This window comes from Condylostylus longicornis, unplaced genomic scaffold (assembly GCF_029603195.1).
Source record: "Condylostylus longicornis isolate FDR11 unplaced genomic scaffold, ASM2960319v2 ptg000050l, whole genome shotgun sequence".
NCBI lineage: Eukaryota > Metazoa > Arthropoda > Insecta > Diptera > Dolichopodidae > Condylostylus > Condylostylus longicornis.
Window position 1 is genome coordinate 140,390 of NW_026578019.1, and position 72,089 is coordinate 212,478.

The window sequence follows — 72,089 nt, forward strand, 5'->3', positions numbered from 1 at the left end:
CCATATTGGCTTGATAATTTGATTGTAAATCAGTAATTTATTGTTGATGTTAAGTTTGGAATGCCAACCAATTAACCATTGAAGTTTTTGTATTTTTAATTTCATCTCTACTTTTTTCTTTTTGATATGCTCTTTCCATTTTAATTTAGCATCCAATGTCATGCCTAGATATTTTGCTGTATTTGCATAAAGTACCTGGGTAGAGTTAATTTCGATTGTAATTGGATCAACTTTCTTGTTGTTGAAATTGGTGTGGGTAGACTTCCCCTCATTTAATTTAATTCTCCATAGTTGTGTCCACTTAAAAATATTATTAGTAGCACTTTGCAGTTTTTCTGTGGCCTCTTCAACTGTACCCCACGTAGTCAAAATCGCCGTATCATCCGCAAATGTTGCCAAAGTGTAACTCTCCCCCGTTGGTATGTCGTTTGTATATAGCAGGTACAGCAATGGTCCGAGGACACTACCTTGCGGAATACCAGCACTTATAGCTTTCAGGGATGAATATTCACCCCCATGTTTGACTCGAAACGATCTCTCCGACAGGTATGATGCTAGCAGTTGACAATATTCATTCGAGTTTGTAAAGGAGTCCCTTATGCCACACCTTGTCGAACGCTTGTGCGACGTCTAGAAATAATGAGGCGCAAACCCCCTTCTTTTCAAGTGATTCTTCAATTATGTTAACAATTCGATGTACCTGGTCTACAGTTGAGTGTTTCGCCCTAAAACCAAATTGATGATCGGGTATCAAATTTTTCTGCTCAATGATTGGGGTCAGTCTACGTATAATAAGCCGTTCGAAAATTTTTGACATAATTGGTAATAAAGAAATCAGCCTGTACGATGTTTTGTCATTTGGTTGTTTACCCGGTTTAAGTATCATGATAACTTCGGCCACCTTCCATTGTCTCGGCACATATTTAAGATCAATGATTGCATTCATTATGTACAACAGTTTTCTTACAGCTTTGTCTGGTAATTTTTTTATAATTTCACCCGTTATTAGATCGTAACCTGGTGCTTTTTTCACTTTTACATTGCATTTAATTTCCTCTTTCAGCTCTTTCATGGTAATCTTAGGCACACTTGCGAGATCTATATTCACTATGTGTGGAACATCTTCTTCCCAAGTTAATCTTGGTAGCGGTTTGAATGTGTCCTCGAGATGTTCAGCGAACAAGTTAGCCTTTTCTTTGTCAAATTTCACCCACGACTGGTTGTTTCTTAACGGAATCGATTATGCAGTAGGCTTGTTTGCATTTTTGGACGCTCTCCACAAGGAGTAATCATTTTCTTTATCCGGTGATAGCGCCATTAGGAAGTGCTCCATGGTCTTATTTTTGTTATCTAAAAGAGCCTTTTTTAAGGCATTTGTTAGTTGGTTCAATTTCGTCTTATCAGCCGGTGCTCTCGTATTTTGCCATTTTTTCCGAGCCTTTCGTTTTTCGGACACTAGGATTCTGATTTCTTTTGGATAAGTTTCTGCACCCCCACCGCTCGAGCGCTCAACCATTTGAGGGGTAGATGACCAAGCTGCACCCTGTATATTTTCCACCAGATTGTCTACTTCTTGTTCAATTTCATACCATTTTTTTAATGGAATGTTTGCACGCCACCTTTCTGTAAGGTGGCGTGCAAACATTCTCCAGTTTGTTCTACGGTTGACCAATACAGGTGGGTCTTCTTTCAGAATTACGGTTCTACTCACTGTCAAGATGATGGCGGAGTGATCAGAGAGTAAATCCCCAAAATCCTGGATGTGGACAAATTTATCTGACAGACCTCTTAGGATAAAGAAGTCCAACAAGTCTGGAATTCTTCCGATATCTGAAGGCCAATAAGTGGGTTTACCAGTAGAGAGAAAGTGGCAGTTGGATTCAGTTCCTGCTTCATACAAGTGTTTACCTTTAGGGGTTGTAAGCCTGGAGCCCCATTGCTGATGTTTTGCATTGAAGTCCCCTCCAATTATGAAGTAGTATCCAAGACTCTGTATCAATTGACTATATTCTCCCTTTTTTAGATTATACCTGGGAGGGCAATATATGGCTGAAACATTAAAAGATTTTCATGCTTGGTAAAAGTTGTAGTCAAATATGTCCATGAAACAATCTTTGACAAGATGCGATTCAGATATCAGGCAAATATCGATGTCATCATTATATAGCGTTAATTTAATTTCATTTAAGCGATGTCGTAGCCCGTTGGCATTCCACGATAGAATTTTAAGGTCTGGTATTATCTTATTTTGAGTTTAAGCTGATTTATGCTGTTTTCTAGCCTATTTATTTGGACATAAGTAGTAATGGGGTCACCTGAGCATGGGAAAATAATTATGCAAATGAGGCGCGTGCCACCTAGGTGCATGGCCTTTTTATTGCATATTTAATTATGACTGCATTCCTGCATGCTTGAATAGTTAATTATAACTGGATTCCTGCATATTAAATGAGGTGAACGACTTAACAGCCGGTGGCGTCAGGTGCACATGCATGACCCCGGAAGTGCACATGGTATATAAATGACTAAATGCAATGATTTAGATGAATGAATGAATAATTGCACATGTGAGGTCATTCCTGCATGCTTGAATAGTTAATTATAACTGGATTCCTGCATATTAAATGAGGTGAACGACTTAACAGCCGGTGGCGTCAGGTGCACATGCATGACCCCGGAAGTGCACATGGTATATAAATGACTAAATGCAATGATTCAGATGAATGAATGAATAATTGCACATATGAGGTCACGACATAGGAAGGTCATCCAGATGCAAGAGCGCACACCTATGGGTCACGCCGAAGGTCGTTGAACCTTGTGGAATGCGCACGCCAGGTTTATTATGCAAATTAAGCCGGTTTGTTTTTGTTTGTTATTACACGAAAGTTTTTATTGTTATAATAAAAACTTTCGTGTAATAACTTGTTATTGTTATAATAGAATAGTGGTTATTTTCAAGTGTAAGAAGAAAATATGTACATACATGTGTACATGTTTTAAAGCTTTTTTTTATTGAGAAAGAAAAATCAAGTTCAAGAATAAGAGCTCAGGTGTGGTATGTTAAGATTAATTTTTATTTTTCTAATAAAAATGAAATACAAATAAAATGACACGATTTATGTAAATTTGTCTACTGGTGCAAATAATATTTCAGAAGAAAAATTAAATTGTACAATGTAAATTTCCAATTCAATCAAGGAAGTCGAGATTTACAAAATGTATAAAATACTATTGCAAATAAATTATTAATAGAGTTCTTACTACTTTGTGTGATGCAAATTATATACATTAAATAAATAATAAAAATAAAACAAAATTTACAATATATCATTTTTATTTATCCAAGAATTGGGACTATTGTTAAAACCCAACCACTTAACAAAAACTTGATTTCCTTTCTTTTTTATTATTTTTTCAACAAGAAAGGCGTCAGGATTTTTTACTCTGGTAAGTTCAGGTTCATAAAATGCACCTGAAATCGGAGTGTTTGTATAGTCAAGTAATGTGTAAGTGATCGGATCTGTTTTATTTGTATTACTAATTTTAAAAATCTCTGTTGACCAGTTTGGTTGGTAACCTTTTGCAAAATTTTCTTTATGTTTACTAATGCGAACATAATCTCCAGTTTTGTACTTTGGTTTTTGAAATAACTTGCATGTATATATTTTTCATAATATCTTTCTCATTTTTCTTGGTTACCTTGTTAGGTGGAAGCTTGATTGTATGGTGGTAAGTTGAGTTATACTTTTCAATGAGAGATGATAAAATTGATAACCATTTGTAATTACCTTGAAAACTAATGTGCTTCCACATTGAATTTTTTAAAGTACGATTGAAACGTTCCACAATAGATGCTTTCAATTCGGAGTATGTATGATAATGATTAATCTTTTTGTTATCCATCAATGTTTTGAATTCTTTATTGAAAAACTCTTTACCTTGATCAGATTGAATATTTTTAGGAGTTTTTGTAGCACTTTTGAGAATATTTTTCATAGCAAGTGAAACACTATTTGCATCTTTATTTTTGACTGGTTCTGCATATGCATATTTTGAGAAAGTATCTATCACAGTTAATAAATATTTATATCCTTTGTTAAATTTTGCATATGGAATCATTTCAACTAAATCAATTTGCCAGGTGTCGTTTAAACCTTTTTAAATAAATTTTCTTCTTCGAAAATTTCGTCTTGCAGGTCTATGTATTTCTTCTACAATTTGTTTTCTTGACATTGTTTTTGTACCAGTCGACAAGTTGTCATAGCTCAGTGATATAATTATCTATAGTATAACAGTTACAAGTATCTGGTCCACAAAATGAATTATTATAGGCCCAAGGACAAAGGTCAAAATGGTTACCGTATATTGATGTAATCCTTTTAGATGCAGAAAATTCTTTTATATATTTATATAAGTGATTAATTCGTTGTTTGTGTTCGTTTAATAAAACAAAAGAGTATGTGCTTAAAAACTCTTCTACCTCTTGTAAGTCCATTTTACGATTAAAAACATTATTTGAATGGTTGTGGTTTTTATATAAATTTTGTAAACATCAATATTTGGTTTCAATGATTCACAAACCATCATCGAAAAATGATATATTTCAATCATCCTTTCACTATGATGGTTGCAGGACCATCTGGATGTGGAAAAACAACATTTGTTTGTAATTTAATTAAAAACATAGAGAGATTAGTTTATCCAAAAATTGACAAAATTAAATGGTGTAACCCAGAAATTTCTGCAATCCCACAAAATATAAATTTTGCTAAAACAGAATTTTTTACAAGCATACCAGAAGAGTTAAATGAAACCGAAAAGACATCTACATTAATTGTTTTAGATGATTTAATGTTAGACGCTGCTAATAAACAAGTATGCGAACTTTTTACAAAGGGCTCTCATCACCGTAATTTATCCATTATACTGTTAACCCAAAATGTTTTTCATCAGGGTAAATATTCCCGTGATATTTCGTTAAATTGCAAATATTTGATTCTTTTTAAGAACCCTAGAGACAAGTCACAGATTTTTCCATTGGCTAGACAACTGTTTCCTGAAAATATTAAAGACTTTCTCAGGGTATATAATGAATCAACTGCAAGTCCACATGGTTATATTGTGTTGGATTTAACTCAAGACATAAACGATTTATTTCGAATTAGAAACAATATTTTTTCGGAAGAATATTGCGTTTGTTATTGTAATAATCGTGATTTAAATATTTGTAAGAAATATGAAGCGATTGAAGAAAAACCAACATATGTTGCGTGTACTAAAAACATGCCATAACAAAAATTTGCGGAAAAATTTACTAAAATATTGTGATGATGACGTTATAAAAACTATTGCAGAAATTGCAATTAATATTTTGAATGGAAATAATAAAATATCAAAAGCGCAAATAATAAAATTAAAAAAATATAAAAAACATTTAAGATTCTTAGCTTGTCCTCAAAAAAGTATAAAAGCCAAACGCAAAATATTAGTCCAGCATGGTGGATTTTTACCCACATTGATTGGAACTATATTATCCGGAGTAATAGGAAAACTACTCAGCAGGGCATAATGCAGAAAATGATTGTTATGACTCCTGAAATATTTGAAAAATTCAAAACTGTATTTGAAGAAGATAAAAATCTAAGTTTGTTGGATCAAAAAATGAAAAATGTCCTTTATGACAAAAAATTAAAGCCTCTTCAAAAATGGTATTTATATAGGCAAAATTTGATGAAACATGGAATAAATAAGCGTTACGAAAGAAAAACACCCCAAAAGCCAAATAAAATTACATTTGATACGGGGACTCAAACTAAGCACTACTCTAAGCGAGATGCAGTCACAGAAACAAAATTACCCGAATACAAGTCATCAGCAGTACAAACAGATTTTTTACCATATGTTACTGATGACGTGTTTTTTGAATATGATCCCAAAAGCGAACTACAACAAATGGATGTTGATGTAAGGACTCCTGATTATGAATGGGAAAATCAGTTTGAAGAATTAGCAAAAACAGAAGCGTTAAAAGATGATAAATTACTTGAAAGGCCGTCTTTGAGCCCGGATTATCGAATATACGAAACATCATCTGGTGATATTATAACTGTTGCTGTACCATCCCCCGAAAAAAAGAAAACACTAAGGTCGGCTGGCAATTTACTTTCCCCTAGTATATTGTCTAAATTTCCTGAAACTAAGAAACGAAAACTGGCACCATTAATAAAAAGCCCTAAATTGAGAATATCATCAACGCCTTCTTGGACAAGATATAAATAGCGCAACCTTTTGTAGTTTGAATTTATTTAATAAAGATGAATACTCAAGATGAATTTTACATTACTTTGTTCAGCAATGACAACTTAAATTTGTTTCCCGACAATACCTTAGCTTCTTTTGAAAATAAGCTCCCAACTTATTTTGATCTACGTAATGGAAATTGGAAAGTAGGTATTTCAGAGATATATGTGAACGATTTTCTACAAACAAACAAATTTATACGAGAAAAATGTGCTTTTATTAATATTGGAGAGTATACAGTTTATGTAACCGATATTTTGAATCCTCATAAAAAAATTAAAGTAACAAAATCTATAGGATTCACATTTTATTCATCTGATGATTCAGAAATACATCTAGATGATTGGAAATTCAATTTTTTACCAACCCTTGTAAAAAATATAACTCCTTATGCAGGGTTTACTCGTAATCAGGTTATGCAAGAATTTTTCAATGAAATATTAACGTACATTTCTGATCCAAAACATTACGATGTAACATTTGAAAAAGTTTCGGAATCTAACAGAAAAGATTTAATTCGAATATCACAGACGTTTGAAGAGGAAAATTTTTACATAAAAGTTAATCATAATTATAACGTTAAAACATTGCTAGCTGAAATATTTAAACAGAAAAAGAATATAAAAAATTTTAAAACAAAATTACCAGAATTGTTCAAGCAAACTTTTGCAAATAGTACAGATGAATTAAATGCAATGATAATGATTTATTCGGATATAGTTGAATCATCTGTTTTCGGAAATAATAAAGTACGTGCATTAAGAGCTATTAATATAGAAAATTGTAGAAAACCAACAAATATTGAATTCTGCAATATTCAGTATGTACCTATAGAAAAAAATATTTTTGAAACTATTGCACTAAAAATATGTGATCAGTATGGTGAAACAATAAATTTTGTACCAAATTTTTATCCGACTAAAATTGTGTTACACTTCAAAAAGTAAAACAATATAAATAGTTCTACATAAATAAAAACAAGTTTATTCAGATATGGAACGAGCGTATGTGAAATATTATTCTTCACAAGTGGGGGGAGGAATCAATGACATCGGACCGTTGTTACAGTTTTATCCAGCTCTACAGCGAGGTCGTAGTTTTGGAAACTTATTCGGAAGTTTGCTCCGGTACTTAAAACCAGTTATTTCATCGGGCTGGGATCTTGTTAAAAAACAAGCTTTAACTACAGGTACAAATATTCTTAATGATATAGCATCTGGTGCAAATATAAAAGAGACAGTAATTGATCAAGGTAAAGGAGGAATAAAAAATTTACGAAAATCAGTTGTCAATCAATTGCATTCAATGTATGGTGGAAGACGACGACGACGGGCTATAAAAAGACAAGCATCGCATAAAAAGTCACAGTCAAGTAAAAAACCACGAAAAAAGCAAAACAAAACCTCTGATATATTTAATTAAAAATGGAATGTATGAAATCTGAGCTAGATCTTTTTGCTTCATTACCTGTACAAACAAGTATTCTACATTCAGAAGAAGTCGCGTACAATCCACTAGCTTCCTTAGAAGCGTCACCTTCAACGATAGAATTTGTGTCGCTTGGAAATGGAGATACTTATCGTGATTTATCTGCGACATATATTAAATTCAAAGTTCAAATGCTAAAAAAAGATGGATCGCTTTGGAGCACAAGTGATAAAATAGGAACGGGGGCTGATGTAAAACTTGCTCCTCAGCCTAGTGTTGTAAATAATTTATTACACTCAATGATTAAACAATGCACTGTAACATTAAATGGAAAAAATATAACTCCTTCTGATTCTATGTACAACTATAAAGCATATATAACAACTTTATTAAATTATGGGACAGATTCCAGTCAAACTCATTTGGAAGCATCCGGTTGGGAACTGGATAAGCCTAATGTTAATGATTCAAATAATTCCGGCTCTAAGTCTAGACAAAAGTTATATAGCAATTCTGCAATTGTAGAATTAATGGGGAAATTGCATGTGGATTTCTTCAATACACCAAAATTACTTATAAATAACGTTGACATTAGAATAGCATTAACATTAGAAAAACAAGATTTTTTTATTTTTTTCAATGATACTGATGAAAGTTATCTGAAAATTCTTGAAGCAACTTTATATATGAAACATTTGACAATTAACCCAAACATATTGCTAGCACACAATACAGTGCTTGAAAAAGCAAATGCAAAATATCCGTATATTAGAAGTGAAATTAAAACATTTACCATTCCGGCAAATACATCCAATATTTCATTAGACAATGTGTTTATAGGACAGATTCCAAATGCTATTGTATTTTGCATGGTAAGCAATGAAAATTTTAATGGAAAAAGGTCAAAAAATCCTTATTATTTTGATCATCAAAATCTGACACAATTTCAACTTTATGTAAATGGCGCACCAGTTCCCAATTCACCAATTGAAACAAGTTTCTCAACACACAATTTCTGCAATTCGAGGGCGTACTTAACGCTATTCAGTGGAACAGGCATACATCATTCTGACAAAGGTCATCAAATTTCAAAAGAGCTTTTTACAAAAGGATACACAATTCTTGCTTTCGATTTATCACCAGATGGTTTGGGGACCGACACATGTCAAGCACTCCTGAACCAAGGAGTTGTCAAAATTGAAGCAAAACTTAGTTCTCCGTTATCTTCAACATTGACTTGCATTGTTTTTGCTGAATTTGATGCAAGCATAGAAATTGACAAAAATCGAAACGTCTACGTAAACATATAAAAGGACAACTACCAAAGCAAATTTATTCCATTTCACAATGACGTGTGCTTTAGTAGATATGTCGTTCTGTACGGATGACAACAATACAATTTTTGTAAAAAATATTGTTATAGCTGGAATAAAAGAAAAATGTAAAACTGTTGTTAAAGAATTTAAGTATAAATTTCCTATAAAAGATCTAAAAATAACAGATATTGAAAATTACTCATTTGGACATATTGATAATAAAAATACAACTAAAAACTTAATAGATGCACTAAGAAAGTTTGATATAATCTTAACAAATGGAAAACTGAAAGCAGAATTTTTAACAACACATATAATAGGAAATATTAATCTAATTGATATTTCCAAAATATCGAAAAATGAATACACTTCAGATTTCGAAAGCTCTTAAATCTAATTATTTAACACGCAAATTGTTTAAAGGTGTTTTTGCTCTTGATCAAATACCGAAAACTATTTCAAAACCAGGAATTTTAATCGTGAACTCCGACACTTCTAAACAAAAGGGAACTCACTGGCTAGCAATTTTTGTACCGATTCAAGGCTGTGCTGAATATTTTGATTCTTTTGGAAATCCTCCATTTTACAGTGAAATAATAAAATTTTTACGAAATCAATCAGAATGTTTTGTTTACAATAATAAACGTTTACAAAGCGATTTTACATCAGTATGTGGGCAATATTGTTGTGTATATTTGTGGATGCGATGTTCCTGTAAAAGCATGAGAGATTTTCTTAAATTGTTCAACACAATATCCCCACTTAAAAACGATAAAAAAGTGCAAAAAATATTTCATACAATTTTCCGAAAACAACTATAAATACAAGCTCATAAAACAAATTCTTCAGTTTAAATAACAATGGAACAAGAATCAAACTTGGCAATTACTGGGAAACATGAAAACGATTTATCGTTGGCACCAAATTTGTTTTTATCTTACACATATTATTTGGATAAAAAACAAAGAACAAAAATATCATTGGGATTTAATATAGAAAACTTTGCTGCATCAATAATCTTTCAACGTCATAATAAAGTCATTTGTGTGATGAATTACTTGGAATGGTGCAAATTTTATCAAGATTTCATTAACAGTCAAACAAAATTAACAGCAAAAGGATTTCCTCTAACATTTCACAATGACGGAAAAATTAAAAAAATTACGCTACAGCTGGATGAATATACGCATTTTTCTTTAATGCTAGATTTTTTACAAGCTGTGATGTCTTATAATAATGGTGCCGAACTAAATGTTAGAGAATACGTGTACAGATATATCGATAAATGTATTGAAAATAACAAATTAAGATTGAATCAAGAAGAATTTTATATACCTATGAATTTGCACATAGCTCAATGCAATTATTCTAGATTATTTTACGAAATTCCAATGTTTTTGCCAGAAAAAATATACTGGTCAACAATAAATAAATCAAATGTTTTTTAAAATATTTTGTTTTTTTATTTTTAAAAATTTACAGGAACCTTTAAAAGTGGGTGGGGATAGAATAATATATATATAAACGTAATTGAATTTTCGACATAAATGTTAGTTGGTAGAGAAACATGAGCAAGGCGGTAGCAGATTTGCAATTTGTCATTGGAAACAACGGACAATATTTCTTAAAAGAACTCAGCTTGATAGCTGACGGGTGTTTTATGCCCATATATTACATTTTTCGACCGCCTTATGCAAGCAACGAATTGCACAGTGATGCCAGACACCAAAGCACTTTTAATAAAAAAGAAATTAATGGGTTGTCATGGGATGACGGCATTACTGAGTATTGCGAGGTGCCAGAAATTTTAAGAACTTGTTTTGAATCCTTCAATAAAATTTATGTCAAAGGAATCAAAAAGAAAGAATATTTGGACAAGTATATTTTGGGTTCAGCAGAAGTGGTCGACCTTGGTGACTCTATTCCTTCCTTAAAGAAATTACGGAGTTACACCTGCATATGTCCTCACCACCATGATAATAAAAATAAGTTAAGATGCGCTGTTCAAAATTGTATCAATATTTATATGGAATTAATAAAAAAAAATGATATATTTTAAAAATATTGGTAAACTGGACTTTTACTACTTTCAATTTTAGATCTTTAGAATCGACCCTCTGGCCACTTAAGGTCCGAGTCGCAACTTTGTTGCTAGGAACCTGGCCGCTTAAGTTTTAGCCTTCTAGCCACCCAAGTTTTCACCCTCTGGCCGCTTATGGTCCGAGTCGCAACTTTGTTGCTAGGAACCTGGCCGCTTAAGTTTTAGCCTTCTAGCCACCCAAGTTTTCACCCTCTGGCCGCTTATGGTCCGAGTCGCAACTTTGTTGCTAGGAACCTGGCCGCTTAAGTTTTAGCCTTCTAGCCGCCCAAGTTTTCACCCTCTGGCCGCTTAAGGTCCGAGTCGCAACTTTGTTGCTAGGAACCTGGCCGATTAAGTTTTAGCTTTCTAGCCGCCCAAGTTTTCATCCTCTGGCCGCTTATGGTCCGAGTCGCAACTTTGTTGCTAGGAACCTGGCCGCTTAAGTTTTAGCCTTCTAGCCGCTCAAGTTTTCACCCTCTGGCCGCTTATGGTCCGAGTCGCAACTTTGTTGCTAGGAACCTGGCCGCTTAAGTTTTAGCCTTCTAGCCGCTCAAGTTTTCACCCTCTGGCCGCTTAAGGTCCGAGTCGCAACTTTGTTGCTAGGAACCTGGCCGCTTAAGTTTTAGCCTTCTAGCCGCTCAAGTCTTCACCCTCTGGCCGCTTAAGGTCCGGGTCGCAACTTTGTTGCTAGGAACCTGGCCGCTTAAGTTTTAGCCTTCTAGCCGCCCAAGTTTTCACCCTCTGGCCGCTTAAGGTTCGAGACGCAACTTTGTTGCTAGGAACCTGGCCGCTTAAGTTTTAGCCTTCTAGCCGCTCAAGTTTTCACCCTCTGGCCACTTAAGGTCCGGCTCGCATCGCTTACGCGCGTACGCGCGTACGCCGCTCGGCCCGAGGCGGCGCCTTTTTTGTAGTCATATGAAAGAAGAAGAATGCTGTAATTTAACAATGGCAAAGAAAAAACATTTTTATTTTTTTTGTTTTTATTTAAACTTTTCGTATTTTTGCTGGATTTTGTTCAGTACAGTGCAGTACAGGAATAAGCTCGAATAATAGCATATTCCATCGGTCGGCGTCTCGACCAATATACTTGATGTTCATAGGGTTGGTATTCAAGTAATCTAATTCTTCTTGATTTCTTACTTTTTTTGAAAACCTGTCCGGCATGAATATGGTGCACCGAGAATTATCGTCCGGACTCTCCACTTCACAGAGAACCACAGTGTCTCCATTATTTTTATTCAAAAATCGCCAATTCACTACTTTATAAAGTTTCCTCAGGATCAGGTCATCTAATTTCTTGTAGGAATCTGCATTGTCTCCCCTTCCTACTGCAATTAAACTCTCCAGAAAAGACGCCTAGAGAAAAACAAATTAAAAGTTGGGAAAAATAAAGGTAAAGAATCTTACCATTTGTTTTGGGTATATGTATATCTAATGTTTTTTTTTTTCAAAGAAAACTGACTGAAGTATAACAAAAATTAAATCTTTATATACTCAAGAAATTACTTTAGAATTCTCTCCCCGCCAAATAATATGATTTTCTAAATAAAACTAGAAACACGATTATAATAGGAGCGGTATATTTAACACATGATTAAACAAAGAAAAGTTGTACGTTCTTTAGTTCTATAAAAAAAAAAAAAATTATGTCACGTTTTATATAATCCTGCACTTGCAATGCACTTTCATTTGTATAAAAAAATTTACGTTATAGTTAATTAGAATTTTCATTAAAACTTAATAGACACGTCATGCATTTTAAAATGTGATTATATTGAAAATTGCTGCACCTGTAAATAGCAAGTTTTATACATTGCAATAAATACTAATAATAGAATTTTTATGTAAACTTTATGTTATTAAACATAAAATAACAGAGTTATTAATTGTATTTTATTTTTTATTTTACTTAAAACAAAAATACTTACTTTAAAATAAGACCTTGAATATTGTTGCAACAGTAATTAGCAAGTTATCTACATTAATAAAAATAGAAACAAGATCCGCATTCCACAAAGTATTTTTTTACATATATAAATTGATAATGTTTTATAAGACAAGGGTCCGCATTCCAAAAAAGTGTTATACTAAGAATTTTTAATTGTGTTTTAATTTTTTATGTAAATTTAATAAAAATGGAAACACCTGACCTTGCAATTATAACTGCAGTTATCTAGATTAATAAAAATATAAACAAGATCCGCATTCCACAAAGTATTTTTTAACATATAAAATTGATAATGTTTTAAAATATTATTAGAATAATTATAACTTTAAAGTAACTAACAACATGGCAAAAAAAATGATGTTAAATAAATTTTTAAAAGAAAACACCCCAAAATTTGATAAAATTGCTGAAAAAACTCAATATATCAAAAAATTTGGTGTAACGGCAAACAAAGTTATTTTCAAATTAAAAGCTTCACCAGAAGAAGAAGATTGTTTGTTAAAAATCAAAGAAGGAGTCAATGAAGTAATTGAATATGCAGTAAAAAAACGTTCTTCCAACGGACCTAATTGGGATAACGTTTTACGGCAACAACTTTCAAGGGCGTACACCAGGATGGATGAACTTTAAAGAGGCAAGTGAAGTAAAGTTTGACGATATCTGGGAACTGATATTCAAAATATTTCAAAGCAATACAGAAGGAATTAACCCTGATTCTTTCGAAATAACAATTACAACTGTTCGCTTACCTTCAGGAAAAGGAAGGGTAAAAAAATATCTTACTTTTGAAGAAGAATGTCTAAAACGAAAAGGCATTGTTACCATAAAAAATAAAGACAGTCTTTGCCTACCACGTGCTATTATGGTAGGAAAAGCTTTTGTTGACAAAGAGCCCAATTATAAAAAAATTTGCATGGACGTCAAAAAAATTCAAAAACAATTGGCTTTAACACTTGTCAAAGATACTAATTTGAATATCAAAGAAAGTGGCTCTGGAATACCTGAATTGAAGAAAATTCAAGATTACTTTGGTGATAAATACAACATAGTGGTTTATGACTATAGCAACAACAAAAATATAATATTTGAAGGAAAAACTGAGGGCAAACGAATAAATCTTCTTTATTATAATAGGCATTACAACGTCATTACCTCTCTTACCTCAGCTTTTTGTAGAACTTATTATTGTGAAAAATGTAATATCGGATATAACACTATAGATAGACATATGTGTGGAGGACGCTGTAAATGTTGTCAGCAATCACCTGCTTGCAAAAACGTTATTGAAAATATATCCTGTTTAACATGTAAACGGACATTTAAAGGTTTAAGATGTTTTGAAAATCATGTAACTAAAAATATTTGTATAAATTTGCGTAAATGCTTAACATGCTTTAAGAATTATTCTACTAAATATGGAACACATAAATGCAACACAAAAATATGCAAGAATTGCCTAAAACAAGTAGAACAAAATCATTTTTGCTACATTACAGTTAACAAACAAAAACCTAACATAGATAATTTTCTCTTTATTTTTTACGATTTGGAAACTAGACAAGAAAAAATTGTATATGAAAAATATAATCAAAACGCAAAATTACATGAAGCAGATTTATGTGTTTTTTCAACGAGATGCCATAATTGTATAAATGAAGAGAATTTATTTTTCTGTTCAAAGTGTAAATATAGATTAACAGTTATTGATACAAATGTAATATTAAGCTTTATTGGTTGCGTTTTCAAATTGTCAAAAGAATTTAAAACAGTAACCGTTATTGCACACAATGGACAGAGTTTTGATCACCAATTCATATTAAATGAGTTATTACTTAAAAGTGATTTGGAGCCCAGCTAATAATGAAAGGTACAAAAATAATCCAAATGTCAATATCAAACATTAGATTTTTAGATTCGTTGAACTATTTACCGATGCCACTTGCTCAACTGCCAAAAGCTTTCGATTTATCAGTTAATTTAAAGAAAGGATATTTTCCTCACTTATTCAATACAGAAAAAAACAAAGAATACGTTGGACCATTACCACCACATGAATACTACAATCCAAACTTAATGTCAAAACCAGAACGATTAATTTTCTTTAAATGGTACGATGAAAATAAAAACACCGAATTTAACATGCGAAAGGAGATTGTAGAATACTGTAAAAACGACGTAATTATTTTAACGAAAGCTTGTTTAAAGTTTAGAAATATTATACTAAAAGATAACAATGTATGTCCGTTTACTGAGGCTACAACCATTGCATCAACTTGCAATTTGATTTTTCGACGGAACTTTCTCAAAGCTGAAACAATAGGACTAATACCAAAAAATGGATATAGATTTACAGATATCCAATCAAAAATAGCTTTACAATGGTTAATTTGGGAAGAAGACCAGCGAAAAATTAATATCCAACATGCCGGTAAACAAAAAGAAGCTATCATAAATAATTTAAAAGTAGATGGATTTTGTGAAGAGACCAATCAAGTTTTTGAATTTCATGGATGCTACTATCATGGACATCCAAAATGTTTTTCTTACAGGCGTGACGAACCATTAGAAAAAAACGCAACAGACACGCTAAATTCAAGATATGAAGCTACAATTTCAAAGTCAGCCCGACTGCGTTTATTTGGTTATGAAGTCATTGAAAAATGGGAGTGCGAATTTAGAGAACAATTGATTGATAACCCAGATATGTTTTATTTAAACGATCATCCTATTTTAATAAATCTTCCACTTGATCCTCGGGACTCTTTCTTTGGTGGACGAACTGAAAATATAGTTACTTACTACAAAGCTATGGAAAATGAAAAAATTAAATATATTGACGTTTGTTCTCTTTATCCTTATGTTTGTAAATATGGTAAATTTCCCATCGGACACCCAGAGATTATTGTTGGAAACGATGAATGCATGAAACAAAATTTGAAAACTACAGACGGATTAATAAAGTGCTCCATTCTTCCTCCAACAGACTTATTTATCCCAGTACTTCCAATAAAACAAAACAATAAACTAATCTTTACTCTTTGCTTTACATGTAGTGAAGAAAAAAATATGGACGATTGTACACATGCTGACAACAAAAGGACATTGAATGGTACTTGGGTTATAGATGAAGTGGTGAAAGCTTTAACAAAGGGATACAAAATAATAGAAATTCACGAGATTTGGAAATATTCAGTCCAGCAATATGATAAAACTTCATCTAAACCTGGGTTATTTACTGATATAATGGATAAATTTTTAAAAATAAAACAAGAATCATCAGACTGGCCTAAAACGTGTGTTAATAAAGAATTGAAACAGCAATACATAGAAGACTTCTTCGAAAGGGAAAACATAAAATTAGACGAAAATAAAATATGTGCAAATCCTGGAAAAAGATCAGTTGCAAAACTTATATTAAATTCATTTTGGGGTAAATTTGGACAAAAAGAAAACCAAACACAGACAGAAATAATTAAGACTCCAGCTAATTTTTATACACTAATGACTGATCCAAACAAGGAAGTTCATCATATATTGATTATAAACGATGAGACTTTGGTTGTTAATTGGAAGTTTAAGCATGATGAAATAAAACCATTGAAAACTGTAAATGTATGCGTAGCAAGCTACACCACTGCACAAGCACGATTGAAGCTCTATAGTTATTTAGAAAAGCTGGAAAACCGAGTGTTGTATTACGATACTGATTCTATTATATTTATTTCAAAAGAAGGTGAATACGAACCACCGTTAGGTAACTTCATCGGGGACATGACAGATGAGCTCACGTCATATGGCGATGGTAGTTTTATAACTGAATTTGCTTCTGGAGGACCAAAAAATTACGGGTACGCAGTGTATTCAACAAAAAGTCAAAGTCAGGTAGCAACATGTAAAGTTAAAGGAATAAAAATGACTTACGAAAATTCTGAAATTATTAACTTTGAAAAAATTAAAGATCTTGTTTTAAATAATGATAAGGAAGGTGTCAAAATTATAACTTCAAATTTCGTAAGAAATAATCAACACAACGTTATAACAGCTCCACAAATAAAAACATACAGGCAAGTGTCAGAAAAACGGAAATTTTTTGAAAATTATAGTTCTTTTCCGTTTGGATATAAAAAAAAAAGTATACAAAGAATATAAAATGTCTATTTTGAAATAAAAAAATAACTTGATAAATAAAAATGATATATTGTAAATTTTGTTTTATTTTTATTATTTATTTAATGTATATAATTTGCATCACACAAAGTAGTAAGAACTCTATTAATAATTTATTTGCAATAGTATTTTATACATTTTGCAAATCTCGACTTCCTTGATTGAATTGGAAATTTACATTGTACAATTTAATTTTTCTTCTGAAATATTATTTGCACCAGTAGACAAATTTACATAAATCGTGTCATTTTATTTGTATTTCATTTTTATTAGAAAAATAAAAATTAATCTTAACATACCACACCTGAGTTCTTATTCTTGAACTTGATTTTTCTTTCTCAATAAAAAAAAGCTTTAAAACATGTACACATGTATGTACATATTTTCTTCTTACACTTGAAAATAACCACTATTCTATTATAACAATAACAGGTAAAAAAAAAAGCTTTCGTGCAATAACAAACAAAAACAAACCGGCTTAATTTGCATAATAAACCTGGCGCGCATTCCACAATCTGGAATGCTCTTGCATCTGGATGACCTTCCCATGTCGTGACCCCATATACGTGATCTCATTTGCATAAATTATTTTCCTCTTACACTTGAAATAACCACTATTCTATTATAACAATAACAAGTAAAAAAAAAAAGCTTTCGTGTAATAACAAACAAAAACAAACCGGCTTAATTTGCATAATAAACCTGGCGCGCGCATTCCACAAGCTTCAACGACCTTCGGCGTGATCCATAGGTGTGCGCTCTTGCATCTGGATGACCTTCCTATGTCGTGACCTCATATGTGCAATTATTCATTCATTCATCTGAATCATTGCATTTAGTCATTTATATACCATGTGCACTTCCGGGGTCATGCATGTGCACCTGACGCCACCGGCTGTTAAGTCATTCATCTCGTTTAATATGCAGGAATCCAGTTATAATTAACTATTCAAGCATGCAGGAATGCAGTCATAATTAAATATGCAATAAAAAGGCCATGCACCTAGGTGGCACGCGCCTCATTTGCATAATTATTTTCCCATGCTCAGGTGACCCCATTACTACTGACATAAATTGATTTTTCTGATCGTTTTTGTTCATCAAATTTCTGCAGAATTAACTGTAGTGTTCTCTCAATTGAAGAGGTGTTCTCAGTAGTTATTTTGTTTTTAGTTGCATGTGCATATGAATGATACTGGGGGATTGTCGTGTTATTTGTAAAATCTACTGGCTTTAGAGGAGTAATTAGATTACAGCTCTGCGTATTCATAGCAGCGTTGGTTTCAATGGTTTCTAAGTTCTCAGCGTTATCAATTAGCTTGCGTTCTCCGTTGTTACGCATTTTTAACTTCAGAAGTTTCATTCTCCTTTTCTGAAACTCCTTTGCTATTTCACAGCCACGATAATTGGCAGGATGCTGTCCTTTGCAGTTGGCACATACTGGTGGTATATTTTTACTTTTATTACAGCTAGCGGTCAGATGATTTTCACCACATCTGACGCATTTAGGAATTTTCTTGCAATATGCCTTGGTGTGATTGAAGCTTTGGCATTGTTGACATTGGGGTATGTAACTTGGAGTTTTTCTGACTGGCTCTATTCTTACGGTGATCTTTAGAATAGTTCTAATATTATAAATACTTGATATTTTCTCTTTGTTATCGAAAGTTAATCTAAACAGGGGAAGACTCCTCTTAATGATCGTTTGCTGACCCTTGTCATCCGTAGCTTTTTCCTTCTTTATGATGTGCACAGCATTTAAAATTTTTATTCCTTGTTGCTTAATGTCAGCTATAATATCAAGGACATCACAGGTCCCGTGGAGGCCTCTGACCATGACGCTAATGGGTCTGTCATTTTTATTTTCATATGTGAACCATTGTATGTTATCATTTTCCAATTTTTTTACCAGGTTCCTGTAGCTATCTGAAACTTCTGTATTAACCTTCCATACGTTATTAGCCAATGATGTGATTTTATACTTTTTTATTGCCGCATTTACAATATTCTGTAGTTTTTTATGCTCGTGTATTCCAACAATATTTATTGGAGGTGGTACATGTTGTTTAGGTTCCTTATTTTTAGATAGTTCTGTGGTAGTAGGGTTGACAGTAGTGGTGGAATTTACATCATTGTTAGAGGGAGTAGCAATTGAAATCATATTTCTGCTGCAATTATCCTGACTAGTAATGATTTTTGTAGTAGCAGGAACAAATACTTCCGGAGAGGACTTCGTTTTACGTTTTTTATTTACGGGTTTTCTTGTGACAGCAGTTTTCTTCTTGGTTTCCGAATCTGTTTCAAAACCTGTTAGTTCGGTTTCGCTCGTGGAATAAGTAGTTCGCTTAGATTGTTGGAAGGACGAAATAGCAGTTCTCAGAGAGTCGTTTTCTGTCTTAAGCTCCATGATTTCTTTCTTTAGCGTATCGCATAAATTTTCTATTTCAGCTAATTTTTTGCGCAGAATTGCATTTACATTTGGTATATCATTATTAACAATATTTTTAGTACTCTTCGTGGTGCCAACTTTAACATTTTGTTCTGGAGGAGTACGTTTAGTTAAGGTACTCCTACCAGTTACGCAAGTTGTTTGATCGAACGTCGATGGTATTGTATAGTGCAATAGTTGGCCTTCCCCAGAATCCGTAAGGCCGACCTCCTTGGAGGGTGGATTTACCATTACTGGCGTACCACCTGGGGTAATCAATCCTGTAGTTTTTTCCATTGCATATAAAAATTCGTGTAATCCTCGACAGGAGCCCTTACATGGTACTATCAGCCGGGCCAGCTGAACCATGGTTTTTTCAGAGGTTGATACTCCTCTTGGATTTTAGTGGACTCGTACCACAAGCATGCCTTACTGCAGGTTTTTCTTTGCCCCACCTGCCGAGCTATTAATATAATAACAGATAAAATGTTGAAAAGCAATTGTGTGATTCAGCAAGTATTATTTAATTAGACTAGGATTACAGAAACAAGCTGATGGTTGGTCATTTTGACCAGTTTTAGCTCTACATATAGAAAATAAATCTAAATAAAAAAAAAAAAAAAAAAAAAAAAAACAGATACTTATGTATAAATATTTGCAACTTACAAAATAAATTTATTCAAAGAGGAAAACAAAATATGTAATGAGTTTTGTTTTGCTACATTAAATCTGATATATAACAGGCACACAAAATTATGTAAAATTTTAAGGTTGGCAAAATTTAGGATAAAGTTATATTGATATAATTTTGAAAAATACATATGCTTATTAATAAAAAAATTGCAACTGAAATAACTTTAACTAAAATTTCGAAAATAAAACAGACCTTTTTACGGAACTCTATTAAAAATTAGCCCAGTCAACAGCATTAAATATTATCTTTGTAAAAAATATGAAGCTTTGTCTCGTGAGTATATTTTTCTCCATCAAAGATAATTACATATGTATGTATTTGAATTTTCATACATTACAAGTCGAATTAATTTTACCACAAACTTTGACGTTGTCAAAAAATAATTCATTCTTCAATAGAGTATTTTAAAATTATTAACCAAAGTATATCTATTTTATAAGCAATTTCACTCTCCGTTTACATCACACTTATGCAATCATTCACCAATTTACGTATGTATAGAAAAAATTCCCTCAGCTAAAAGAGTTAAGCAGTGTATCTTATTATTTTCATTTTTATACACAAGAATTTTTGGGAGGAAAAGAGTGCATAATAGATGTCTACCAGATTATAAACAATAAATTTTTAAATGCGCAAAAGAACATTTCTTTCGTAATTAGGAAAATATTAGGTATTTTAAAGTCGTGCAGATATAGTCGTTTTAGAACTACAGCCTTTTGAAAAAGAAAGGTAGCGAACTTTCCTGCATATAAGTTAACTCTTGTATAAAAATGTTAAGTTTTGGAACCGCTGCTTGTAATATTGATATACTTTGGTATTTACATGCATTTTATTTGTTAATATAACATTGTGAGTAAGTTTTAAATATGTCGAAATTACAACCAAAATGTAATTTTTCTAGATCGGATGTTTGTTGTTAAAATAGGAGTTATAAATTTAAGTTTAAATCTTAAAAATATAACATTCCCGCACTCCTGTATTCAACTTAACGAATATTTGAACAGTGTAAACAGGTATGTATGTATAATATTGCTCTTTTGCTGAAAAAATTGATACATATGTATATCCATACAAATGTATGCAGGTACATACATATATGGCAGATTCCGTTTTATTGAAATTGAATGCAGTAAAAATTAATTGAGTCTAACAGAAATAATATTACATATTATCTTAAATATGGCAGATAATTCATTGTATGGATTATTAGGCGTCAGTCCAAACGCGCCGGAAGCTGAAATTAGGAAGGTTTGTATTTGGCCATAAAAAACTTAGAATGAGATTACAATAATGCATGTATGTATTTGTGTATTTGATGAAATTCCATTAAAAATAAAATTTAGAGCAAATTGGCTGAATTACATACGTATGTACATATGTATATTCACGAATTTCAAAGCTCATCTATGATTTATTTTGAAAATTTACAACAAAGGTAAATAACGTAAATTTTATGAAGTTGAAAAGTTCTATTATAATATTAGTTAAGTCGTAAGAAAATATTAAAAATGGCTGCAAGAAATTTATTGTGGTAGAGAATTGAATTTAAAATGTTTATCTCCTATTTTTAATTTTGCAGAATTACAGGAAGTTGGCTAAAGAATATCACCCAGATAAGAATCCGGGTGCTGGCGATAAATTTAAAGAAATCTCGTTTGCGTACGAGGTTCTATCAGATCCGGAGAAAAGAAAAACCTACGACAGATATGGTTTGAAAGGATTGCAAGAAGGTGATTTTTAAAAATTGTTAATTTTAAATGTATATTTGTAATTCAGTTCCTATATAATATTATTTTCAATGCATTCAATATTTACCTATAAGCTCTATTTACATTATTTGTGGAATCGATTCAAAGGGCTCATTCTGTATCTTACTTTTACAGTCACTTTCTTCTTGAATTGTTTGTTAATTTTTTATAAAATATCAATATTAAAACTTGTAATAGAATGGTACCAAATTTTGTATATTATGTGATACCACAAATATGTCAGTTATTCACAGACAAAGACTTTTATGATGTAATCTCTGTGTAAAAAGAGAAAATGTTTTAGAAGGAAATGTTTCCTAATGGGAGTTTTGTGATAATACCAAAATTATAGTAATAAAAAAGTAATAATTAGTAATTTAAACATTACACAAAAATACTTACATAATACTTATATGATTATCACTTAATTTTTACTAGTTAGATACAGAATTGGGCTTTGATGTTTTAAATTTAAAAGTAAAAAATGAAGTATATGCAAATGTACACGCTTGATTAGCAACGCTAAAATAAATATAATTTGAAAAAATAAGGTGCTGATACCGGGGCGGAAGACATGTTTATGCATTTGTTCGATACTTTACACGGCTGCCGGGGAGGCCGGGAGAGGCGTGTTCGTGAAATTGTGATAAAGCTGCCAGTCACGTTAGAAGATTTATACAATGGTAATAAAACGTACCCTGCTGATTATAGTCGAAGAAGAGTAAAATTCTTAATTTCTAAAGTATGTATTTGAATTAAAACACTATCTTGCAGTTCTGTGAAAAATGTAATGGAGCTGGGGGAACTGGAAGCATAGAACAATGTCGTAATTGTGAGGGCAAGGGTATGGTTGTAGTTATAGAGCCGATTGGAGCAAACATTCTTGGGCAGGTAAATTTATTTGATTGGTTTTTGTGCTTGCAATGAAGGAAAAGTTAATACTCACCTTCCTGTACACACATTTTCACATAATATTAAAAAATGTTTTGAAAAAGGTTAATCGTTCATGCATTGCTTGTAATGGCCGGGGCATAATTGTATCATCTGAAGAAGATATATGTGTTGAATGTAAAGGAACAAGATTTGTAGATCAAAAAAACAGTTTAGAAATTCACATAGAAAAAGGCATGCAAGATATGCACAAAATAATGTTTCGAAGTGAAGGTAATCAAAGTTCTTCTGGTGAATGTGGAGATGTAATTGTCATTCTAATTCTTCAACCTCACAAATATTTTGAGCGTGTTAGGAATGATCTTTTCATGAAAAATGTTGAAATTTCCCTAACACATTCTTTATGTGGTTTGGAATATGTTTTTAAGCATTTGGATGGACGAGACATTGTTGTAAGGAATAAACTGGGATGTGTGATAAAATGTGATGAGCTCAAAACTATCGTTGGGGAAGGAATGCCTTTACACACAAATCCTTTCGAAAAGGGTGATCTCATCATTCAATTTAATGTTAAATTTCCTGAAAACAAATTTGGCAGTCAAGAACAGATGGAAAAACTCGAATTGTTGCTGCCTCCAAGGACTCCGTTTACAATGCCAAATGGTGAAAATGTTGAAGAAGTAGAAATGGTGAATCTGGAACCAAGAAATGATGGATATAGTAGCAGTGCTTCTGCCGGTTTGTTTTATGAACCTGAAGATAGTGATTTCGATGAAGGAGGTGGAGCTGGTGTTCAATGTCACGCTCAATAAATATTTTTGTCACTGATTTATATTTCAAAAAATAAAAATTTGATACTTTAATTTTCAAAAAGGTTACCAACCAAAACAGAATTTTCAATCAAAGTAATTACTTGCAGATATTTAAAATTACTTTTCATGCGTAAGATGTACATAAAATAAGATTTCTTAAAACATAGAATTCTCATTTATTTCTAGATTAATTCATGTATTATGTTTATTTAAATAAACGTGTATGTAAGTTTTAATAAATTATTCTTAAACATCTTACTTTTAATAGGTATCTTATATATACATTAAAATAAAATTTAAACCGAAAATTAAACGAAATAAATGAGCAAGACGCAGTTTAATTTTAGTAATTCTTCACGAAATTATGAAAAGTACTGGCCAAAATCATTCGACTTATTTTAAATAACAATAGTGTATAGTTGTACACATATACTAGTCGTGTCTGCTTGCATTGCAAGCTTTATGAGTATTATGTCCGTAGTTTTGCAATTGTGTTCCATTTTGTGTGCGAGATATTTTAAGTTTACTTTTTTTCATTAAAAATACCTACATACATAGATATGTTACACATATTGTACATATACATATGTAGGTATTTTTTTCCTTATATTTGAAAATAAAACTTAAAATAAGAGAAGCTCTTAAAAATAAAAAAGTATATAATTAAGCAAATAAGTAGTTCCTCTGAAATCTAATATCTTTTGAGTCACTTATTTTAGAACCTCGCTTTGAGTTCTGTCGCATAAAATAGTAAAATACCTTTGACAATAAGCACTTTAAGCGATAAATTACTGTATACGCATAAAATAATTCGCCACTAAAATCCATGCACGTACATATGTATTTGGATTTTATAATACATAATAAAACGTGTGAAAGTATAATCAATTAATTCTAATACTATATAGGGTAACGCGTTTAGCCTACAATTTCTATGCAAAAAGTCTCAGGTTCGAACCTGGCATTTTAGTTCCCTGAAAAATGCGATTTCTTAAATAATTTTTTTTTAATGATTTTATTTTTTTTGTTCTTTAAAATGGAATTAAAAACTTTACCCTTGCAAGTCAATTTCAGCGAGTTTCCGCCCTAAATATTTTTTTGAAAATATCCTATCCTTGCAATAAAATAACATTTTCTTATTAAATTTTGTCCTAAAACTATATTGTCAAGAAATTTGATACTTATACAACCAAAAGTGAATAAAAATTACACTTACAGGATGTAGTATTACTTTGTAAAAAGCTGTCGCAAAGCGTCTTTCGGAAGGGGGGAAGGGGGAGAGTGCGTCGAATTAATGCTTTTTCTGGGACGCTAGAAGCAAAACCCTATCTAACGCCTTTTGTCCCATGTCTTTAGCCTTTTTTATGTTTCCCGTGCTGTTTAACACCTGAGAAGTAGCTATATATGTACATATAAAGCGTAAAGTAGGAGCAGAAGGTTATTAGATCGATGCTTGAGCGAATTTGTCGTATTTTTCTTTTTTTGTATTATGTACATATTTTAAATTTTTTTTTGTGGTATTTTCTTTAAATTTTTTGTTTTATTTTTTTTTTAATAAATAACATAAATATTATAAAAGTTTTGATAAAAATTTCCAAAGAAATATTGTAATAGTTTCAAAAATAAAAATTCACAAAAACTTTAAGTATGTACATATATATGTATGTATGTATAATTTTTTAAAGCTTCCTAATAAATTTTTTTTAGATTTATAATATGAATTAAATAACATTCAAAACTTTGTCTAACCTTGACATTTTTTAATTGAAAAATGATTTTTTGTAATGTCAAGGTTTGACATATAGAAATAACTTTTCAATTCATAATTATTAAATCATGAGCGTAAACATATGAAAATAAATTTTTCAAATAAAGAAAAGGTTTAGGCAAAAACAAATGGATATTTTAATCAAATACATGTACATATGTACATATGAATGTATTAGAATTGAATATTTTAAATTTTTTCGTTCGAACAATTAGAAATAAAATTTTAAGTAAAAACATACATAATTTTGAATGTTTACCTATTTTTTTTAAAACTATGGGTGAACATATAGAATTAAATTTTTCAAATAAAGAAAAGGTTTAAGCAAAAACAAAATAACAATTTCATTCAAATATATGTATGTATGTATGTACATACATACATATGAATGTATTAGAATTGAACATTTTAGGGTTTTTCGCTCGAACAATAAAAATGAAATTTTAAGTACATATTATGTTTTAAAAATAAAACTTCATTTCAGGAAATTGATTATAAGGTTCTCTCTCTACATAACAAAGCTACAAAGAAAACATTGGCTACTCCAGAAAATATATTTTTAAGACTCCTGAAACCGCATCAGCAAATTTAGTTTTCAAAGAGAAAATAAAAGACTTGATTGATTTATTTCCTTATTTAACATCTTCAGATATAGCTTATTGGAAAACTTTATTGCGAATTAAATAAGAAGTATATAATCATACATAAATGAAAAGTTTAAATTAAAAATTAATTAAAAATGTAACTGAAGCTGTGAAGAAAGGCTATTTTTGTTCATTTTTCGTTATTACACATGAAAATACATTTAAGATCGTTCCGAGGAGTACAAAAGCCCTTACAGAGACGATTGTTTGATTGTTATACCCTGCACTTCGTGAACGGTATATTCACTTTGGTATGGAGTTTGTAAGCACTTGCACGGGTCTTCTCCGGTATGGTCATGAATACATATATATTCTTGCTCAGCGTAAAATTCTGCGTTGATTTAGACATGTCAGTCCGCACGTCCGTCCAATTGCATGATAACTCAAAAATGAATAATACAATCGACACCAAACTTTCACAAATTGTATATTATATAGCTACCATAAACCCAAAGGGTTGTTTTTAAATATTTCCAAAACCAATATAGGTATTAACGTCAAAATTTGTAAAGGTGTGTCCAATTACGTTCTACATATGTATGTATATTCTGAAAATTTTGATGGGATGGTTGCGCTGGTTCGGGTAGCTGTCATACAACTCCGAAAGTGAATTTTAAATATTTGAAAATTAATAAACTAGATTCATGAAAGTCAGCCGTTGTGTGTCCAATTTCAGGTCAGATATATTTCTGAGATTTTGGTGGAATTGCTTGACAGGTTCGGGAAGCTGCCACACAACCCCGAAAGTAAATTTTAAATTTTTGGAAAAATGTTAAAGCTAGATTCATGAAACTCGGCAGTCGTGTGTCCAATTTTAGGTCAGGTTATCTGAAGTTTTGATGGGATGACTTGACAGGTTTGAGTAGATTCATGAAACCCGGTTTCTATTGAGTGGTTTAACAGATTCAAGTAATTGCCTTTTAGCAATCAAAGTTATTTCTAAATATTTCAAAAACAAAGTTTTAAACTCAGGTTGTCAAAGTGCAGGGTATTATTCAGGCGGTTTATAACTACTGAAACATTTTTACTTAATTTTTTATTTAGTATTATTAAATTTAGTAGGTCAACTTTAAATGTCATGAAAAAAGATCATTTTTTATATTACCGTTTTCTTAATATTATGTTACATAATATTAAGAAAAAAGCAAATGATTTATTTTTGTATTAAAAAGTTAGCAAAAAAATTATAGTAAATAATTTAACAAAACAGATATTGTTTTACTTAAACAAGAAATAAGAAGATGCATCAGTAAAAACGGTTCAGTTGGACCGATGGTCGGAAAAGTTTAAATCAACGCAGAATTTTAAGCTGAGCAAGAATTTGCTTACATATTCATACCGCAGACGACTCCTACAAGGGATTCAAATATAATAATTAAAAAAATAAATATTAACTTTATGCATAATTTAAGTCTCTGGTCAAAATTATAATAGATGGACCACTCCGTTTTGGTGTAACTCCAACAATAAGAACAAAGTGCTTCAAAAAAAGCGAATGTAGACCAAAATAAAAAATTAGGACTTCAGGAAATCTTGAAGAACTCTTAAACAGTTAGCAGAATACCCTTGAAAATTTGCACGCAAATTCATGAACAGATGCTTATTTTATGAGCAAAACTGAAAAGATCCCAACGCGCAGATTTTTTTTATTTAATCTCAAATTCTAAGTCGCTTTTCTCGAAATCATGTCAATGACGTATAGGCTAAACCAATCTTTAGGTGACGATAGTAGTATGTATTTTTGATGTACATAGATTACCCGTAGAAGAAAATTTTTACCTATGTCCCCCCTCTAAAAGTTGTAGCCCCCCAAAGCCTTAAAAATGCTTCTTTTATAACTGTATACTGCTTGAAACCATAAGCATTTTTAAAAATTTTGCTAACGCAGAAAAGCCGTAGCTTGCTTCTGCTATCGCGGCATACTATAATTTAACTTTGAAAAAACAAAATGGCCGTTAAAATTTACCGTTATCTAAAATCCGATTTTTGCAAATATTTTATGCCGTTTTTCTTCTAGACCCAAAGTCTGAAATTTTAATTGCTTTTATGCACTAGTAAATAGTTTATTTCATTAGAAGAAAATCATTTTCCATCTCCACCATATCTCAAGTTCTGAAGTTGTATGGAGAAATTTCCATTAAGTTAATATTAAGTTTTAACTAAATTAACTAAATAAGTTTTAATAAATTAACTTTTTCTAATTACAAATTTGAAAAAGTTCAAATCGTGGGAGATTTTTGATGTTACAAAGCGCCCTCTATAGATCCCTTAAGAATATGTGAAAATCCGTCAGCTGTGTACTGCCACTTTCTCTTAGGGTCGAAGCAAAGTATTTCTTTTAGTATTTCTGTCAGCCATTTGACCATTGGTGCAGTGGTTATGGCACCGGCCCTTTAACCGAAGGGTCTCGGGTTCAAACCCCGGTCAGGTCACTATAAAAATTATATTCACTATTACATATATCTAATTACAAATTTGAAAAAGTTCAAATCGTGGGAGATTTTTGATGTTACAAAGCGCCCTCTATAGATCCCTTAAGAATATGTGAAAATCCGTCAGCTTTGTACTGCCACTTTCTCTTAGGGTCGAAGCAAAGTATTTCTTTTAATATTTCTGTCAGCCATTTGACCATTGGTGCAGTGGTTATGCCACCGGCCCTTTAACCGAAGGGTCTCGGGTTCAAACCCCGGTCAGATCACTATAAAAATTATATTCAATATTATTATAACTTAATATACAATACTAATAAATATTATACACGTAATTTTCAAATATTCGTAATATTCGATATTAAAAAAAAAAAAAACTAAGAAAAATAAACAGTAAATATTAATAACTTCAAATAGTTAATATAAATAAAAAACTACGGCAGACTAGTCACCTACCTAGTTAAACCCTATGACGCTATGAAACTAGTGCATGAGAAATCATGCACTAGCCCTATGCTTCTTCTAGGAGTGAACAAAGGAAAAAAAAAAAAAAGAGAAACAATTATATTTTTTAATGTTATTGAATCAAGCGTTAGCTTTTTGCGTTTATACAACTTTGTAAAAGTTTCCGGTTTCGGGAATTTAAGGCGTCAAAAATTCAAATTTTACAAATTTCAAGAGGCGATAGCTTGAGAGAGGGTGGAAATGGAAAAAAATTTTCTTTTAACGAAATAAACTATTTATTGGTGTCTAAAAGCTGCTAAAATTTCAGCCTCCTACAACCTGGGGTTGAGAAGAAAAACGACATCAAAACTTGGAAAAAACGGATTTTAGATAACGGTAAATTTGAACGGCCATTGTTTTTTTAAAGTTTAGCTATAGTATGACAGGAGAAATAAGTCACTACCTTTCTGCGTTTGCAAAATTTTAAAAATGCTTATGGTTTCACTGATAACAAATGGAAAAAATGGCATTTTTGGGGTTTTAAGGTGGTATAACTTCTAGAGAGGGAGAGATATGTTAAAATTTTTTTTCTACGGAAATAAGTTTCTAGTAAAGTTCTATGTACGTATTAAATTTCAGCGTTCTATCTTCAAGGGTGTTGAAATTTTGTAAACATGTCTTTTGTAAATAAGCACTTTTTTTTTACAAATTTTTTGGAAAAGTGCTAAAAAATGGCATTTTTAGGGTTTTGGAGGGGTTTTAACTTCTAGAGGAAGGGAGATAGGTAAAAATTTTGTATCACGGAAATAAGTTTGAGGAATCGATTGGGGAATGTACATAGCTGCCTCCTGTATATTGGAGTGCCCAGGTTCACAAAACTTTTGAATAATGCATTCCAAGTTAGATTTAACCTCCACAAACATTTAAATCGCCGTTGTGTTAATCTTATTACAATTTTGTGGTATGCGAGAATCGCTCCCTATAATTCTTTTTAGGAGTCTTTACTTCTAAATGTAAAGGAAAGTCTTTAAATTTAGAAAAGGCAGGTCTTTAGCTTTTCTTTGTTAATATTAAGCTTAAGTTTGTAATAGAATACAGATGCGATTTGTGATCTGATTGTCGAAGATTCTTTTTTATGTTGCATTTCCATAAGTCGGAAATGGATTTTCTTTCTCTAGTTTTTAGTGCTGACGATATAGATTTCGTATTAAATATAATTTAAATTTGTTCTATAGCATTTGTCAAATTAAAAAAAAGTTACCATAAAAACTTGAATTAGAGGGTACACAATGTAAATTATTTGTTTGTATTTTTGTAAATACTGAAAAATTTAAATATGTTATGTAATAAAAGTAAGAGAAATAAATAAAAAAAAAAAAATACACCCCTTTATATATACGAGTATAATTTTTGTTATTTTTTGGCAAATATTCTGGATCTTTCCAAACATCATCTATTTGAGAATTAAATAAATAGTATTAATTCAAGTATGTATGTAAAAGAACTTTTACTGATTTTTACCGACCATATTGTGAATACAATAGATAGGTTATGTGATTACAACAACTTTTGCATACCGAGTTTTCGGTGGGAATGCACTTCTCCATGGTAGGGAAGGATAAATATACTATTTTTAGCAACCTGTCGGTCTGTCGGCTTGTCGGCCTGTCGATCTGCACGCGTGCACGCGTTTGTCTCAAGTTCGGCTGAACCGGTTTTGATGAAATTTTATATGTAAGTTTATTTCGACTGTGGCACGGGTTGATCAACTTTTGGGATATATCAGGCCTCGGGAATTGCACCTTTTAGCGGGCCGGTTTTACATTTTTGAAAAAAATATTAAACCGGTTTACTTGAAATTTCATATACATATAAGTTACGTTCGACCGTCCGCGAAACCGCCTTACTTTTGGAAGAAATCAGGCGTTAGCAAGGGGATGTTTACTACGGGCCAATATACATTTTCATAATCATAAAAATAACGAAATAAATCAAGTATAAAAATAGCTCGAATTTTTGTAAAAACAATTTTATATATACCAAATCCAACCAGACCACATTTACATAATCGGCATACTAACATAAGGAATAGTTTTAATCAAACAAAATATTTTGGATTTAGTAACTAAAACATTGGGTTTAGTAATTATCAACCAAATCAATACAGAAACAACTTAAAATACGGCCAGCGGGAGAATGATTACCCGAATCATATCTCTAATTCTTGAAGGCGTCAAAGACCCTATGGTCATCCCAAATACAACTTAAAAACAAACCCGCCGGTTCTAAACAATTTAGAAGTCATCAAAATCCAAACGATTACCAAAATAGAAACTTATCAAATCAATACGAGAATCACAATAAAATACAAAGGGTTAACTTCATCCAACCTGCTGGAGGAAGAGATCAAGAACAAAATTCTACCCGAAAATCATGTACTTGTGCTTGGAATAATAATCACAATACTGACAACTCAAGCCAAACTGATAGAAACAATCCTTTTTTAGATAAGGGAACTCCATACATAGAATACCAAGCAGGAAATGGGAAGACTCTAAAATTTTTTATAGATACCGGTTCAAACAAAAATTACGTAAATCCAAGACTAATAAAAAATCCAATCCCAAATAACGAAATTTTTGAGGCAAGCTCTAGAGGAGGTAGGACAAGAGCCACACATCATGTATTTATAAATATTTTTTATACGGAAATTCCTAAAATAACCTCATGAACCTATTCATGAGGTATCTGCAATTAATAAATAACATACAAATAACTTAAGCAATACAACAAACCATCAGTTAATAACATAGAAATTCGTACATCTTCTACTTAAACCCAATCCAAAAGGAAAGGCTTGATCTTTTCGTAAAAAAGTGTACCATTTAATTTGCTGATCCCGATGAAAAACTTTCACATACAACTACAGTACAGGTAGAAATCAGAACAATGTCTGAGGACCCCGTCTATTCGATTTCAGAAGACGGAAGAATAAGACTTTTCTGATCGCCATACAACTCACCTGTATGGGTGGTGCGTATAATGAAGATGTATCAGGAAAAAGGAAATACAGGATGGTAGTGGATTACTGGAAAATAAATAAAATAACTGTTCCAGACAAATATCCATTCCGGAAATTAATGAAGTTCTGACGAATTTAGACAAAGGCAAAATATTCTTAGTTATCGATCTAAAAAGTGGATTTCATCACATACCATTGGAGGGGAGTGATATTGAAAAAACGGCTTTTTCTATTAATAATGAAAACACTAGTTTACTGGATTTGCATCCAGCTTGAAGAACGCTTTTTCACAATTTCAAAGGACCCTCGATGACATTCTTAGAAAACACATTGGTACAAGATGCTATGCTATATAGACGATATAATCATCTTGGGAGAGAATGAAGAAAAACACTTTGAGGACTTAGGGACGATATTTGATGCATTGAGTAAAGCAAAAAAGAAAGTACAACTGGATAAATGTGAATTCCTTAGCAATGAAATTGAACTCTTGTGATTTATTGAATCGGAGAAAGGGCTTCAAACCAATTCGAAGAAGGTGCAAGCAATATGTGATTTGCCGATATTCAAAAATTTTAAAGAATTAAGGTTTTTTCTGGGAACACAAAAGGTTTATACAAGATTTCGCGAAAACAGAGACCAAGGTGGACGCGTGTCCAAATTCCAATCTATAAATACATTAACTAATTGAAACGACGAAGCAAAGTTTTTTTTTTTTTTTTACCGAGAGGAAAGGTGAAAAATCTCGAAAGACACTGCCAGACGAAAAGCAATTGTGTGGAACTTTAATCCACTACAAAACACCCTCCTCAAAATAAACTATAAAAATAATCGGAAACGACTAACCATTAATTTTGCTCTAAACTTTTTGATTATTTATTATTTATAAATTTCAAGCCTTTGATCTGGCACAATAGCGTAGTAAATACTCATTGTTCCAAACTTAAAAACTTTAAACTAACTCGAGAGGTTTCGTACGTTTAAGTCTTCTAACAAAGTTTTGATTGTCAACCAATTGAGCCGCCTTAATGTTGACATGATTGGACAAACGCATCTTATGATATACTGCTTGCTTTTTAATTTCGTCTGTAATACTTAGGATCGTGAGATCCCTGTGTCATATATCGGCATTACGGACATACCAAGGGGCGTTTACAATGTCCCGTAATACTCTATTTTGAAATCTTTGTATAGATTGGATATGAGGCTGCGCAGCACATGATTATCTCTGCAACTTTTCAAATGCCAGGAACGTAATTAAACCTTATACACGCATTTATTAGGCGCGTAAGCATCCTTATATCCCTTTTGGGTAATTTATTCAAAATATAGGCCGTTATTAGGTCAAACCCTGGAGCCTTTGTAGGTTTAAGAGTTTTGATTTTTTCTATAACATCTCTTTCCTTGACAATTGGAATAGTCACCCAACAAAAGCAGATTCCTCATTTTCATTTGCTAGTATATGTGGAGGATAGTTAATGCCTCCCCTTCTAAAAGCATTAATTTTCGAACTACTCCAAGCCGCATTTTGATTAGTTTTGGTAAAGTTTTCTGCCACCTCATCTATGTGCTGGGTCGTTCTTATTCTTTTCCTTAGATCTATTTGTCCTTCAATCTGTAAGCGAAATCTTGACCAATCTGTAGTTCGATTTATCAGCGCCGGTTCCGCTCTTTTCATAACTATATTTTCCCTAAATTCAAGAATAATCACCGAATGATCGGAGTTAAGATCATGTGCCTCGATGAAATTTTTCGCAATATGTTTTGCTATGAAGAAATCTATTAAATCTGGAAACTTATTAGCATCGGTTGGCCAATACGTTGGCTTCGCAGTAGAGTGAAAAAGGTACCCCGTGCCACCAATTTCTGTTCTAAGTTCTCTTCCTCTAGTTGAAGTATGCCTTGAACCCCAATCGGTGTGCTTGGCGTTAAAGTCAGCCCCTAATATACATCTATCGCCTAGGTCTGTCAGAACGTTTTGAAACATTTCTGCCGTAATTTTAAATCTGGGGTGACAATATAATGCAGCCACTCTAAATCTTTCGGCTTCACCTGCACCTAAAATGAGATAAAAAAAAACACAAAGAAATATACCTTTCCAGAATTAAAATTGTAGAATACATATCTGAACATAAAATAAAAGCCTATTTGGTCCTCAGATCTGTATTGATATTTTCATACCTATATTTTAATGCATTAACCTGAAAAATAAATAATACGCATGATTACACATCCAATGCAAAAATTGAATTAGAAATCAAGTTACCTGCGATGAAATTTGGTATTTACTTGCTGCTTAGCAAATCATCTCTACTTTAAAACATTAATCAATTAATCATCTTTGATTTCCTGCAAAAAGAAAGATATAATAAATAACCATGACACTAGAATTTAAAAGTAAAATATTATACTTACCAAATTTATCCATCTACTTCGAAAGTTTATTTTATTTACTAATTGTCAAAATAATTGGGTCACTATGTCAACGCAAAATTATTAACTGGCACAATTTGTAAATTTGGGTAAAAGTAGTCATATATTAATTCTTTGTTATGATACTTATAACAGATTGGCAAAACTAAAAGGTCATGCGTAATAACATAACAGAAAGTTATGCTGTTAAAAAAGAAAGGTATATAATAATATTGAACATATGATCATGTAAAGTATATAAATAGGTCAACGCACTAATTGTTAATGTAGCACTCGATTGTATACATACATACATGTATGAATTATAGCATTATGAATTAAGGTAAAAAGAGTATGTATTGCAATAGCAGATTGCGGTGTATTTAATAAAAGGCAAATTAACAAGAAAAGGTACGATGATGGCAAGATTTGGAGGCAAAAAGGTACCACTAGTTTTAAACATTATAAGAAGCAAGGACGGTTTTTTCCAGAAGTTATTCGAAAACGAGTATTCAACCAAAGAGTATCATCATAATATATTTTACTAAAGTTTACCTTAAATTCAATTTTATTTAAAGTATTAAATTCTAATTTCCTAAAACATTAGTATGTGTTAAATTGTATTCAATTATAAAATAATATAAATTCGAAATTTTTTAAAAAGTAATGATTTGTTTTATAAATATAAATTTTATTTAAATGAAAAAGTGTTGTTTCATACGTTCATAATAATATATACAGACAATAGACATTAATTCGTAATAGTGAATATTGACCTAATTGTAAATAAATTAACTGCAATGAACAAATGAAACAATGTGTTCTTTATTGAGTGATATTTAGATTTTACATTACGATAAAATTAAAACTAAGAGTTTTTATGTATGATTTGTTCGACAAAAAAAGTAAATACTGCAGATCCAATAATTTGTCAAAAATTATGTTGTGAAAAGGAGAAATTGAAAAGCTCGATAGCTGGAACATATTTAGGTGTTTCTTGCTTTTCTTAGCGGATTCCTTTAGCACGGAACATTTTGGTCCTTCGAGCCGGATAGCTGGTATTTATTGGCGAACAAAATAACAGAATTAATATTACAATAAATTCAAGGATAGCACTGGAAGCCAAGGTAATGTAAAAGTCTAATTTCATTACATTAAGGGACAGAGTGTTTTTCTTACTTGTTGCATATATCAATTTAATAATTATAAACTTTAAAAGTAAGAGAAAGTATTAAAAGTGAATTGTACTTTAAATTTAAATGTGAACGGTAAATTATCGAGCATTGTACAGGTATTCTTTAAAATATGCACTTTCTATTTATATATTACTGTTTGTAAAACAAGGAAAGAAACAATGAACTTAAAATTATAAATTATTAAATTCAAGTTGATACGAAAAAAAGTGTTTGGAATTTCGCACACTAACGGTGTCGATTACGCGCACTATCGGTGTCGAATCTATTTCAAGGCAAATAAAACGAGGCTGTGGTTTCAAAAAGAAAAAAATTTTGGATAAATTACGCACGCTAACGGTGCCAAATTTATAGACAATATTTTTTTTGAATATCAGTAAAATATTTGCTAGCAAACTATAATTTTTTGAATAAAATGAAATTATTGAAAAAAAAACGAACTGTGTTAAAAAATTTAAACTAACGGTGCCAAAATTTATTAAGCTTTTATTTCTTTGAAGTACATACGGAATTTTATTAAGGAGTTGTGATTTTCGGAATAAAATGAGAATTATTTGAAAATTGTGATCCTAAGAATGTGAATTCAAAAAAAATAAAGAAATAACATAAAAACAATTTAAAACTGTGAACTCGAAACTGTGAATAATTGAATTGTGATTTATAATAAAAAAAGGAAAAGAAGGTTAAAGAAATTTCGCACACTAACGGTGTCGATTTTATACTGGTTGCAGTAACGCGCACTAACGGTGCCGATTGGTTTGACTATCAATAAATTTTTGCTATAATAAAATTTTTTGATTGGCTGTCTTGAATAATAACTATATTATTATTTTTAGATTTGTTCAATAAAACTAAAGAAGGTTTCTACTGGTGTTAATAATATTCTTGCAGCAAATCGGGCTCGCGAAAAATATTTAAACGGAAATAAAAATGAAAAGGCGGTTAATAAACAATTAGCGGATAAGCATCACCTTGAGGAACATGTGACCGATTTCAGAGAGGATTACCGGACGAATAGGGACTAAACATATTACGATGAAATATTGAAAGATGTTGATGATTTGTGGCAGGATCTGAAAGCGAGGCATCGCCAAATTATATCGTGCTACTATTCTACAGATGGACTCAAAGAAGATTACGTAGACAAGAACGTCTTTAAACAAATACGAGAGTTATATCAGACAAGCTACAGAGAAATAGAGCGTAAAATGAATTCAAAGTTTCCTATAAGCGATTTGAATCATGGCAGCAATCAAACTTTGAACACCTCGCAGGAAGTGAAATCCATGGCTGTGAAACTACCGAAAATTACGTTGAATAATTCGATGAAGATTACACGAAGTGGCCATCTTTTTAATGACTTATTTCAATCATTGGTCGACTTTTATGATATGTTGGCACCTGTTCAAAAACTACAGTATCTAAGGTTACATCTTGTGGGTGAATCGGAAAAATTACTACGACCTTTTCAAGTAACTGATAGCAACTATACTGCAGCTTGGTCCACATTAAGAAATCGCTATGATAACAAAAGGATACTCGTGAATATACAGATTACAGATATTGTTAAACCAAAACACAATCTCACATGAATCCGCCACGGGAATAAGGAAACTACTCGATACAACTAACGAATGCCTGCAAGCTTTAACGAATATGAGGGTGGAGGTTGAAGGCCTGGACCCCATTTTAGTTTATCTGACAGTGCAAAAACTTCCATCAGAGACTCACTAGTTATGGGAGCAAAGTATAGGTTGCAACAAAAATATTCCATCATGGGGAGAACTCGCGCAGTTTCTAGAGACAAGATTTAGAACACTGGCAGCTATTTCAACAAAAAAAGGTCAAAGTTGACAGGATCGAAAGAACAATTATAACAATAACCAAAAAATTAAACAAAATTCATATAACTTATTCGCTACTACATCTGCACTTTGTGTGAATTGTAATGAACCTCATCATATAAAAATTGTAAAAAATTTTTAAATAAAGAAGTTGAAAAAACAATAGAATTAGCAAAACTTAAGAATCTGTGTTTACATTGTTTAGGTAATGGTCATAGATTTTCGACTTGTCAAAGTAAAAGTAAATGTATGTTATGTAATAAAAATCATCACACCTTACTTCATCGTACGTATGAAACTTCCCGAGATTTTCAGCCACTTAGAATGATACATACATGGAAACAATGACAACATACCAGGCACATCTTTAAATGGAGGATCCTCGCGAGCTGATCAGATTTCACCTATACAAAATGACATCCAGTTTCAGGTATACGCAATTAATAAAACGAATCAGTCGTCGCAAATATTGTTGGCTACCGCACTTGTCAAAATAATTAATCCGATTTCTGGCTGCTCGAGCTTTAATTGATCCGAGGTCCCAGGCATAATTTTTAAGTGAGACTTTGGCTCAACAAATTGGTTTGAAGCGGAAGGAAATCTGCGCACAGATACATAGTGTTGGAAAAATATCAATTGCTCAAATTAAATTTTCAGCGAAATTCTTCTTGGGCACTTTGAATCATAGTGATCTAGAACGGATTGAAGTCACTGATCTATTATTGCAAAAACTCACGCACATGATACCAGAAAAAGTAGTGATTAGGAACGATTGGATGCATCTCAGAAGATTAAAACTGGCTGATCCAGAATATTATATTCCGTCTAAGGTGGACTTGCTTCTGGGTGCTGACGTTTATACTTTTAAATGGCGTGGAAAAAGGTCTAGTTGGTTCACCCATTGCCCAGAAAACAATATTTGGATGGATTTTGTCTGGAGAGGTACAGGAATCAAGTCACGCAACTAATTTTATCTCAAATTTCCATACATGCGATAATTTAAATGAAGAACTCAAGAAACTCTGGGAGATCGAGGAGGTATCCACTAAAAAATTACTCACTTTGGAGGAAGAACAATGTGAATTACATTTTATGAGAGGTTGAGACCTGAAAGTGATGAAACTTCTCTGGGAAATCACGAAATGTTGCTGTTAGTAGATTATTGGCAATGGAAAGTGCAAGAATATCTAGATATGGGGCACATGGAACAATTGAATGAAACGGGCGTTGATTTGGAACTTCCAAAGGATTGTTTGGCGTGATTCTCCGGATAATTCAATACAGGATTTTAAATTGACAACAGTCACTTTTGGAACAAAATCAGCTTCCTATATTGCAACTAGGGTTTTAAAGCTACTTGCCATAGATGAAGGTCATAGGATCCCTCTTGCAGCTGAAATAACATTGTCATCCTTTTACGTTGATGATCTTCTATCGGGATCAGATGACATAAAAACAGGTTTAACAATGCAAAAGCAATTAATTGAATTAATGAGAGCTGGTGGTTTTACACTGCGAAAATTGGCTTCAAATTCACAAGATCTTTTAAATGCTGTGCCGAAGGAACACCGTGAGATCAATTTTCCGTTAAATATGAGTGAAGATGAAACAATTCGTGTGTTGGGTATACAGTGGAATCCATCCACTGATCGATTTGTATTTGCAACTAATATTAATATGTCTCAAAATATAATATGGACAAAAAGAAAGGTTTTATCTGAAATAGCTAAGCTATTTGATCCTCTTGGTTGGCTTGCACCATCAATCGTTTTGCCAAAAATGATCATGCAACGATTTTGGCTGTCTGGAGTAGATTGGGACGAGGAAATAACAGGTGAAATATGTAATGACTGAAAAAAATATTGTGATGGATTTCAAAAAATTCAAAATATTCAACTGAATCGCTGGATTTTCTATACAAAAAAACTGTAATTCGATAGAGATGCATGGCTTTTCGGATGATTCAATAAAGGCTTATGCAGCAGTAGTTTATCTTTGCGTTACAGATTCAGATGGTAAACGATATGTGAGTTTGATTGCAGCAAAAACTAAAGTAGCACCGATAAAAACAATTTCACTACCCCGACTTGAACTAAATGGCGCTTTATTATTAGCAAAACTTATAAAATATGTGATAACTGCTCTCAATTTCGGGCAATCTTTTCATGTAAAGGCGTGAACAGATTCGGAAATAGTGCTGGCATGGCTTTGTAGCAAATCGCGTAACAGAAATCCATGAAACTCTTGGTGAAAATGTTTGGTCACATGTTCCGTCGAAGGAAAACCCAGCTGACTGCGCATCTAGGGGAGTTTATCTTTCAGAATTACAGCACAATATAAAGTGGTGGAAGCCTACATGGCTTAAAAAACCAGAACAAAATTGGCCACGTAAGAAATTAGCTAAGACAACTGATCTCGAAATAAGAAAAACAGTTTACTTATCTACAAATTGCCAGGACGTCAATGTGCTATCAGAAGTATTGAACAAACAATCAAGTTTGCAAAGATTATTGAGAATTTTAAGCTACATGCGAAGATTTATCAAAAATTGCAGAAATCCCTCAAATCAAATTAAATTAAAATGCATCACATCAAAGGAAGCCAAGGCATCGCTGTATGAACTCATTCGTTTTATACAAGGACAACACTGCGGCTGAACGTAAATTTTTGAAACAACAGGGCTCGGTATCAAGCAAGAGTCGATTGGCTAAATTGGTCCCGAAAACACACAAAGGAAAAAGTCCAAAAAAATATAAGTCATACCTAGCTTTATTCGTATGTATGGTAATCAAGGCTATTCATCTAGAAATAGTCACCGATTTGAAAGCAGATGGGTTCATCGTAGCGTACCGATTTTTTAAAATGATTTTGTTGCGGCCAACAAAATCATTTTAAAAAATCATCATCTAATGCTGAATCAACTCAACATAGATATTACTGGCGCTTTTGAATCAGGTGTTATATTTAATTTTATCCCCCCTGGGTCCCTACATTTTGGTGGTTTATGGGAGGCAGGTGTGCGTTGAACAAAACTGCACTTAAAAAAACTGTTGGCAACAGTATATTAACTTATGAGGAATTCTCAACATTAATATCACAGATTGAAGCATGCCTCAACTCGAGACCATTATGCGAAATAAGTAGTCATCCAAATAATTTAACCGAACTCACACCAGCACATTTTTTAAATAGTGATAATTTGATCACACCACCGGATTCTTCAGTATTGGATTTGAAAGTTAATCGTATGGATCGATGGCAACATTTGCAATTCCTACTTCAAATTTTTTTGGCACAGATGGAATAAGGAGTATTTGAACCGTCTCCAACAAAGACCAAAGTGGAATAGAAAAATTGAAAATATTAAAATAAATGATTTGGTTTTGATAAAAGATGAGAATCTACCTCCAACGAGATGGCTACTTGGAAGAATTATTGAGGTACATCCTGGTTCAGACGGATTAATTCGGGTAGTGCAGGTAAAAACAAAGGGCGGAATCCTGAAAAGATTAATCGCTAAAATATGTTTGTTACTTATGGTTCGTGAACCGGAGCTATTTCAAAGGTAAGTATAATATTTCCACCGGAGCAAAGTAGGTTTTGTAGTTACCGTGCCTAACTAACTCAACTTGAATGCTACAACTACTTAATCTAACTAACTTCGACTAAGATGTTAAACCTACTTAAGCTAACTAACCTCAACTTTGATGCTACAACTACTTAGTCTAACTAACTTCAACTTAGATCTTACACCTACATAGGCTAACTAACCTGAACTTAAATGTTATGCCTACTTAGTCTAGACTAACCTCAACATTGGTGCTACGTCTTCTTAGCTACGCTAACCTCAACTTAGAATACTACTAACTTATAAATAGTTTTTTATAATTATTACTAATATGTATTATTTTCTTTTTCTTCACCCGTCCAACATCCTACATTCCTTGATTGCGAGTCAAGGCGCTATAACATCTTTTCCTTCACTTCCTTTTTTTTATCTTATCGTTTCAAGTGACATCATATAAAACCTAAAAGAATACAAAGCGACTTTAGGAAAGGCCTAAATGCAGAAACAATATAAGATCAACTTTTTGGAACGACTACTAAATCTTTAAGTTACCAATTTACACACTATTAGTTACCAACGATGTTCAAAGGCGATTCCAACGGAACCCAGCATCATTCACATATACAAAGACTCATCGTTCACTAATTTATGTTCGCATAGCCACCGACTATCAACATAGCGAACATCATCAAATGCAGTCAACAAATCAGCAGCAGTAGCGTTCACTCACATGCCAGCATGTTTTCAGCATTTATCCACATACCTATCACCAGTCATCACAATTACTAATCCCTGCTTTAACTCATTTAACTGGAAAGCATCACTGGAACGAGTAGCCTTATATAAATCATTTTAAAACGGCTTCGTATTCTGCACTTTCAAAATTTAATGACAACAGCGTGCTAGCAATAGCAGTAATAGCAACACCAATTATTAAAATTTCAAAAAAAAAAACGTAATTGTCATCTTGCCGCTTCACAAAATAATTCGTTAGATTCAACACATTACATTTTTAAATAATTAATTATGAAAACGCAATTACACAATCCGGAGTTGATCGACACATGTATTATATTGTCAATCATTTCCATCGCGATGTCAATGCTGCCACGGCCGGGGGAATGTTTCGGCTTCACCTGCAAAATGAGATAAAAAAAAACACAAAGAAATATACCTTTACAGAATTAAAATTGTGGAATACATATCTGAACAAAAAATAAAAGCCTATTTGGTCCTCAGATCTGTATTGATATTTTCATACCTATATTTTAATGCATTAACCTGAAAAATAAATAATACGCATGATTACACATACAATGCAAAAATTGAATTAGAAATCAAGTTACCTGCGATGAAATTTGGTATTTACTTGCTGTTTAGCAAATCATCTCTGCTTTAAAACATTAATCAATTAATCATCTTTGATTTCCTGCAAAAAGAAAGATATAATAAATAACCATGACACTAGAATTTAAAAGTAAAATATTATACTTACCAAATTTATCCATCTACTTCGAAAGTTTATTTTATTTACTAATTGTCAAAATAATTGGGTCACTATGTCAACGCAAAATTATTAACTGGCACAATTTGTAAATTTGGGTAAAAGTAGTCATATATTAATTCTTTGTTATGATACTTATAACAGATTGGCAAAACTAAAAGGTCATGCGTAATAACATAACAGAAAGTTATGCTGTTAAAAAAGAAAGGTATATAATAATATTGAACATATGATCATGTAAAGTATATAAATAGGTCAACGCACTAATTGTTAATGTAGCACTCGATTGTATACATACATACATGTATGAATTATAGCATTATGAATTAAGGTAAAAAGAGTATGTATTGCAATAGCAGATTGCGGTGTATTTAATAAAAGGCAAATTAACAAGAAAAGGTACGATGATGGCAAGATTTGGAGGCAAAAAGGTACCACTAGTTTTAAACATTATAAGAAGCAAGGACGGTTTTTTCCAGAAGTTATTCGAAAACAAGTATTCAACCAAAGAGTATCATCATAATATATTTTACTAAAGTTTACCTTAAATTCAATTTTATTTAAAGTATTAAATTCTAATTTCCTAAAACATTAGTATGTGTTAAATTGTATTCAATTATAAAATAATATAAATTCGAAATTTTTTAAAAAGTAATGATTTGTTTTATAAATATAAATTTTATTTAAATGAAAAAGTGTTGTTTCATACGTTCATAATAATATATACAGACAATAGACATTAATTCGTAATAGTGAATATTGACCTAATTGTAAATAAATTAACTGCAATGAACAAATGAAACAATGTGTTCTTTATTGAGTGATATTTAGATTTTACATTACGATAAAATTAAAACTAAGAGTTTTTATGTATGATTTGTTCGACAAAAAAAGTAAATACTGCAGATCCAATAATTTGTCAAAAATTATGTTGTGAAAAGGAGAAATTGAAGAGCTCGATAGCTGGAACATATTTAGGTGTTTCTTGCTTTTCTTAGCGGATTCCTTTAGCACGGAACATTTTGGTCCTTCGAGCCGGATAGCTGGTATTTATTGGCGAACAAAATAACAGAATTAATATTACAATAAATTCAAGGATAGCACTGGAAACCAAGGTAATGTAAAAGTCTAATTTCATTACATTAAGGGACAGAGTGTTTTTCTTACTTGTTGCATATATCAATTTAATAATTATAAACTTTAAAAGTAAGAGAAAGTATTAAAAGTGAATTGTACTTTAAATTTAAATGTGAACGGTAAATTATCGAGCATTGTACAGGTATTCTTTAAAATATGCACTTTCTATTTATATATTACTGTTTGTAAAACAAGGAAAGAAACAATGAACTTAAAATTATAAATTATTAAATTCAAGTTGATACGAAAAAAAGTGTTTGGAATTTCGCACACTAACGGTGTCGATTACGCGCACTATCGGTGTCGAATCTATTTCAAGGCAAATAAAACGAGGCTGTGGTTTCAAAAAGAAAAAAATTTTGGATAAATTACGCGCGCTAACGGTGCCAAATTTATAGACAATATTTTTTTTGAATATCAGTAAAATATTTGCTAGCAAACTATAATTTTTTGAATAAAATGAAATTATTGAAAAAAAAACGAACTGTGTTAAAAAATTTAAACTAACGGTGCCAAAATTTATTAAGCTTTTATTTCTTTGAAGTACATACGGAATTTTATTAAGGAGTTGTGAATTTCGGAATAAAATGAGAATTATTTGAAAATTGTGATCCTAAGAATGTGAATTCAAAAAAAAATAAAGAAATAACATAAAAACAATTTAAAACTGTGAACTCGAAACTGTGAATAATTGAATTGTGATTTATAATAAAAAAAGGAAAAGAAGGTTAAAGAAATTTCGCACACTAACGGTGTCGATTTTATACTGGTTGCAGTAACGCGCACTAACGGTGCCGATTGGTTTGACTATCAATAAATTTTTGCTATAATAAAATATTTTGATTGGCTGTCTTGAATAATAACTATATTATTATTTTTAGATTTGTTCAATAAAACTAAAGAAGGTTTCTACTGGTGTTAATAATATTCTTGCAGCAAATCGGGCTCGCGAAAAATATTTAAACGGAAATAAAAATGAAAAGGCGGTTAATAAACAATTAGCGGATAAGCATCACCTTGAGGAACATGTGACCGATTTCAGAGAGGATTACCGGACGAATAGGGACTAAACATATTACGATGAAATATTGAAAGATGTTGATGATTTGTGGCAGGATCTGAAAGCGAGGCATCGCCAAATTATATCGTGCTACTATTCTACAGATGGACTCAAAGAAGATTACGTAGACAAGAACGTCTTTAAACAAATACGAGAGTTATATCAGACAAGCTACAGAGAAATAGAGCGTAAAATGAATTCAAAGTTTCCTATAAGCGATTTGAATCATGGCAACAATCAAACTTTGAACACCTCGCAGGAAGTGAAATCCATGGCTGTGAAACTACCGAAAATTACGTTGAATAATTCGATGAAGATTACACGAAGTGGCCATCTTTTTAATGACTTATTTCAATCATTGGTCGACTTTTATGATATGTTGGCACCTGTTCAAAAACTACAGTATCTAAGGTTACATCTTGTGGGTGAATCGGAAAAATTACTACGACCTTTTCAAGTAACTGATAGCAACTATACTGCAGCTTGGTCCACATTAAGAAATCGCTATGATAACAAAAGGATACTCGTGAATATACAGATTACAGATATTGTTAAACCAAAACACAATCTCACATGAATCCGCCACGGGAATAAGGAAACTACTCGATACAACTAACGAATGCCTGCAAGCTTTAACGAATATGAGGGTGGAGGTTGAAGGCCTGGACCCCATTTTAGTTTATCTGACAGTGCAAAAACTTCCATCAGAGACTCACTAGTTATGGGAGCAAAGTATAGGTTGCAACAAAAATATTCCATCATGGGGAGAACTCGCGCAGTTTCTAGAGACAAGATTTAGAACACTGGCAGCTATTTCAACAAAAAAAGGTCAAAGTTGACAGGATCGAAAGAACAATTATAACAATAACCAAAAAATTAAACAAAATTCATATAACTTATTCGCTACTACATCTGCACTTTGTGTGAATTGTAATGAACCTCATCATATAAAAATTGTAAAAAATTTTTAAATAAAGAAGTTGAAAAAACAATAGAATTAGCAAAACTTAAGAATCTGTGTTTACATTGTTTAGGTAATGGTCATAGATTTTCGACTTGTCAAAGTAAAAGTAAATGTATGTTATGTAATAAAAATCATCACACCTTACTTCATCGTACGTATGAAACTTCCCGAGATTTTCAGCCACTTAGAATGATACATACATGGAAACAATGACAACATACCAGGCACATCTTTAAATGGAGGATCCTCGCGAGCTGATCAGATTTCACCTATACAAAATGACATCCAGTTTCAGGTATACGCAATTAATAAAACGAATCAGTCGTCGCAAATATTGTTGGCTACCGCACTTGTCAAAATAATTAATCCGATTTCTGGCTGCTCGAGCTTTAATTAACGAGGTCCCAGGCATAATTTTTAAGTGAGACTTTGGCTCAACAAATTGGTTTGAAGCGGAAGGAAATCTGCGCACAGATACATAGTGTTGGAAAAATATCAATTGCTCAAATTAAATTTTCAGCGAAATTCTTCTTGGGCACTTTGAATCATAGTGATCTAGAACGGATTGAAGTCACTGATCTATTATTGCAAAAACTCACGCACATGATACCAGAAAAAGTAGTGATTAGGAACGATTGGATGCATCTCAGAAGATTAAAACTGGCTGATCCAGAATATTATATTCCGTCTAAGGTGGACTTGCTTCTGGGTGCTGACGTTTATACTTTTAAATGGCGTGGAAAAAGGTCTAGTTGGTTCACCCATTGCCCAGAAAACAATATTTGGATGGATTTTGTCTGGAGAGGTACAGGAATCAAGTCACGCAACTAATTTTATCTCAAATTTCCATACATGCGATAATTTAAATGAAGAACTCAAGAAACTCTGGGAGATCGAGGAGGTATCCACTAAAAAATTACTCACTTTGGAGGAAGAACAATGTGAATTACATTTTATGAGAGGTTGAGACCTGAAAGTGATGAAACTTCTCTGGGAAATCACGAAATGTTGCTGTTAGTAGATTATTGGCAATGGAAAGTGCAAGAATATCTAGATATGGGGCACATGGAACAATTGAATGAAACGGGCGTTGATTTGGAACTTCCAAAGGATTGTTTGGCGTGATTCTCCGGATAATTCAATACAGGATTTTAAATTGACAACAGTCACTTTTGGAACAAAATCAGCTTCCTATATTGCAACTAGGGTTTTAAAGCTACTTGCCATAGATGAAGGTCATAGGATCCCTCTTGCAGCTGAAATAACATTGTCATCCTTTTACGTTGATGATCTTCTATCGGGATCAGATGACATAAAAACAGGTTTAACAATGCAAAAGCAATTAATTGAATTAATGAGAGCTGGTGGTTTTACACTGCGAAAATTGGCTTCAAATTCACAAGATCTTTTAAATGCTGTGCCGAAGGAACACCGTGAGATCAATTTTCCGTTAAATATGAGTGAAGATGAAACAATTCGTGTGTTGGGTATACAGTGGAATCCATCCACTGATCGATTTGTATTTGCAACTAATATTAATATGTCTCAAAATATAATAAGGACAAAAAGAAAGGTTTTATCTGAAATAGCTAAGCTATTTGATCCTCTTGGTTGGCTTGCACCATCAATCGTTTTGCCAAAAATGATCATGCAACGATTTTGGCTGTCTGGAGTAGATTGGGACGAGGAAATAACAGGTGAAATATGTAATGACTGAAAAAAATATTGTGATGGATTTCAAAAAATTCAAAATATTCAACTGAATCGCTGGATTTTCTATACAAAAAAACTGTAATTCGATAGAGATGCATGGCTTTTCGGATGATTCAATAAAGGCTTATGCAGCAGTAGTTTATCTTTGCGTTACAGATTCAGATGGTAAACGATATGTGAGTTTGATTGCAGCAAAAACTAAAGTAGCACCGATAAAAACAATTTCACTACCCCGACTTGAACTAAATGGCGCTTTATTATTAGCAAAACTTATAAAATATGTGATAACTGCTCTCAATTTCGGGCAATCTTTTCATGTAAAGGCGTGAACAGATTCGGAAATAGTGCTGGCATGGCTTTGTAGCAAATCGCGTAACAGAAATCCATGAAACTCTTGGTGAAAATGTTTGGTCACATGTTCCGTCGAAGGAAAACCCAGCTGACTGCACATCTAGGGGAGTTTATCTTTCAGAATTACAGCACAATATAAAGTGGTGGAAGCCTACATGGCTTAAAAAACCAGAACAAAATTGGCCACGTAAGAAATTAGCTAAGACAACTGATCTCGAAATAAGAAAAACAGTTTACTTATCTACAAATTGCCAGGACGTCAATGTGCTATCAGAAGTATTGAACAAACAATCAAGTTTGCAAAGATTATTGAGAATTTTAAGCTACATGCGAAGATTTATCAAAAATTGCAGAAATCCCTCAAATCAAATTAAATTAAAATGCATCACATCAAAGGAAGCCAAGGCATCGCTGTATGAACTCATTCGTTTTATACAAGGACAACACTGCGGCTGAACGTAAATTTTTGAAACAACAGGGCTCGGTATCAAGCAAGTGTCGATTGGCTAAATTGGTCCCGTTTGTCGATACCAACGATATAATTAGAGTGGATGGTCGTTTACATAATGCAATTTCACCATATAACCAGAGGCATCCTATTGTTTTACCTGGAAATAGATTTACATGTCTACTAATTGATAAAATTCATAAGGAAACATTGCACGGGGGTACTCAACTCATGTTAAATTACTTAAATAGCATCTACTGGCTCTTAAATGCAAGAAACACCATACGACATGACATATATAAGTGTATAACTTGTTATAGGTGGGAGGCACCCGCTCAAAAACATCTTATGGCAAGTCTACCAATACCGCGTGTAAGAAAAAGTCGTCCATTTAGTCACACAGGTTTGGATTATTGTGGTCCATTCGAAATGAAAACACACAAAGGAAAAAGTCCAAAAAAATATAAGTCATACCTAGCTTTATTCGTATGTATGGTAATCAAGGCTATTCATCTAGAAATAGTCACCGATTTGAAAGCAGATGGGTTCATCGTAGCGTACCGATTTTTTAAAATGATTTTGTTGCGGCCAACAAAATCATTTTAAAAAATCATCATCTAATGCTGAATCAACTCAACATAGATATTACTGGCGCTTTTGAATCAGGTGTTATATTTAATTTTATCCCCCCTGGGTCCCTACATTTTGGTGGTTTATGGGAGGCAGGTGTGCGTTGAACAAAACTGCACTTAAAAAAACTGTTGGCAACAGTATATTAACTTATGAGGAATTCTCAACATTAATATCACAGATTGAAGCATGCCTCAACTCGAGACCATTATGCGAAATAAGTAGTCATCCAAATAATTTAACCGAACTCACACCAGCACATTTTTTAAATAGTGATAATTTGATCACACCACCGGATTCTTCAGTATTGGATTTGAAAGTTAATCGTATGGATCGATGGCAACATTTGCAATTCCTACTTCAAATTTTTTTGGCACAGATGGAATAAGGAGTATTTGAACCGTCTCCAACAAAGACCAAAGTGGAATAGAAAAATTGAAAATATTAAAATAAATGATTTGGTTTTGATAAAAGATGAGAATCTACCTCCAACGAGATGGCTACTTGGAAGAATTATTGAGGTACATCCTGGTTCAGACGGATTAATTCGGGTAGTGCAGGTAAAAACAAAGGGCGGAATCCTGAAACGATTAATCGCTAAAATATGTTTGTTACTTATGGTTCGTGAACCGGAGCTATTTCAAAGGTAAGTATAATATTTCCACCGGAGCAAAGTAGGTTTTGTAGTTACCGTGCCTAACTAACTCAACTTGAATGCTACAACTACTTAATCTAACTAACTTCGACTAAGATGTTAAACCTACTTAAGCTAACTAACCTCAACTTTGATGCTACAACTACTTAGTCTAACTAACTTCAACTTAGATCTTACACCTACATAGGCTAACTAACCTGAACTTAAATGTTATGCCTACTTAGTCTAGACTAACCTCAACATTGGTGCTACGTCTTCTTAGCTACGCTAACCTCAACTTAGAATACTACTAACTTATAAATAGTTTTTTATAACTATTACTAATATGTATTATTTTCTTTTTCTTCACCCGTCCAACATCCTACATTCCTTGATTGCGAGTCAAGGCGCTATAACATCTTTTCCTTCACTTCCTTTTTTTTATCTTATCGTTTCAAGTGACATCATATAAAACCTAAAAGAACTAGGGGCCCCTGTGGTTTGCTTATAAGCAGCATTATCTGTTGTAAAAACAGGATTGTGGCAATCAATTTTAAAATAAGTTTAGAAAAATTTGTACATATTATGGCATACATATGCAGGTATATACTTGTATATGCATAAATATCATATTGGTTTGAATACTAATGATAAATAAAAGTAATGGAAATATTTTTAATTTAATAAATTTTAAGATGTAATATGTGTCACTGTTAATTACATAGATATGATTAAAATTCAATTTAAGAATTAGTTAACAATTAAGAACGAAAAATTTCCTTATAAACAACGTTATCTGTTAAAATATTTCCATCATCGATTTTTTCCTGACGAACCGTATCTTTGACTTGAATTTTTAAAGAATTGGAGTCTATGGCTCTTGAACATGCTGTGTATGATTGCTCATGCGAAAAGCACGGCTGGGGGAGATAGAGGCCAACCTTTTCAAAAGTTTGCCCTTGGGACTTATTTATAGTCATGGCATATGCAAGACGGATGGGGAACTGATGCCGAACAAAATTAAAAGGAAAGGAAATAGTACCTTTCACATTAAACTTTAAAACCAAAGTGAATGTGAATTAATAAAAAATCAATGCCTCTTTTCTTTATACAGACCTGGCTTGGCTACTTACTCAATTGAAATTTCGCAAGCACACGAAGAATAATTGCCTTAGTACGTAACGTAACGTTATTCGTATTCTTATATCTCTCACAATTTTTAGTTTTATTTTTTTTAATTCCATTCCATGTTAAATACAACAACAAAAAATTATTTTACTCTTACTTAACTCATTTAAAATATTTCGCTTCCTCTTGCTTTTATTTTTGTTTATGGTAGTAAAGCAAAAAAACCAAAAAAATATTACTACTCTTTTTTTATTCTCTTTCGCTTTTCACTTTTCATTTTTTGTTTTTGTTTTACAGTATGTATAATCAATTGAGTAATGTATCTACCCAGTATTCTCTTTTGCTATTTTCATTTTTTTGTTTTTGTTATTTATTAGATTATATGTATACCTGTTCATGAACTGGAAAAATCTTGTAAAATATAATATAGATACAAAGCGACTTTAGGAAAGGCCTAAATGCAGAAACAATATAAGATCAACTTTTTGGAACGACTAATAAATCTTTAAGTTACCAATTTACACACTATTAGTTACCAACGATGTTCAAAGGCGATTCCAACGGAACCCAGCATCATTCACATATACAAAGACTCATCGTTCACTAATTTATGTTCGCATAGCCACCGACTATCAACATAGCGAACATCATCAAATGCAGTCAACAAATCAGCAGCAGTAGCGTTCACTCACATGCCAGCATGTTTTCAGCATTTATCCACATACCTATCACCAGTCATCACAATTACTAATCCCTGCTTTAACTCATTTAACTGGAAAGCATCACTGGAACGAGTAGCCTTATATAAATCATTTTAAAACGGCTTCGTATTCTGCACTTTCAAAATTTAATGACAACAGCGTGCTAGCAATAGCAGTAATAGCAACACCAATTATTAAAATTTCAAAAAAAAAACGTAATTGTCATCTTGCCGCTTCACAAAATAATTCGTTAGATTCAACACATTACATTTTTAAATAATTAATTATGAAAACGCAATTACACAATCCGGAGTTGATCGACACATGTATTATATTGTCAATCATTTCCATCGCGATGTCAATGCTGCCACGGCCGGGGGAATGTTTCGGCTTCACCTGCAAAATGAGATAAAAAAAAACACAAAGAAATATACCTTTACAGAATTAAAATTGTGGAATACATATCTGAACAAAAAATAAAAGCCTATTTGGTCCTCAGATCTGTATTGATATTTTCATACCTATATTTTAATGCATTAACCTGAAAAATAAATAATACGCATGATTACACATACAATGCAAAAATTGAATTAGAAATCAAGTTACCTGCGATGAAATTTGGTATTTACTTGCTGTTTAGCAAATCATCTCTGCTTTAAAACATTAATCAATTAATCATCTTTGATTTCCTGCAAAAAGAAAGATATAATAAATAACCATGGCATTAGAATTTAAAAATAAAATATTATACTTACCAAATTTATCCATCTACTTCGAAAGTTTATTTTATTTACTAATTGTCAAAATAATTGGGTCACTATGTCAAGGCAAAATTATTACCATACATGTAGATTCCATCTACAAATCAAAATCTATTGTGAATGGCACAATTTGTAAATTTGGGTAAAAGTAGTCATATATTAATTCTTTGTTATGATACTAATAACAGATTGGCAAAACTAAAAGGTCATGCATAATAACATAACAGAAAGTTATGCTGTTAAAAAAGAAAGGTATATAATAATATTGAACATATGATCATGTAAAGTATATAAATAGGTCAACGCACTAATTGTTAATGTAGCACTCGGTTGTATACTGTAATTCACACATGTATGTGTGTATTATAGCATTATGAATTAAGGTAAAAAGAGTATTGCAATAGCAGATTGCGGTGTATTTAATAAAAGGCAAATTAACAAGAGAAGGTACGATGATGGCAAGATTTGGAGGCAAAAAGGTACCACTAGTTTTAAACATTATAAGAAGCAAGGACGGTTTTTTCCAGAAGTCATTCGAAAACAAGTATTCAATCAACGAGTATCATCATAACATACATACATACATATGTACATATTTTACTAAAGTTTACTTTAATTTCAATTTCATTTAAAGTATTAAATTCTAATTTCCTAAAACATTAGTGTGTGTTAAATTGTATTGAAATTTGTTAAAAAGCAACGATTTGTTTTATAAATATAAATTTTATTTAAATGAAAAAGTGTTGTTTCATACATTTATAATAATATATACAGACAAAAGACATTAATTCGTAATAGTGAATATTGAATTGTAAATAAATTAACTGAAATGAACAAATGAAACAATGTGTTCTTCATTGAGTAATATTTAGATTTTAAATTAAGATAAAATCAAAACTAAGAGTTTTTATGTATGATTTGTTCGACAAAAAAAGTAAATACTGCAGATCCAATAATTTGTGAAAAATTGTGTTGTGAAAAGGAGAAATTGAAGAGTTCGATAGCTGCAACATATTCAGGTGTTTCTTCCTTTTCTTAGCGGATCCCTTTAGCACGGAACACTAAATTGTTGCTTGGTCGAAGTGATATGAACCGCCGTCATTTGCATTCCCTCGGCATCTCTGTGCAGATCGCAATGCACTACATTTTTATTATTATTATCCTTCGCTATATTTCCAGGGCGGTTCGAAATGTAAATTCTATAACCCGGAAACCGATTCCTGCTTCTTAAGGTCATATGTGTTTCAGTTACGAGGCATTCGTTTACATTCTGTGTATGTAGGAAAACTTCAAGCATGTCCTTTTTATTTGCAATACCATTGCAATTCCATGTTGCTATTTTAAAATTACCTCGTGCCATCATTTACCAGGTCTTTTGGTATTCGATTTTTTCCCTTCGCTCTCTAAAATACTCAATCTCTGAGAGATTTTGTCCATCATATCTAGCATGTTCTGCATCATATTTTGCATTTTATACAAAACATTCACGTCACTGGCCCTTGTTTTATTGCTTGTGCCACCGTCATCGATTTTCGTTTGGAGAACGTCCTTGTATGTTACATCTTTTGAGACTATTCTCGAGGTGAATTGCCTTGGCGGTCGTTCAGAATTCTTCTTCAAGTTGTTGTTGCTGTTCTTATTTCTACGTTTTTGTAGTTCTTTAGCTACAAGGCATCCCCTATAGTTTGTTAGACCCTCGATGACATTCTTAGAAAACACATTGGTACAAGATGCTATGCTATATAGACGATATAATCATCTTGGGAGAGAATGAAGAAAAACACTTTGAGGACTTAGGGACGATATTTGATGCATTGAGTAAAGCAAAAAAGAAAGTACAACTGGATAAATGTGAATTCCTTAGCAATGAAATTGAACTCTTGTGATTTATTGAATCGGAGAAAGGGCTTCAAACCAATTCGAAGAAGGTGCAAGCAATATGTGATTTGCCGATATTCAAAAATTTTAAAGAATTAAGGTTTTTTCTGGGAACACAAAAGGTTTATACAAGATTTCGCGAAAACAGAGACCAAGGTGGACGCGTGTCCAAATTCCAATCTATAAATACATTAACTAATTGAAACGACGAAGCAAAGTTTTTTTTTTTTTTTTACCGAGAGGAAAGGTGAAAAATCTCGAAAGACACTGCCAGACGAAAAGCAGTTGTGTGGAACTTTAATCCACTACAAAACACCCTCCTCAAAATAAACTATAAAAATAATCGGAAACGACTAACCATTAATTTTGCTCTAAACTTCTTGATTATTTATTATTTATAAATTTCAAGCCTTTGATCTGGCACAATAGCGTAGTAAATACTCATTGTTCCAAACTTAAAAACTTTAAACTAACTCGAGAGGTTTCGTACGTTTAAGTCTTCTAACAAAGTTTTGATTGTCAACCAATTGAGCCGCCTTAATGTTGACATGATTGGACAAACGCATCTTATGATATACTGCTTGCTTTTTAATTTCGTCTGTAATACTTAGGATCGTGAGATCCCTGTGTCATATATCGGCATTACGGACATACCAAGGGGCGTTTACAATGTCCCGTAATACTCTATTTTGAAATCTTTGTATAGGTTGGATATGAGTCTGCGCAGCACATGATTATCTCTGCAACTTTTCAAATGCCAGGAACGTAATTAAACCTTATACACGCATTTATTAGGCGCGTAAGCATCCTTATATCCCTTTTGGGTAATTTATTCAAAATATAGGCCGTTATTAGGTCAAACCCTGGAGCCTTTGTAGGTTTAAGAGTCTTGATTTTTTCTATAACATCTCTTTCCTTGACAATTGGAATAGTCACCCAACAAAAGCAGATTCCTCATTTTCATTTGCTAGTAGTTAATGCCTCCCCTTCTAAAAGCATTAATTTTCGAACTACTCCAAGCCGCATTTTGATTAGTTTTGGTAAAGTTTTCTGCCACCTCATCTATGTGCTGGGTCGTTCTTATTCTTTTCCTTAGATCTATTTGTCCTTCAATCTGTAAGCGAAATCTTGACCAATCTGTAGTTCGATTTGTCAGCGCCGGTTCCGCTCTTTTCATAACTATATTTTCCCTAAATTCAAGAATAATCACCGAATGATCGGAGTTAAGATCATGTGCCTCGATGAAATTTTTCGCAATCTGTTTTGCTATGAAGAAATCTATTAAATCTGGAAACTTATTAACATCGGTTGGCCAATACGTTGGCTTCGCAGTAGAGTGAAAAAGGTACCCCGTGCCGCCAATTTCTGTTCTAAGTTCTCTTCCTCTAGTTGAAGTATGCCTTGAACCCCAATCGGTGTGCTTGGCGTTAAAGTCAGCCCCTAATATACATCTATCGCCTGGGTCTGTCAGAACGTTTTGAAACATTTCTGCCGTAATTTTAAATCTGGGGTGACAATATAATGCAGCCACTCTAAATCTTTCGGCTTCACCTGCACCTAAAATGAGATAAAAAAAAACACAAAGAAATATACCTTTCCAGAATTAAAATTGTGGAATACATATCTGAACATAAAATAAAAGCCTATTTGGTCCTCAGATCTGTATTGATATTTTCATACCTATATTTTAATGCATTAACCTGAAAAATAAATAATACGCATGATTACACATCCAATGCAAAAATTGAATTAGAAATCAAGTTACCTGCGATGAAATTTGGTATTTACTTGCTGCTTAGCAAATCATCTCTACTTTAAAACATTAATCAATTAATCATCTTTGATTTCCTGCAAAAAGAAAGATATAATAAATAACCATGACACTAAAATTTAAAAGTAAAATATTATACTTACCAAATTTATCCATCTACTTCGAAAGTTTATTTTATTTACTAATTGTCAAAATAATTGGGTCACTATGTCAACGCAAAATTATTAACTGGCACAATTTGTAAATTTGGGTAAAAGTAGTTATATATTAATTCTTTGTTATGATACTTATAACAGATTGGCAAAACTAAAAGGTCATGCATAATAACATAACAGAAAGTTATGCTGTTAAAAAAGAAAGGTATATAATAATATTGAACATATGATCATGTAAAGTATATAAATAGGTCAACGCACTAATTGTTAATGTAGCACTCGATTGTATACATACATACATGTATGAATTATAGCATTATGAATTAAGGTAAAAAGAGTATGTATTGCAATAGCAGATTGCGGTGTATTTAATAAAAGGCAAATTAACAAGAAAAGGTACGATGATGGCAAGATTTGGAGGCAAAAAGGTACCACTAGTTTTAAACATTATAAGAAGCAAGGACGGTTTTTTCCAGAAGTTATTCGAAAACGAGTATTCAACCAAAGAGTATCATCATAATATATTTTACTAAAGTTTACCTTAAATTCAATTTTATTTAAAGTATTAAATTCTAATTTCCTAAAACATTAGTATGTGTTAAATTGTATTCAATTATAAAATAATATAAATTCGAAATTTTTTAAAAAGTAATGATTTGTTTTATAAATATAAATTTTATTTAAATGAAAAAGTGTTGTTTCATACGTTCATAATAATATATACAGACAATAGACATTAATTCGTAATAGTGAATATTGACCTAATTGTAAATAAATTAACTGCAATGAACAAATGAAACAATGTGTTCTTTATTGAGTGATATTTAGATTTTACATTACGATAAAATTAAAACTAAGAGTTTTTATGTATGATTTGTTCGACAAAAAAAGTAAATACTGCAGATCCAATAATTTGTCAAAAATTATGTTGTGAAAAGGAGAAATTGAAGAGCTCGATAGCTGGAACATATTTAGGTGTTTCTTGCTTTTCTTAGCGGATTCCTTTAGCACGGAACATTTTGGTCCTTCGAGCCGGATAGCTGGTATTTATTGGCGAACAAAATAACAGAATTAATATTACAATAAATTCAAGGATAGCACTGGAAACCAAGGTAATGTAAAAGTCTAATTTCATTACATTAAGGGACAGAGTGTTTTTCTTACTTGTTGCATATATCAATTTAATAATTATAAACTTTAAAAGTAAGAGAAAGTATTAAAAGTGAATTGTACTTTAAATTTAAATGTGAACGGTAAATTATCGAGCATTGTACAGGTATTCTTTAAAATATGCACTTTCTATTTATATATTACTGTTTGTAAAACAAGGAAAGAAACAATGAACTTAAAATTATAAATTATTAAATTCAAGTTGATACGAAAAAAAGTGTTTGGAATTTCGCACACTAACGGTGTCGATTACGCGCACTATCGGTGTCGAATCTATTTCAAGCCAAATAAAACGAGGCTGTGGTTTCAAAAAGAAAAAAATTTTGGATAAATTACGCGCGCTAACGGTGCCAAATTTATAGACAATATTTTTTTTGAATATCAGTAAAATATTTGCTAGCAAACTATAATTTTTTGAATAAAATGAAATTATTGAAAAAAAAACGAACTGTGTTAAAAAATTTAAACTAACGGTGCCAAAATTTATTAAGCTTTTATTTCTTTGAAGTACATACGGAATTTTATTAAGGGGTTGTGATTTTCGGAATAAAATGAGAATTATTTGAAAATTGTGATCCTAAGAATGTGAATTCAAAAAAAAATAAAGAAATAACATAAAAACAATTTAAAACTGTGAACTCGAAACTGTGAATAATTGAATTGTGATTTATAATAAAAAAAGGAAAAGAAGGTTAAAGAAATTTCGCACACTAACGGTGTCGATTTTATACTGGTTGCAGTAACGCGCACTAACGGTGCCGATTGGTTTGACTATCAATAAATTTTTGCTATAATAAAATTTTTTGATTGGCTGTCTTGAATAATAACTATATTATTATTTTTAGATTTGTTCAATAAAACTAAAGAAGGTTTCTACTGGTGTTAATAATATTCTTGCAGCAAATCGGGCTCGCGAAAAATATTTAAACGGAAATAAAAATGAAAAGGCGGTTAATAAACAATTAGCGGATAAGCATCACCTTGAGGAACATGTGACCGATTTCAGAGAGGATTACCGGACGAATAGGGACTAAACATATTACGATGAAATATTGAAAGATGTTGATGATTTGTGGCAGGATCTGAAAGCGAGGCATCGCCAAATTATATCGTGCTACTATTCTACAGATGGACTCAAAGAAGATTACGTAGACAAGAACGTCTTTAAACAAATACGAGAGTTATATCAGACAAGCTACAGAGAAATAGAGCGTAAAATGAATTCAAAGTTTCCTATAAGCGATTTGAATCATGGCAGCAATCAAACTTTGAACACCTCGCAGGAAGTGAAATCCATGGCTGTGAAACTACCGAAAATTACGTTGAATAATTCGATGAAGATTACACGAAGTGGCCATCTTTTTAATGACTTATTTCAATCATTGGTCGACTTTTATGATATGTTGGCACCTGTTCAAAAACTACAGTATCTAAGGTTACATCTTGTGGGTGAATCGGAAAAATTACTACGACCTTTTCAAGTAACTGATAGCAACTATACTGCAGCTTGGTCCACATTAAGAAATCGCTATGATAACAAAAGGATACTCGTGAATATACAGATTACAGATATTGTTAAACCAAAACACAATCTCACATGAATCCGCCACGGGAATAAGGAAACTACTCGATACAACTAACGAATGCCTGCAAGCTTTAACGAATATGAGGGTGGAGGTTGAAGGCCTGGACCCCATTTTAGTTTATCTGACAGTGCAAAAACTTCCATCAGAGACTCACTAGTTATGGGAGCAAAGTATAGGTTGCAACAAAAATATTCCATCATGGGGAGAACTCGCGCAGTTTCTAGAGACAAGATTTAGAACACTGGCAGCTATTTCAACAAAAAAAGGTCAAAGTTGACAGGATCGAAAGAACAATTATAACAATAACCAAAAAATTAAACAAAGTTCATATAACTTATTCGCTACTACATCTGCACTTTGTGTGAATTGTAATGAACCTCATCATATAAAAATTGTAAAAAATTTTTAAATAAAGAAGTTGAAAAAACAATAGAATTAGCAAAACTTAAGAATCTGTGTTTACATTGTTTAGGTAATGGTCATAGATTTTCGACTTGTCAAAGTAAAAGTAAATGTATGTTATGTAATAAAAATCATCACACCTTACTTCATCGTACGTATGAAACTTCCCGAGATTTTCAGCCACTTAGAATGATACATACATGGAAACAATGACAACATACCAGGCACATCTTTAAATGGAGGATCCTCGCGAGCTGATCAGATTTCACCTATACAAAATGACATCCAGTTTCAGGTATACGCAATTAATAAAACGAATCAGTCGTCGCAAATATTGTTGGCTACCGCACTTGTCAAAATAATTAATCCGATTTCTGGCTGCTCGAGCTTTAATTGATCCGAGGTCCCAGGCATAATTTTTAAGTGAGACTTTGGCTCAACAAATTGGTTTGAAGCGGAAGGAAATCTGCGCACAGATACATAGTGTTGGAAAAATATCAATTGCTCAAATTAAATTTTCAGCGAAATTCTTCTTGGGCACTTTGAATCATAGTGATCTAGAACGGATTGAAGTCACTGGTCTATTATTGCAAAAACTCACGCACATGATACCAGAAAAAGTAGTGATTAGGAACGATTGGATGCATCTCAGAAGATTAAAACTGGCTGATCCAGAATATTATATTCCGTTTAAGGTGGACTTGCTTCTGGGTGCTGACGTTTATACTTTTAAATGGCGTGGAAAAAGGTCTAGTTGGTTCACCCATTGCCCAGAAAACAATATTTGGATGGATTTTGTCTGGAGAGGTACAGGAATCAAGTCACGCAACTAATTTTATCTCAAATTTCCATACATGCGATAATTTAAATGAAGAACTCAAGAAACTCTGGGAGATCGAGGAGGTATCCACTAAAAAATTACTCACTTTGGAGGAAGAACAATGTGAATTACATTTTATGAGAGGTTGAGACCTGAAAGTGATGAAACTTCTCTGGGAAATCACGAAATGTTGCTGTTAGTAGATTATTGGCAATGGAAAGTGCAAGAATATCTAGATATGGGGCACATGGAACAATTGAATGAAACGGGCGTTGATTTGGAACTTCCAAAGGATTGTTTGGCGTGATTCTCCGGATAATTCAATACAGGATTTTAAATTGACAACAGTCACTTTTGGAACAAAATCAGCTTCCTATATTGCAACTAGGGTTTTAAAGCTACTTGCCATAGATGAAGGTCATAGGATCCCTCTTGCAGCTGAAATAACATTGTCATCCTTTTACGTTGATGATCTTCTATCGGGATCAGATGACATAAAAACAGGTTTAACAATGCAAAAGCAATTAATTGAATTAATGAGAGCTGGTGGTTTTACACTGCGAAAATTGGCTTCAAATTCACAAGATCTTTTAAATGCTGTGCCGAAGGAACACCGTGAGATCAATTTTCCGTTAAATATGAGTGAAGATGAAACAATTCGTGTGTTGGGTATACAGTGGAATCCATCCACTGATCGATTTGTATTTGCAACTAATATTAATATGTCTCAAAATATAATATGGACAAAAAGAAATGTTTTATCTGAAATAGCTAAGCTATTTGATCCTCTTGGTTGGCTTGCACCATTAATCGTTTTGCCAAAAATGATCATGCAACGATTTTGGCTGTCTGGAGTAGATTGGGACGAGGAAATAACAGGTGAAATATGTAATGACTGAAAAAAATATTGTGATGGATTTCAAAAAATTCAAAATATTCAACTGAATCGCTGGATTTTCTATACAAAAAAACTGTAATTCGATAGAGATGCATGGCTTTTCGGATGATTCAATAAAGGCTTATGCAGCAGTAGTTTATCTTTGCGTTACAGATTCAGATGGTAAACGATATGTGAGTTTGATTGCAGCAAAAACTAAAGTAGCACCGATAAAAACAATTTCACTACCCCGACTTGAACTAAATGGCGCTTTATTATTAGCAAAACTTATAAAATATGTGATAACTGCTCTCAATTTCGGGCAATCTTTTCATGTAAAGGCGTGAACAGATTCGGAAATAGTGCTGGCATGGCTTTGTAGCAAATCGCGTAACAGAAATCCATGAAACTCTTGGTGAAAATGTTTGGTCACATGTTCCGTCGAAGGAAAACCCAGCTGACTGCGCATCTAGGGGAGTTTATCTTTCAGAACTACAGCACAATATAAAGTGGTGGAAGCCTACATGGCTTAAAAAACCAGAACAAAATTGGCCACGTAAGAAATTAGCTAAGACAACTGATCTCGAAATAAGAAAAACAGTTTACTTATCTACAAATTGCCAGGACGTCAATGTGCTATCAGAAGTATTGAACAAACAATCAAGTTTGCAAAGATTATTGAGAATTTTAAGCTACATGCGAAGATTTATCAAAAATTGCAGAAATCCCTCAAATCAAATTAAATTAAAATGCATCACATCAAAGGAAGCCAAGGCATCGCTGTATGAACTCATTCGTTTTATACAAGGACAACGCTGCGGCTGAACGTAAATTTTTGAAACAACAGGGCTCGGTATCAAGCAAGAGTCGATTGGCTAAATTGGTCCCGTTTGTCGATACCAACGATATAATTAGAGTGGATGGTCGTTTACATAATGCAATTTCACCATATAACCAGAGGCATCCTATTGTTTTACCTGGAAATAGATTTACATGTCTACTAATTGATAAAATTCATAAGGAAACATTGCACGGGGGTACTCAACTCATGTTAAATTACTTAAATAGCATCTACTGGCTCTTAAATGCAAGAAACACCATACGACATGACATATATAAGTGTATAACTTGTTATAGGTGGGAGGCACCCGCTCAAAAACAACTTATGGCAAGTCTACCAATACCGCGTGTAAGAAAAAGTCGTCCATTTAGTCACACGGGTTTGGATTATTGTGGTCCATTCGAAATGAAAACACACAAAGGAAAAAGTCCAAAAAAATATAAGTCATACCTAGCTTTATTCGTATGTATGGTAATCAAGGCTATTCATCTAGAAATAGTCACCGATTTGAAAGCAGATGGGTTCATCGTAGCGTACCGATTTTTTAAAATGATTTTGTTGCGGCCAACAAAATCATTTTAAAAAATCATCATCTAATGCTGAATCAACTCAACATAGATATTACTGGCGCTTTTGAATCAGGTGTTATATTTAATTTTATCCCCCCTGGGTCCCTACGTTTTGGTGGTTTATGGGAGGCAGGTGTGCGTTGAACAAAACTGCACTTAAAAAAACTGTTGGCAACAGTATATTAACTTATGAGGAATTCTCAACATTAATATCACAGATTGAAGCATGCCTCAACTCGAGACCATTATGCGAAATAAGTAGTCATCCAAATAATTTAACCGAACTCACACCAGCACATTTTTTAAATAGTGATAATTTGATCACACCACCGGATTCTTCAGTATTGGATTTGAAAGTTAATCGTATGGATCGATGGCAACATTTGCAATTCCTACTTCAAATTTTTTTGGCACAGATGGAATAAGGAGTATTTGAACCGTCTCCAACAAAGACCAAAGTGGAATAGAAAAATTGAAAATATTAAAATAAATGATTTGGTTTTGATAAAAGATGAGAATCTACCTCCAACGAGATGGCTACTTGGAAGAATTATTGAGGTACATCCTGGTTCAGACGGATTAATTCGGGTAGTGCAGGTAAAAACAAAGGGCGGAATCCTGAAACGATTAATCGCTAAAATATGTTTGTTACTTATGGTTCGTGAACCGGAGCTATTTCAAAGGTAAGTATAATATTTCCACCGGAGCAAAGTAGGTTTTGTAGTTACCGTGCCTAACTAACTCAACTTGAATGCTACAACTACTTAATCTAACTAACTTCGACTAAGATGTTAAACCTACTTAAGCTAACTAACCTCAACTTTGATGCTACAACTACTTAGTCTAACTAACTTCAACTTAGATCTTACACCTACATAGGCTAACTAACCTGAACTTAAATGTTATGCCTACTTAGTCTAGACTAACCTCAACATTGGTGCTACGTCTTCTTAGCTACGCTAACCTCAACTTAGAATACTACTAACTTATAAATAGTTTTTTATAACTATTACTAATATGTATTATTTTCTTTTTCTTCACCCGTCCAACATCCTACATTCCTTGATTGCGAGTCAAGGCGCTATAACATCTTTTCCTTCACTTCCTTTTTTTTATCTTATCGTTTCAAGTGACATCATATAAAACCTAAAAGAATACAAAGCGACTTGAGGAAAGGCCTAAATGCAGAAACAATATAAGATCAACTTTTTGGAACGACTACTAAATCTTTAAGTTACCAATTTACACACTATTAGTTACCAACGATGTTCAAAGGCGATTGCAACGGAACCCAGCATCATTCACATATACAAAGACTCATCGTTCACTAATTTATGTTCGCATAGCCACCGACTATCAACATAACGAACATCATCAAATGCAGTCAACAAATCAGCAGCAGTAGCGTTCACTCACATGCCAGCATGTTTTCAGCATTTATCCACATACCTATCACCAGTCATCACAATTACTAATCCCTGCTTTAACTCATTTAACTGGAAAGCATCACTGGAACGAGTAGCCTTATATAAATCATTTTAAAACGGCTTCGTATTCTGCACTTTCAAAATTTAATGACAACAGCGTGCTAGCAATAGCAGTAATAGCAACACCAATTATTAAAATTTCAAAAAAAAAAACGTAATTGTCATCTTGCCGCTTCACAAAATAATTCGTTAGATTCAACACATTACATTTTTAAATAATTAATTATGAAAACGCAATTACACAATCCGGAGTTGATCGACACATGTATTATATTGTCAATCATTTCCATCGCGATGTCAATGCTGCCACGGCCGGGGGAATGTTTCGGCTTCACCTGCACCTAAAATGAGATAAAAAAAAACACAAAGAAATATACCTTTACAGAATTAAAATTGTGGAATACATATCTGAACAAAAAATAAAAGCCTATTTGGTCCTCAGATCTGTATTGATATTTTCATACCTATATTTTAATGCATTAACCTGAAAAATAAATAATACGCATGATTACACATACAATGCAAAAATTGAATTAGAAATCAAGTTACCTGCGATGAAATTTGGTATTTACTTGCTGTTTAGCAAATCATCTCTGCTTTAAAACATTAATCAATTAATCATCTTTGATTTCCTGCAAAAAGAAAGATATAATAAATAACCATGGCATTAGAATTTAAAAATAAAATATTATACTTACCAAATTTATCCATCTACTTCGAAAGTTTATTTTATTTACTAATTGTCAAAATAATTGGGTCACTATGTCAAGGCAAAATTATTAACATACATGTAGATTCCATCTACAAATCAAAATCTATTGTGAATGGCACAATTTGTAAATTTGGGTAAAAGTAGTCATATATTAATTCTTTGTTATGATACTAATAACAGATTGGCAAAACTAAAAGGTCATGCATAATAACATAACAGAAAGTTATGCTGTTAAAAAAGAAAGGTATATAATAATATTGAACATATGATCATGTAAAGTATATAAATAGGTCAACGCACTAATTGTTAATGTAGCACTCGGTTGTATACTGTAATTCACACATGTATGTGTGTATTATAGCATTATGAATTAAGGTAAAAAGAGTATTGCAATAGCAGATTGCGGTGTATTTAATAAAAGGCAAATTAACAAGAGAAGGAACGATGATGGCAAGATTTGGAGGCAAAAAGGTACCACTAGTTTTAAACATTATAAGAAGCAAGGACGGTTTTTTCCAGAAGTCATTCGAAAACAAGTATTCAATCAACGAGTATCATCATAACATACATACATACATATGTACATATTTTACTAAAGTTTACCTTAATTTCAATTTCATTTAAAGTATTAAATTCTAATTTCCTAAAACATTAGTGTGTGTTAAATTGTATTGAAATTTGTTAAAAAGCAACGATTTGTTTTATAAATATAAATTTTATTTAAATGAAAAAGTGTTGTTTCATACATTTATAATAATATATACAGACAAAAGACATTAATTCGTAATAGTGAATATTGAATTGTAAATAAATTAACTGAAATGAACAAATGAAACAATGTGTTCTTCATTGAGTAATATTTAGATTTTAAATTAAGATAAAATCAAAACTAAGAGTTTTTATGTATGATTTGTTCGACAAAAAAAGTAAATACTGCAGATCCAATAATTTGTGAAAAATTGTGTTGTGAAAAGGAGAAATTGAAGAGTTCGATAGCTGTAGGAAAACTTCAAGCATGTCCTTTTTATTTGCAATACCATTGCAATTCCATGTTGCTATTTTAAAATTACCTCGTGCCATCATTTACCAGGTCTTTTGGTATTCGATTTTTTCCCTTCGCTCTCTAAAATACTCAATCTCTGAGAGATTTTGTCCATCATATCTAGCATGTTCTGCATCATATTTTGCATTTTATACAAAACATTCACGTCACTGGCCCTTGTTTTATTGCTTGTGCCACCGTCATCGATTTTCGTTTGGAGAACGTCCTTGTATGTTACATCTTTTGAGACTATTCTCGAGGTGAATTGCCTTGGCGGTCGTTCAGAATTCTTCTTCAAGTTGTTGTTGCTGTTCTTATTTCTACGTTTTTGTAGTTCTTTAGCTACAAGGCATCCCCTATAGTTTGTTGGGTGGCCTCCAAGCAATTGGAACACTTTGCTGCAGTTCTCTTTGGCTTAGTACAATCTGATGTTAAGCGCCTACCTGCGTATTTATTTCGGTTCTCTCTGGCAAAATTTTTGTGTATGCCCATACCTCTGACACCTTTTACACTGCGGAATGGTCCTATCTTTTCGAAGTGTTTCTATCCTAACTTTCATCCTGTTTATTTGATTGATTGACCTAGAGCTTAAGTCTTCTTTTATATCTTCCGGTTTACAACTGCGGTGAAGATTTCTTACCATGACTTTTATTGGTCTGGTCTGCTTGTTTTCATAGGTGTGCCATTCTAGCCCAGATCCATTCATGGCCCTGGTAAGATTCCTGTAGTCTATTTCGGAATTTACAATAAGCTTAAATTGATTGTTATTCATCATTTTAACCTTATAAGTAATGTCCTTATTTTTTTATGTTGACTCTATTTGATTATAGTCAACCACATTACTTATGACTATTGGAGGCGGCCTAGAGTTTTTCGTGACATCACTTCGACTTTTAGAATCAGGAACATCCGCTTTCTCAGCGTTGATCGTCACCTGAACCACTTCCGGAGATGATTCCGCTTTTCTTTTTTTACTGGACCGCATTTTGCTTTAGGATCCAATCTGTTTCTCTGGCGAGTTCTTCCTCATCTGTTGAGTAGGCGTCCAACATTGACTTCACCTGCTTTGCTTTTGGTGCAGCGTCTTTTTCTTTATGACTTCTACCATTAGACTTATTGCTTGTAATTTGCACATATGTATTTCTCTTTCTTTAGCTTCTCATGCTTAGCCCTCAGTTGAACCTCGTTTTTCATAGCCACACAGAGCTAGTATAGCTAATTGTCAGCATTCTGATCATCACTTTTTTTGGTTTGAGCTTTACACATGTTTATATCCTTATTAGTCTGTAGAGCTTGAGTGTTAGGTAGTCCACCTTCTATATTTTTATTCTTTTCTAATTCTTTTCTAAAATCCGCACATCAGATGTGGGTGGTGAACGCCAGGTTTTCGCGTTCCTCCTGAACAGATCAATCAAATGCAATAAATGGCTCTCCCCAGAATCCGTAGAGCCGACCTCCGAAGAAGGTGGATTCTCCAACGTAGTTGAATTACCACCTGGGTTATTAAATCCTTTTACAAAGCAAAGGTAGCATTTGTATAATTAAAGAATGCTTTAATCTCCAAGGAAGTAATACTTAACTATCCAGATTATTTCAGTAAAGATTTTGAATTGACAATGGATCCTTCAAACCATGCGATCGAAGCAGTCCTATCTCCAAACACTTCGAAAACTATAAAATTAGGTTCACTCGAATAATGGTGAAAGATATAGATATGAAAATGATATCATAATTACAAATCATAAAAGCGCCCGTAGAAATTCCGCAGGAAACAGGACACAAATTATCCAGATTTGTTATTTTTCTAAAATGACCAGCAAAATTAAGAATTCGTTGCAACGTGTACAGTCTACAAAGAAAATAAGTATGATAGGCACCCAAATAAGCCTGAGATAGCAGAAGCAATATTCTCCACCTTCACGGGACATATCTTATACATCGATATTTTCTCAACGGAATCAAAATTAATCACCACTGACAGAACTCACAGAATTCCTTCAAGCGAAAATTATAAAAAGTAGATCAACTGAAGATGTTCGATTGCTTCCAAGAGATTATTGTACTACTATGGTGTACCGATATATGTGCGATAATCGATAATGAAAAGTAATTGAATTCAGCTATTAAATCATTGATCGTCATTGATCGAATCAAAGGTATAATGGCAGATGAATTAAAAATCAGTGTACACCGTAACAACATGTAAGAGCAAGTCAAACGGAAAAATTAAAATAGCGCATTCAACACTTGCAGAAATTATGCGTTGGCTGAAAGAGGAAAATACAAAACGAAATTTGGAAGAATTTTATGAATGATTATAGCCATACTATTCGTTTAATTACAAAGAAGAAGCCGATCGAATTATTTCTAAGAGGGATATCAAATATTTCGCTAATATTTCGAAAGTACAGAATAACCCACATGACAGATGCTTCTTTCCAACGAAGCACTCTACACCCATATTTGCAGCAGGAAGTTCAGCAAACGTGGGATTCTTAAACGAAATCGTGCTACTTTGGATAAAGGGTGCTATAGAGGGACGTCGGATCTTTTAACCTTCTCGAAAGTGTATGCAAATGGATAGGGGGACCACCCAATCACGATGACCTCGTGATTATTAAAAGAAAACTAAAAAATCTACTATAAAATAATAATAAACACTACTTTCAAAGATAGGCTCAACAACTTTTTTTTTTTTTTTTTATTACCGAGAGGAAGGGTGAAAAATCTCGAAAGACACTGCCAGACGAAAAGCAGTAGTGTGGAACTTTAATCCACTAAAAAACACCCGCCTCAAAATAAACTATAAAACTAGTCGAAAACGACTAACCATTAATTTTGCTCTAACCTTTTTGATTATTTACAAGCTTTTGATCTGGCACAATAGCGTACTAAGTACTCATTGTTCCAGATAAAAAACTTTAAACTAACTCGAGAGGTCTCGTACGTTTAACAAAGTTTTTTTTTACGTATCCTAACAAAGTTTTGATTGTCAACCAATCGAGCCGCCTCGATATTGACATGGTTGGATAAACACATTTTATGATTGGCTGCTTGCTTTTTAATTTCGTCTGTGACACTTAGGATCGTGAGATCCCTGTGTATATCGGCATTACGGACATACCAAGGGGTGTTTACAATGTCCCGTAATACTCTATTTTGAAATCTTTGTATAGATTGGATATGAGTCTGCGCAGCGCAGCCCCATAACTGAATACCGTAAGCCCAGACAGGCTTAAATATTTGATTATGTATCAAAACTTTGTTGTATATTGTCAATTTGGAACGCCTCCCCAAAAGCCATTCGAACTTTCTGTATTCCTCCTCGAGTTGAGATCTCTCTTTCTTTATGTGCTCCTTCCATCTGAGCCTCGCGTCCAACGTCATTCCCAAATACTTCGCTGTGTTTGCGGACGGAATCAAGACGCCATTTATTCGAACCGAAAATGAATTGTCAATTTTCCTATTAGTGAAATTTACGTGTACTGATTTCACCTCGTTAAGTTTTATATTCCACCTTCTAGTCCATTTTGAGATCTCATCACTGGCCCTTTGCAATTTTTGTTTAGATTCATTTTCATTTCGTCCTATTGCGATAACTGCTGTATCGTCAGCAAATGTAGCTGTTGTCACTCCTTCCGATTCAGGAATATCACACGTGTATAGCAAGTATAATATCGGGCCCAATATACTCCCCTGTGGTACCCCCGACTTGATATCCCTAAGCGAAGAGTGCTCCTCTTCCTGTTTAACTCGAAATACCCTATTAGTCGGGTAAGATTCGAGTACGTCAACATACTGCCTTGGTAGTAATCGCCTAAGTTTTTTTATTAATTCACAATGCCAAACCTTATCGAAGGCCTGGGCTACGTCCAAAAATATGATAGAACATATTGTTTTTTCTTCCAGTGAATTTTCTATTAGGTCAGTTATTCTATGAACCTGATCTATGGTTGAGTGGTGGCGGCGAAAACCAAATTGATGATTCGGGATTAACCTTTTACTTTCAATTATAGGCTGGAGTCTTCTCAATAAAAGTTTCTCTAGCAGTTTTGAAATCATAGGCAACAATGAGATTGGTCTATAAGAAGTCGCCTTGTCTATAGGCTTGCCAGGTTTGTGCAGCATGATTATCTCTGCAACTTTCCAAATTTCAGGCACATAATTGAACCTTATACACGCATTTATTAGGCGCGTAAGCATTGTTATACCCCTTTTGGGTAATTCTTTCAAAATATCGGCCGTTATTAGGTCAAATCCTGGGGCCTTTTTAGGTTTAAGAGTCCTGATTTCTTCTATGACCTCTCTTTCCTTCACAATTGGAATAGTCACGCTATCCCCAACAAAAGCAGATTCCTCATTTTCATACACGCTCCGGCTGTCATGCGGGCGGAATCAGCAACTTAACACAAATTTCAAACAAAATCGTAGAAAATATAAAGAACCTAATACACAAAAGTACAACCGCACTTTTCATACAAAACTTGCAATACAAAATAAAATTAATTAAAGAGGAAATAATTAACTTCGAATTTTTTGCAAAAAAAAATATAATTAACCCCAACTCATTATCGAGACCTGATATTAACTCTCCCACTTAAATATTAAATAATCAACAATTCTCTCAAACGAGTAATAACGCGGAAGAAGCACTTTATCTATCTTCTAGAAAGTCCCCTAACAAATCCAGATATTTATAAGAATGTATAAAACCCCTGAAATTAAAAAGTAGGAAAGTTGTAAAACTCTACTATAGAGATATTTTTTTTTTTTAATTTTTATTTTTTTGCACCAAACAAGATGCTACATAATTACAAAAATTTACATAGCTTACAAAATTAACAAAAATATACATTATACATACTTATAAACTAAATTGAATTATACTAACAAAACATTAAATGAATTTATTACAATAATGTAATATGATACATATAAAAAAATAATAAATAGAAAGAATTTTATTATGTTATCATTTATGCTGAATAGGTATTTAATATTTATACGATTTAATAATTGTACAATTAGGTCATATAATTATTATTTGATACTGTACTAGGTCAGTAGTGAATTATGGATTTTTTTTTTTTGAAGGTGTATTTTGCTGGTAAAAAAATATGACTAAAACGATTGAATACAGTACAACATCTATTTATAAGTTCATTTTTAACATATTCAGTCCTATGTGTATATTCTTTTAAGAATTTAGTATGTCCGGTAGGTCTGACGTCGTTGTTGATAATAATTTCGTCTCTAATGAAGTCCACGTCTATTTTTCCTGTTTCCTAACAGGTAAAACAAGAATAGGTAAAACAAGAAGACAACAAAGACCGGCGTGACTCCAGATTCAACATATTCAGGGATTGAAGTCTAATTTTATATGAAGGAATATTGTGGAAGTCATTGGGACTATATTGGATTCTCAAAGCAGATAATAAAAATTGTTTTTGAACCGACTCAATTTTATTTCTGTGTACAGAAAATGCCGGATCCCAAATAATACTGCCATATTCAAAAACAGAACGAACAAGGGCGCAATAGAGCGATTTAGTTACTTCAGTATTATTGAATTCTCTGGCTCTCCTCTTAATGAAATCTAGCATTTTGCTTGCTTATAGAATCATAATGAAAATTGAAATTGAGTTCACTGTCCATAATAATATCTAGATAAGTAATATGGTCAATGCGTTCTAAAGTGGAGTTTTGAAGTGAATATTCTTGAAAGAGGTTTGAACGCTTACGTGAAAAACTAATAACATAACATTTTTTAACGTTAAGATCCAATTTATTAGTCTCGCACCAAGAATTTAGATGTTCTAATTTTAATTGGAGATAATTAGTGTCAGAAATATCCATTACAATATGATACATTTTCAGATCATCAGCATAAATCAGATGCGGAAATGAAGATATTGAAAAGAATAGGGCCTAAATGACTTCCTTGGGGAACTTCAGAGTGGACACTCTGGAACTTGACAAATTGGGTCCTTTCAGTGAAGTAAGATTTTAACCATTCCAATAGTGGATTCCTAAAACCAAATTGTCTTAGCTTATGCTCTAAGATAATGTGATCAATGCGATAAAAAGCTTTGCTGAAGTCTGTATATAACGCATCTACTTGAAACCCTCTTTCCATAAACGAAAGAATATCGGATGTAAAAATTGAAAAGTTGGTGGTCGTAGAGCGACCAGTCCTAAAGCGGTGTTGCTCATTATTTAGTAATGGGTTAACGATGGGTGCAATTATACCCGTAACTAATTTCTCAAGTAATTTAGGAATGACAGATTGAATGGCAATTCCCCTATAGTTTTCAACCGCAGTCTTATCCCCCTTTTTATGAATAGGTACGAGGTGTGAAGTTTTCCATATTGACGGGAAAAACCAGAGGATAATGATTTGTTAAAAATCAAAGTAAGCGGATATGATAAATTGTGTCTACAGTTATGAAGAAGTATAGGTGGTATAAGGTTCGGTCCAGGTCCTTTATTGGTTTCTAAGTCACAAATACCCTGAAGTACGTTGTCTACTGAAAGATGAATATCTTTTAAAAGGGGATGACCGTTATCTATACTAGTGGGGGTAAAATTATCGGCAAAAAAATTGCAAAT

At 32.6% G+C, this 72,089-nt stretch overlaps 3 protein-coding genes and 3 long non-coding RNA genes across 9 annotated transcripts; 3 read left to right on the plus strand and 3 right to left on the minus strand.

The window, feature by feature from the left end:
* The first annotated feature begins 7,727 nt into the window (after positions 1 to 7,727).
* Positions 7,728 to 9,041, plus strand: LOC129611501 (uncharacterized protein F54H12.2-like). Its single transcript, XM_055524681.1, has one exon. The coding sequence runs from the start codon at positions 7,728 to 7,730 to the stop codon at positions 9,039 to 9,041; it is 1,314 nt and encodes a 437-aa protein (XP_055380656.1).
* Positions 9,042 to 14,935: 5,894 nt separating this feature from the next.
* LOC129611502 (uncharacterized) lies at positions 14,936 to 17,678 on the plus strand. The gene is made up of 3 exons (XM_055524682.1): positions 14,936 to 16,967; positions 17,034 to 17,139; positions 17,675 to 17,678. Exons 1-3 carry the CDS (start codon positions 14,936 to 14,938, stop codon positions 17,676 to 17,678), a joined length of 2,142 nt encoding a protein of 713 aa, XP_055380657.1.
* A 3,265-nt stretch (positions 17,679 to 20,943) lies between these two features.
* LOC129611497 (dnaJ homolog subfamily A member 2) lies at positions 20,944 to 24,073 on the plus strand. 4 transcript variants are annotated; one of them, XM_055524676.1, is made up of 7 exons: positions 20,944 to 21,213; positions 21,266 to 21,377; positions 21,449 to 21,612; positions 21,944 to 22,094; positions 22,664 to 22,833; positions 22,887 to 23,003; positions 23,108 to 24,073. In XM_055524676.1, exons 3-7 carry the CDS (start codon positions 21,544 to 21,546, stop codon positions 23,813 to 23,815), a joined length of 1,215 nt encoding a protein of 404 aa, XP_055380651.1. In that variant the 5' UTR covers positions 20,944 to 21,213; positions 21,266 to 21,377; positions 21,449 to 21,543; the 3' UTR covers positions 23,816 to 24,073. The 4 variants fall into 4 exon arrangements, with proteins under 4 accessions (XP_055380651.1, XP_055380653.1, XP_055380652.1 ...); XM_055524678.1 differs by having other exon boundaries at positions 21,290 to 21,377; XM_055524677.1 differs by having other exon boundaries at positions 20,944 to 21,178.
* Positions 24,074 to 41,541: 17,468 nt separating this feature from the next.
* On the minus strand, positions 41,542 to 42,569 carry LOC129611505 (uncharacterized). The gene is made up of 3 exons (XR_008697171.1): positions 42,486 to 42,569; positions 42,401 to 42,420; positions 41,542 to 42,275 (listed from the first exon to the last, which is right to left on the minus strand). It is a non-coding gene; the product is annotated as an uncharacterized LOC129611505 (long non-coding RNA).
* A 7,919-nt stretch (positions 42,570 to 50,488) lies between these two features.
* LOC129611499 (uncharacterized) lies at positions 50,489 to 52,099 on the minus strand. Its single transcript, XR_008697170.1, has 3 exons — positions 52,016 to 52,099; positions 51,931 to 51,950; positions 50,489 to 51,805 (listed from the first exon to the last, which is right to left on the minus strand). It is a non-coding gene; the product is annotated as an uncharacterized LOC129611499 (long non-coding RNA).
* Positions 52,100 to 61,720: 9,621 nt separating this feature from the next.
* LOC129611498 (uncharacterized) lies at positions 61,721 to 64,359 on the minus strand. The gene is made up of 3 exons (XR_008697169.1): positions 64,276 to 64,359; positions 64,191 to 64,210; positions 61,721 to 64,061 (listed from the first exon to the last, which is right to left on the minus strand). It is a non-coding gene; the product is annotated as an uncharacterized LOC129611498 (long non-coding RNA).
* Between the last annotated feature and the right edge of the window lie 7,730 nt (positions 64,360 to 72,089).

Bases quoted from the DNA above. Each gene is read 5' to 3' on its own strand.
- LOC129611501 (XM_055524681.1), top strand. From the start codon at position 7,728: ATGGAATGTATGAAATCTGAGCTAGATCTTTTTGCTTCATTACCTGTA.
- LOC129611502 (XM_055524682.1), top strand. From the start codon at position 14,936: ATGAAAGGTACAAAAATAATCCAAATGTCAATATCAAACATTAGATTT. The intron at 16,968-17,033 runs GTAAAGTTAAAG...AAAAAATTAAAG, and splicing joins TCAAAGTCAGGTAGCAACAT to ATCTTGTTTTAAATAATGAT.
- LOC129611497 (XM_055524675.1), top strand. From the start codon at position 21,544: ATGGCAGATAATTCATTGTATGGATTATTAGGCGTCAGTCCAAACGCG. The intron at 22,834-22,886 runs GTAAAATTCTTA...ACTATCTTGCAG, and splicing joins CTGATTATAGTCGAAGAAGA to TTCTGTGAAAAATGTAATGG. The intron at 23,004-23,107 runs GTAAATTTATTT...GTTTTGAAAAAG, and splicing joins GAGCAAACATTCTTGGGCAG to GTTAATCGTTCATGCATTGC.